The sequence below is a fragment of the Neurospora tetrasperma genome (assembly GCF_000213175.1).
Source record: "Neurospora tetrasperma FGSC 2508 unplaced genomic scaffold NEUTE1scaffold_2, whole genome shotgun sequence".
Taxonomy (NCBI): Eukaryota; Fungi; Ascomycota; class Sordariomycetes; order Sordariales; family Sordariaceae; genus Neurospora; species Neurospora tetrasperma.
This window is the reverse complement of record NW_009799100.1, coordinates 856,805-928,279: the sequence shown is the minus strand read 5'-3', so window position 1 is coordinate 928,279 and position 71,475 is coordinate 856,805. Positions and strand designations below refer to the sequence as shown.

The 71,475-nt window shown below is 38.2% G+C and overlaps 14 protein-coding genes across 14 annotated transcripts in view; 7 read left to right on the top strand and 7 right to left on the bottom strand.

Annotated features, from left to right (window-relative positions):
• Positions 1-2,179: 2,179 nt before the first annotated feature.
• On the bottom strand, positions 2,180-4,129 carry NEUTE1DRAFT_108345 (uncharacterized protein; the record flags this gene model as incomplete). The annotated part of the gene is made up of 10 exons (XM_009850778.1): positions 2,180-2,235; positions 2,355-2,368; positions 2,803-2,912; positions 3,086-3,095; positions 3,149-3,171; positions 3,277-3,299; positions 3,797-3,841; positions 3,929-3,973; positions 4,031-4,041; positions 4,092-4,129. 10 exons carry the CDS (start codon positions 4,127-4,129, stop codon positions 2,180-2,182), a joined length of 375 nt encoding a protein of 124 aa, XP_009849080.1.
• Positions 4,130-10,169: 6,040 nt separating this feature from the next.
• Positions 10,170-13,185, bottom strand: NEUTE1DRAFT_108344 (uncharacterized protein; the record flags this gene model as incomplete). Its single annotated transcript, XM_009850777.1, has 19 exons — positions 10,170-10,262; positions 10,367-10,406; positions 10,471-10,519; positions 10,591-10,646; positions 10,720-10,771; positions 10,864-10,886; positions 11,292-11,320; positions 11,361-11,422; positions 11,484-11,518; positions 11,568-11,581; positions 11,634-11,639; positions 11,977-11,993; positions 12,262-12,300; positions 12,564-12,584; positions 12,622-12,627; positions 12,747-12,764; positions 12,959-12,973; positions 13,062-13,075; positions 13,169-13,185. 19 exons carry the CDS (start codon positions 13,183-13,185, stop codon positions 10,170-10,172), a joined length of 606 nt encoding a protein of 201 aa, XP_009849079.1.
• Positions 13,186-30,956: 17,771 nt separating this feature from the next.
• On the bottom strand, positions 30,957-31,555 carry NEUTE1DRAFT_40440 (uncharacterized protein; the record flags this gene model as incomplete). Its single annotated transcript, XM_009850552.1, has 2 exons — positions 30,957-31,160; positions 31,436-31,555. Coding segments are annotated over 2 exons (324 nt in total), but the record flags the coding sequence as incomplete, so codon positions are not given.
• Positions 31,556-44,739: 13,184 nt separating this feature from the next.
• On the bottom strand, positions 44,740-46,870 carry NEUTE1DRAFT_59468 (uncharacterized protein; the record flags this gene model as incomplete). Its single annotated transcript, XM_009850776.1, has 4 exons — positions 44,740-45,347; positions 45,410-46,193; positions 46,307-46,632; positions 46,700-46,870. 4 exons carry the CDS (start codon positions 46,795-46,797, stop codon positions 44,972-44,974), a joined length of 1,584 nt encoding a protein of 527 aa, XP_009849078.1.
• Positions 46,871-48,240: 1,370 nt separating this feature from the next.
• On the bottom strand, positions 48,241-49,059 carry NEUTE1DRAFT_128312 (uncharacterized protein; the record flags this gene model as incomplete). Its single annotated transcript, XM_009850775.1, has 2 exons — positions 48,241-48,598; positions 48,640-49,059. The coding sequence occupies 2 exons, from the start codon at positions 48,900-48,902 to the stop codon at positions 48,241-48,243; spliced, it is 621 nt and encodes a 206-aa protein (XP_009849077.1).
• A 1,119-nt stretch (positions 49,060-50,178) lies between these two features.
• NEUTE1DRAFT_98967 (uncharacterized protein) lies at positions 50,179-51,296 on the top strand (the record flags this gene model as incomplete). The annotated part of the gene is made up of 5 exons (XM_009850774.1): positions 50,179-50,211; positions 50,241-50,302; positions 50,824-50,828; positions 50,984-51,216; positions 51,261-51,296. 5 exons carry the CDS (start codon positions 50,179-50,181, stop codon positions 51,294-51,296), a joined length of 369 nt encoding a protein of 122 aa, XP_009849076.1.
• Positions 51,297-52,998: 1,702 nt separating this feature from the next.
• NEUTE1DRAFT_38222 (uncharacterized protein) lies at positions 52,999-53,193 on the top strand (the record flags this gene model as incomplete). Its single annotated transcript, XM_009850437.1, has 1 exon — positions 52,999-53,193. One exon carries the CDS (start codon positions 52,999-53,001, stop codon positions 53,191-53,193), a length of 195 nt encoding a protein of 64 aa, XP_009848739.1.
• Positions 53,194-53,775: 582 nt separating this feature from the next.
• NEUTE1DRAFT_38882 (uncharacterized protein) lies at positions 53,776-55,293 on the top strand (the record flags this gene model as incomplete). Its single annotated transcript, XM_009850471.1, has 3 exons — positions 53,776-53,922; positions 53,985-54,129; positions 54,641-55,293. 3 exons carry the CDS (start codon positions 53,776-53,778, stop codon positions 55,291-55,293), a joined length of 945 nt encoding a protein of 314 aa, XP_009848773.1.
• Positions 55,294-55,867: 574 nt separating this feature from the next.
• Positions 55,868-56,915, bottom strand: NEUTE1DRAFT_128311 (uncharacterized protein; the record flags this gene model as incomplete). Its single annotated transcript, XM_009850773.1, has 1 exon — positions 55,868-56,915. The coding sequence occupies one exon, from the start codon at positions 56,913-56,915 to the stop codon at positions 55,947-55,949; it is 969 nt and encodes a 322-aa protein (XP_009849075.1).
• A 160-nt stretch (positions 56,916-57,075) lies between these two features.
• NEUTE1DRAFT_116250 (uncharacterized protein) lies at positions 57,076-57,359 on the top strand (the record flags this gene model as incomplete). Its single annotated transcript, XM_009850772.1, has 1 exon — positions 57,076-57,359. A coding segment is annotated over one exon (177 nt), but the record flags the coding sequence as incomplete, so codon positions are not given.
• A 2,101-nt stretch (positions 57,360-59,460) lies between these two features.
• Positions 59,461-61,128, top strand: NEUTE1DRAFT_38405 (uncharacterized protein; the record flags this gene model as incomplete). The annotated part of the gene is made up of 3 exons (XM_009850444.1): positions 59,461-59,615; positions 60,541-60,553; positions 60,907-61,128. The coding sequence occupies 3 exons, from the start codon at positions 59,461-59,463 to the stop codon at positions 61,126-61,128; spliced, it is 390 nt and encodes a 129-aa protein (XP_009848746.1).
• Positions 61,129-64,425: 3,297 nt separating this feature from the next.
• Positions 64,426-66,399, bottom strand: NEUTE1DRAFT_128310 (uncharacterized protein; the record flags this gene model as incomplete). The annotated part of the gene is made up of 2 exons (XM_009850771.1): positions 64,426-65,376; positions 65,471-66,399. 2 exons carry the CDS (start codon positions 65,843-65,845, stop codon positions 64,459-64,461), a joined length of 1,293 nt encoding a protein of 430 aa, XP_009849073.1.
• Positions 66,400-67,833: 1,434 nt separating this feature from the next.
• Positions 67,834-69,224, top strand: NEUTE1DRAFT_59461 (penicillopepsin; the record flags this gene model as incomplete). The annotated part of the gene is made up of 2 exons (XM_009850770.1): positions 67,834-69,019; positions 69,087-69,224. The coding sequence occupies 2 exons, from the start codon at positions 67,846-67,848 to the stop codon at positions 69,209-69,211; spliced, it is 1,299 nt and encodes a 432-aa protein (XP_009849072.1).
• Positions 69,225-70,289: 1,065 nt separating this feature from the next.
• The window catches only part of NEUTE1DRAFT_120700 (uncharacterized protein), a gene marked incomplete at both ends in the record, with an annotated part of 2,663 nt that continues 1,477 nt past the window's right edge, over positions 70,290-71,475 (top strand). The window contains 2 exons of the mRNA XM_009850769.1: positions 70,290-70,982; positions 71,046-71,475. The exon at positions 71,046-71,475 is cut by the window's right edge and continues 675 nt beyond it. Coding sequence (XP_009849071.1) covers positions 70,290-70,982; positions 71,046-71,475 — 1,123 coding nt within the window. The remainder of the gene's footprint in view (positions 70,983-71,045) is intronic.

The following is a 71,475-nucleotide window of genomic DNA, read 5'->3' as shown; positions in this document are numbered from 1 at the left end:
GTTAGGCTAGAGGCGGCCTTGCAACTACCTTTGAGTAGGTAGCTGCAAGGCTTCTAGAAGCCTCTGTCCTGTCTATAAATAGCTGCCTTAGCAAAGGCGGTTAACAAAGGTTCTTAGAACCTTTATTGCCCGGTAGTGCCGGCCCGGTACCTGCCAGAGACATCTCTGGTGGGCAGGAGGGCAGTCTATCTATCTATTATACTTATCCTGTATCACGTCCCTTCCTAACTCCTTCCTACCTTCTTTCCTCCCTATAATAATATTATCTAAGATAATTTCCTCTAATCGCAACCGTCCCAATCCGATCAACTTTACCTCCGACCCTAAGGTCTCCTCCCTAGAAGCGTCTCCGGGCTCTACGGCTTCTCCTAATTTCGTAGTTCCGGCTTACTTAGAGCCCGCAATATTTTCTCATATCCTTCGCAGCAATCCGGATTTTTAAATCCCCTAAAACCAATATACTTATCCCTTCTATCGTTCCTAATCCTTATACTAATTCGTATAATACCGTCCGTAAAATCCCCTACCTCTATTATACTTTAAATTTCGCTACGGTCCTAAAATCCAATAAGAGACCTACCGGTCCTAATACTTTTCGTAAAATCGTTACCGGTAAAACCTACCTTATTTCGGCTTCCTATAAGCCCTATATTCTTCTCTTTTTCGCCCTTCTTTTATAATTAACATTTCATTCCTAATTACTAACTTCCAAACTGCGACTTATATTTATACTACTAGTAAATATATATTAAATATTTCTATTAATCTTTATAACGCCTACAATATTATTTAGTCTATGATTATCATTATAATATTAGGTAGCTGGACTAAATATAATTAAAAATTAAATACTTTTATTTGCGCTATTTAATAATTTATTAAACGTATATACGGTCGTTTAGCGTAAAACGGTCTTCTAAATAATATTATTAACCTTTTCCGCATTCTATACTATAATATTACTATCTTCCAGCGGAAGGGATACTATACGCTATATATAAAGGATATCTTCTACGGTCGTACTCCCTCCGGCCCTAGTATTAATAATACGATAAACCCGGTTTATATTACTTTTAATTCTAATAGTAGCGCGATTACTCCCGTACGTATTATATCCAATCCTAATAGTAGTAGTACTGCCCCTAGTAGCCCTATGGCCGTCGATACCCCCGGCCGCCCCGTTATAAACGATAATTGGGTTTAGTGGCGTCGCAATGTTACTGCGAACTAGACTCGTATAATAGAGCTTCTCGAGGAGCTTTTTAGGCGTAACTAGGCGTTAGATAGACGGTACTTCGGTTTTAGCACCCGTAGTTAGCACAATCGTCTCCTCCCCGTCCCTTTGTTCTTTTATTCTAGTGTCGTCGATGATTTGTTCCCTTCTTACGAGTGCCTCGCGAGTTCCTCGCGCTGCTCCTCCTCTAATTCGTCTGCCAGATGTTTATAACCTATAGTTTACCTAATTAATAGTTTATATTTATAGCCCGCTCGGATTTAATAACCCGAAACTAAATAGGACCTATATCCCAAAGTTCCATTTCTAAATAAAACTAAGCAAGCAATTACTTATTATTAAATGTTTCCTCGTAATTAATATACTTAGCGATATATGTAGATATTTAATCGAAGGTACGCTTATTGATCCAATTCGAAATTAAGTTTTTGAATTCTCATTTATATTAGGGATTCGGAGTATTTAAATCGTAATTAAGAATATAAGGGTTATCCGAAATAATATTTAGGAAGAATTATCGTATAGTAATAATTAATTAATACGACTTTAATATTCGATGGGTATCTAGTATATACTTTCAAAGGATTTTGAACCTAGTCTTCCGGGTATCGATTTGGTAATTATATACCCGCTTGATAATAATTCTAGAAAATTAGTTATAATAAAATAGAAATAATACCTATCGAACTTCTTTATTAATTTCGTTAATTACAGTTGGATTATCCTTCGGTACAATAATACCTCTTAGGATATTTCTAGGTAATAGAATTTTAAGAATTCTGGGATTCACAACATATTAATAATTATCGGCGATCGGATTATATTTTAAACGAAGTGGTATATTATCAATCTCTCGAATAACCTATAGATTAGTACAAATAGGTTCTTAAAAATATTCGGGGTAGGCATTTTCCAATCGGTCAATACCATTCTATCATCATCGAATTAAAGCGCTTTTACTACCGCTACGGCTATTATCGGGGGTCTTAGGAGGATTAGGTCTATTATATTCATTAAAGTTTTCCTCGTTTAAATTACTAAAGTGAGTAACATCGTCTTCGGGATCCTCGAAATTAGGACGACCAGCTTCCTCTTAAGCAACTTCCTAGAATCTACTCACTGCATTGGAAGCGCCTAAATAATTGGAAGCGCTAGAACGATTATTAAACGGAATACCGGATTAACGAATAAAAGCTCCGGATTAACAGCTAGGAGCACCGGAACGACTAGGGGCGCTAGATTAATAATTAAGATTACCGGAACTACTAAGAGTATTAGAACGATTAGGAGCAATAAGATAATTAGGGGCTCCAATATCGCTAAGGTCTTTATCCTTATTAAATTAGGCGGTCTAAAAGATGCCTTCAATACCTATTACCGAATATATCCCGGTATCTTAGCTTATAGCGACTAAAGGAGGTATACAACTAAAAATAAATTTACTAAGGACAAACGGAGGCGTACGGCTGAATATATTAGAGATAGGAGGTAGTACTATACTACCCGGCTTAATATCGTCGAATTTCTCGAAGAAGGAAAGTAAAATTGCCATCCTCTTCAATTCTTACAATGCTGTAACCCTCTTTACTATATTTTCCACTACTTTCTTAGACCGCCTCGGGGTTAAAAGCTCGTCATCGGACTCGGAATCTCTAGGCTTAACCGTAGCCTTAGCCTTCTATTGCTCAAATTCATATACTATTCATAAAACTAAATCCTTTCGGTATTCTAGTTTATTACCAAATCGATCGGCTTTATTATATAACCGATTACATTCATCGAAACTTAGATCTAGATCTCGAACTTATTCCTTAATATCTTATAATTAAACTTTCAATTTATTTAACTTACATTGTTCTTACTATTACTAGGTTTCCTCATCGGACCCCTCGATAAAGGGAATTTGTTACGCACTAATATCGCTTATAGCCGCCGCACTTTAATCGTTATATAATTAACCTTTATCTTATAATTAACTACTAACACGGCCAGGTAAAGGGGGTAGTTAATAGCCAGGAGAGAGAGGGGGGGGGGTTACTAACCGCGACCACAGCTACAACTACGACTACAGCCACGATTATAATTACTACTAAGAGGGGGGAGTAGTTAGTAACTAAGAGGAGGGGGCGGTTACTAATTACAACCAAAGGGGGATAGCTAGTACTAGCTATATCCAATAGAAGAAGGTTGCTAGCTATAACTAACAAAGGAGGATTATTAGCCATATCCAAGAAAGGAGGGTTAGTATTAGCCGTAACCAAAGGAGGTAGGCGATTATTAACTACAACTAAGAGGGGACAGTTAATATTAACCGTAACCAAAGGGGGTAGGCGGCTACTAACCACGACCAAAGGGGGACGGTTCATATTAGTATTAGCCGTAACCAAAAAGGGACGGTTACTAACTACAATTATCGCCAACAAACGGTTGTTAGTATTATAGGAATTAGATTATCTTCTAATATAGTAACTATATATTATATTTCAACTAAGTATAATACTATTATTAATATTACTAATATTAATATTATTAATATTAACCATAATAATCTTATAATATTACCTTGGGTACAATAGTTGGGGGTTGGGGAGCTCGCCGGGTTACCGCCTAGGAACCCTTAGTTAAAGGATCGGTTAAATTAGTCGCAGCAAACTCGGTATAAGCTACTATTTTCTTAAAATTCTTCTTAACTACAATCCGAGGGCTTAGTCCAGCCAGCGAAGTAATATTGCGTCAGCCCTATCAAGAATATTAGTAATATATTAAAATCAAATATTATACGGGATCTCAACTTACTTGGGCCTATACTTTGAGAATCTATCAATAAGTACTAGTCGTATATATAGGCAGCGCTTACACTAGCTTTATAGGGCTAATAGTAGGCGAAATAGGCATACTACTAATAATCTACTATTATTAATTATAGTCTTTATAATCGTCATTATAATACTGTCCGTCGTTACTATCGTCGCAATTTTAGTAACCCTCAAAACTAACGGTCCTCTTAATCTATTAATTAACTATAAAAGTAAGCGGTTTTCTCTTCCTCTTTATAGAGCCCTCTATCTAAATAATAATATTAGTCGGTCCTGGCGTATAATTAAATTAAAATAATACTTACAATAATAATAGTCTAGAATCATATACAAAGTAGGACGGGGACTCAATAATAATAATCGCAAACTCTAGGATATTAGAGGAAGCGGAGTTTAAATTAAAGGATAAACCAATTAAAGGAAGGAAATTTGGAAAAAGAAGAAGTTTAGAAAGAGAGGAAGCTCGAGAGGGGAGATGGCCGGTTCGGATTTACATATTTACCTAATCGTCGACCAATACTTTCAAATATTAGGATAAAATATAGCGTATAAGAAGTAATTAGTTCTTATCCGCAATAGCACCAGTAAATATAATTACAATAATTCTACTATCTTCGAATAACGACAACAGGGTAGTTATTTACTCTATTCTAGTCTATACTATCTGATGTAAATAGTATCGAAAGTTCAAATAACGGAGTATTATACATTCAATCGTCTTTAATACTCTACCGGCCCTATTTTTTAATTGGTAAATTATATTATAGGATTGGATAGCGGGGCATTATTAACGCACAAGGTATAGGGAATAACTTCCAATACTTTCTATGCAAGTAAGTAGCTTTCAAAGACTAAATAAAATAGTAGGGTATCTAATAATAATATATAAATATAGTAATAGTTTGTAGTATTAATTTACGTTTGCTAGTATTCATATAAATGTAGTGCAATAGAGTGGGTAGGTCTAGAAGGCGGCTAACTGTAGTACGGGTTCATCCGCATTCTAAACCCCAATCTTAACAGGGGAAAGTGGAGTCTGGCTGTTTAAGACTATATATATATCTATATACCGGATAGCCTTATTTAGTGTGGTTTATGGTATATACTATAACATCCGTGAATATCTTAGATAAATTGAATATCTGTATATATCAAACTTCTAAATTAAATACCAGGACTTCTATATATAATTTACTCTCTATATAATATAGATACTAATCTCTCCCCTTTACAATAGACTCTCCCTTTATAAATAGACTCCGAATCTCTACTTTGAACAAACTCTCTCCTTTACAATATACTCTCTACTTTGCAATAGACTTTACCATCTTACATTCAAATCCACATCTAACTACCCTATTTAATTTAAGTACTTCCAACTATGCCCAAACGCAGGACTAGAGCAATTAAAAACGACAACCCATTATAGGTAGAACGTCTCATCAATAGACTAATACCGCTCAAAGCCGGTTTCGGTAAACGTATACCCCTCCCTAAGATCTATCTATATTAAAATTACTAATAGTAATAACCCAATCTACCTCGATGTTCAAAATTAAAATCACTAGATTCTATCCCTCTATTTAATTACAGCAATAACGATACGGTTATATCTAATATAAGTATAGTATATAACGACGATACTGATAATTGGGAGGATATTAACGATTAGGGTAATAACGAGGGTGCTAATAAGGGTAATAACAAAGCTAAATTAAATTTAATATACCCCCAACGTACCTAACCATATTACTAATAATTTTACAATAGGTATTATTAATTAAAACAATATTTACAAAGGCATAGACCTCACAGACATTCGAAACCGGTTTAAAGAATTAATAAATAGCAACGATATACTACCTACTAAATTCGATAAAGAACAACTGCGTCTTAATATTAAGTACAATAAACGCGATTTCAATAAAGAATTAGAGACGTACGTATTTGAGGAAGATTTTATAAGTAATTAAATAGCCGAACAAACCGACTAAGGATAAGAACTAGGAACAAGCATTCCTCAAAGCACTACAACACGCAACCTTATATCTAATATATTAGAATTAATCTATCATTATTACATTTAATACGAATATTTAATAGACTTCTAAATAGCATTTAGTTTATATATTATTATTAATAAACATTCGTAAAAGTAATATAAAATATAAATCGAAATTTTAAATATATTACATAATTAAAACGGCGGACCTATTATTAATATCTAACGTCTACCAAAGTAGGTAAAAACTTTAAAGAATCGCACAGCTAGACGACTACTATTACTCGATATACGTATAGCTAAGGTTCTATTACAAACTTTAAGGATGAAGACTGAATTAGCTAGTTGGAAAAAATAATAAGATAGTTAAAACGATACCGACTAATCGACGGTTCTTAAACCCCTATATTTCATAAATCTATATTCCCTTTTCCAAGCCTTTTTTAATTCGGATACTGCTACAATAATATATAAAGGTATAGTATATTTTGTCGATAATCCAATAGAATTTTTTTCTTCACTATATTAATTATTGTTAATTCGTATAATATTTAGTCAATTTGTATATTTTATTAATAATTCTAATAATAATAGCAAAACTATCATTCTATTAGACTTTATTTACTTTTATTATTATAATAAGTTTAATAACTCTAAATACTATTATTGTTTACTAGAAGACGACCCTTAATACTATATCCATATTAGCCGTATTAAAGTTACAGGTAAGAATTCTACTTTTGACGTCTACGAATATACTGGCGAAATTACCTTAGTTGTTAACGAATATATATATATATTAACTATATAGATAAAGATTTTCCAGGTATTGGAGCTTATTACCAAATCGGTTAGTAAATAATATTCGGGAGGTACGAATTAATTATTCGATTCGATAAGGAACTCTAAATTCTTTAATACTAGGCTGACCAATTTACGCCTATTATTGTTGATTATTTTGACGGAAATATTCTGGATGACCTAAGTCTACTAGTATAAATTGGAAAGAAGGAAAAAAGACGGTTTAAAAAGTATACGACTGAGCCAGAAATCGACTAGAAAAGTGGCCATTTTCTTGTACGTCGGGTTATAGACTAGGTTCTCAAGGATGACCCTAATAGATTCCAAGTCGATTCCGAAATTGAAGGAGCACCTATATACAAAAAGTTCAAAATCTATCCTCTCACCTTCACACTACCTATTCGAACCTACCTAGAAATTAAAGAATTCAGTCGTACTACCTTCGAGGAATATTACGACAAAGTCAATAACCCGGGCTTTAACATAATTAATTATCCCGTTCTAACTTTTATTAACAGATTTAATATATATCGCAATATATATAGATCTATTATAGGGGTTTACTAGTTACTAGTTAGCCTACTATATAATACCCAAGCCCGAAATCCTAATATCTTTCCCATTATCCTAGGCCTATATATATTAAATTTCAATAATATAATCAAAGCATTAGGGTGTTTAATAGTATTAAACAAAGGTATAATTATAATATAGGTAGAAGGAAGGCTAATATTAGTATTAGTATTCACTTTGTATTATATTGGTAATATACCGCAATAGAACTAAAATATTAGTATAGTAGGTATAAGTAGTCAAAAGTTCTGCCGCTTTTACTTTATTAGCCCAGATCATATTATTAACCAATAGAATATTTTAACTAGTTTTGTATTTAACCCCGAAATTAAACAGTATTATTACTAGTATTTACAAATAAGGTAAGAAATTGATATTAATCTTATTACAATTAAAGGCAACCAAATAGTATATAAAACCCAATAGGGTATTAGTTTAATTCGGCCGGCTTTATTCCACTTAATACTAGTATTAAATATTATTTTAACTAGGGTGCCCGATCCAGTACATTCTAAATATAAGGGTATTATGGCCGAAATATACAAAATGCTATTAAAAGTCTTCCTAACAATAAGAGTAAAGACGGAATATAGTCTTACTATTCGATATTAGCCATTTCCATCTAGGTAGACTACCCTCCCTTCCCCAATTTTATACTTTGGGAGCTATATATTAACCGACTATACAAAATAGTCCATTATAATACCTCTACTATTTACAGCCTAGCTTCGTAAAGACTATATATTGAAAAGTATATATAGGAAGCCTAGAAATCCATTATCTAACCAAACCGTAGAAATGGGAATAGAAACGGTGATAGCAACGGAAACAAAGATAGCGAAGACGAATAGACGGTATATAAAGTAAACCTTATACTAATTAATACTTTTGCCAGAACACTAGCGGCTATAGCTTGAAGTGATAATATATTAATAAATATTTAAATATATAGTCTATATATAACAATATGGAAAAATATATTCTAAGTGCTAGAAATTAATATACTAAACTATATATATAATAGTAGAGGCGATTACTAATAATCCGATGGTAAGAAATAACCTATATAGATTTCGTACTCGGCCAGATTAAATTTTACCTTTACAAGTATTATCTCAATGATCTTCAATATTAATTACAAGTACAATAATAAGTAGCCTCAACGAAGAGGTTAATAACAATACAAATAGGGATAATATTATAATCGAAGACGAGGAAGGAGGAGTAGTAGCCGAAGCCGCTACAGAGGCGACTACAATCCCGAAGCGGGTAAAGAACCGATCGACCTCACCTATATCGAAGATAGCGATAGCGATACTACTAGTCCAACCAAAGACGAAGAGGAGTGGGAAGGCTTCTTCAACGATAATAATGGCGATATTCTTATTAATTCGCTTAGTTTACTTCCCTCAATATAATTACAGGCACTTCGCAATTGTAATGATAGTTAGTTAATCGATTCCCCCAGCGACAGCGAACCCGAAGATAAGCTTTTCGATTACCGGGATATAATTATCAATCTACCTTCTAGTGCTATACCTCCCACGGCTACGATTGAAGCTCTCTATGAAGCTACTAATAGATGGGTAAAGTTTTATAGATTTGCAATTAACCGTATATAAGGCCGTAGTAAGCCTAGAGCCGCTGTTAAAGACTACACACGATATTATATTGTCTGTAACCGCTATAGTAAACTTCGGGAGTCTATAGTAACTATTTAAAAGATTGCTTTATATAAATATAGGTATAAATAGAAAGCGCTTACTAATAAAGATACTAAGGGGGATAGTCTTTAGCACTTTCGCTTATATTTTAACCTAAACTTCCAAATCTACAACTACGGCTAGTCCTAGCATCTATTTGCGTACCCTTAGTACCGTAAGATGAAGCTAGAGATATTTAAAAAGATTGATAATACTTTTAAATTTAATATTATATAAATTCGAGAAATTACCGCTATGGTACCAATAGATTTTCCTAGATCAGTACATATACAAACCGATATATATAACGTACGAACGAAAATTCGCCGCTGCAACCTCAATAGTTATACCCCTACCAGCACTTTAATTAAATCTCTTGATGATAACGGTATTAAATATATTAAAAAGATGGATCTAGAGAATAATAAGTAAATTATTAGGCCTTATCTTTACCTTCCTAGCTTGTAAAGATATAGCTAGAATGTTCCTTAAAGTTATGATAATTAATAATATATATAATACTAACCGGTTTTATTATCTATTCTATTAAATCTCCAACGTCTTATTTATTAGTTCTATATTTAACTACGTCTTTAGTATTATTAACAATAAGAAAGAGGAAGCTTTTAACTTCTTAATTAAAGCTACTAAAGAACTAGAATTACGCTATAATCTACCCTCGCCAACTATTATTATTATAAATAAATATAAAGAAATAAAATAAGTATTAGGTAGAGTGTTCCCTAATACCTAACAACAACTCTATCTATTTTATATTACTAAAAACGTTCTTTTTAATACTAAAAAGAAGTAGAAGAAGTAGAAGAATAACGACAACGACGATGAGTCTGAGGAAGAGGAGGGCTCCGAGGATAAAGAGGGCAGAAATAAATAGGAGAGTCCAATTTCCTTCGATATAATTAATTAAAGGATTTATTCATCTATTCGATCTACTAGCTCTAGCTCTCAACCTATCACTAAAATTACCAATAACCCTTATAGTATTGTAGCTATATTTAAGCTTATAATGTATGCCAATACTAAGCCAGAACTCTAAATAGTTTAGGAGAGGTTGAAAAAGCAATTTGAGAGTCAAATACTGGTTCTTCGATATATCTAGAAGAACTAGCTACCTATTAGGGATCAATAGGCACACTATTATATCAAGCAGTACAGGAACTTCGGTATTAGAATTACATCACTAATTAAATTAAACAACTTTAATATTAAGAGCTACCTTCTTAATAGCAATAGTTATATCTACAAACTCATTACAACTATTATAAAAATAGCTGCTAATTAACACTAGACTTTCAAAAAGAAGATTGCAAGATAGCAAACCCGCTAGCAACAATAGTATATCGACCGTACGTATCTAGGAATATTACTACTATAGATTAATTATATTACCCTCGAATTAATTAATTATAAATACTACTAAACAGAAAAATATATACTAACCGATCAACGCAAAAACCCGCCTACTCTTAAACTTTACAATAAGGATTGTAGTATTACTACCCAATATAGACTACTATACCGCTATATTATTTTTAATAGGGTAGCTGCAAAGAAGGTACTGAAACTTACCTATATATACCCTCGCTAGTATTATAAGGAGTTACTTGTACGTTGAATCTATCTATTTATTTATATATAATTACTAATTAGTCTAATTTAATAGGATACTCAAAATTTCTACCTTCGACTTCGAAACCCCCGCATTGTACCTACGAAGAGAGGCCGCCCTAAAAATTCTATTAAATTTATCCTTAACGAATATACTCTTCCTATAGTAGTAGAGTAAGAAATTCTAAAGAGTAAGAGAGGGAGTAAGAAGGTTAAGTATATCAAGCGGAGTAATTTTAATAACCTCCTTCGTCTATAACCGAATGTATACCGCTATAAATCTTATTAAAAGAATAATAATATTAACAAACTAATTCCCAACTCTACTAAGGCTACTAAACGCAAGTATATATAAGAGCTGGTTAGTTTTAATACTTCTAGTTATAATATTAAATCGGATATAGCATTTGAAAGTAGCTTAGAGCCAAAGCTAGTACTAGATTATATTTAAGTAGCTATACTAAAAAGAAGTCTATAATTGAAATTAGAATTAAAATTGGAATCGATAGTGCTACCGCTTCTAGAGCTCCCACCTCTTAGACTCCCACCCTTTAAACTCTCTCTAATAATCGATTTTAGTCCCTCTTTAAAGCTGGACTTACAACTAGAGTTCTTACCCTCTCCAAAGCCAACCCCCTTACTAAAGCGTACGCTAGAACGTACGCTAGAGTTAGAGTTAGAGCTATAGTTATTTCTAGATCGATGGTAGTCGTCTCTAGAGATACCCTCTCGAGTACTAGAGCTAAAGCTAGTACTAGAGCTAGAGATAGTACTAGAGCTAGTACTAAATTCTATTAAAGTAGCCGTACTAGTAATGAATTTCCTAATTAAGTAAGTAGTTAAATATAAGAGGGAGAGAGTTTAATTAAGCTTACTAGTACCTAAAAAGACGAAGTAGGTAGAGGTAGTTAGAAAGTATATAGATGAATATTATAAACTTTAGTACCTTATGTTCAAGATATTATATACTATAGAAATCTCTATGCAAAACTATATTACTGGACATTATTGTCATTTTTTTGGGGTAGATGTAATACTATGGAATTTACTATGTAAGCGCTAATTTACATAAAATAAATAGTTAATTCGGGTGCCCGTATAAGGTTGGGTGCCCGTGTAAGACGACCCGGGTGCCCGCGGAGTAAATGCCTTATAGATTAGGGTAGATATAGAAGGAGATAACCTCTCTGCACGCACTAAAAACCTCTATGTACGCACCTCAGACCAGGTAGCAGCTGTTATGTAAATTATATCGTTTTAGTTGTAAAAAACGTGATTTGTTATATCTTGAGCTGAATTAACCCAGTTTATACCCTATAAATCTTAAGCTTATTAATAAATCTAATAGTACTAATCTAGTAATACTCTCGTAGTATTAAAGGGGGTCGTATTATACTCTATTCTACTCTAAATACTTATATTTAATAGTTTAGAGCTTACATTTAGTAGGTTAGAGAGTTTAGAGCTATTAAATAATAATTCCCTCGCTACTTATTTTCTTACCGCCTACTCCCTCGCTAATTGCTCCCTTACCCTTATTTTCTAGTATTTATTTAGTTCGTTATCCTCCTCCTCTTTATTATCGCTATCAACTACTTCAATACAATTACGTACCTTATTTTAGGGATTAAACTCCTTAATATTAAACCCCTTCTCGTACCGGGAGTAATTACGGTGTATTAAAGTTCGAATAGTAGTTAGGTTATGTAATTTACCCTTTAGCCTAGCTAATTAGGTAGATTTACTTAATCCAAGTAATAGTACTATAAATACAGGCTCGTTACTAAATAGCCCCCCTTACTTACGTAGGCGGCCTTTAAGCACTACTTTAGCGGTTAATTTATATTTAAAGTATTTATTTACTATATCCTAATATACGAATTAATATAGGGAGTAACCGGACTATAGATAATAACTATAATTTATATAACGTTAGTATAAATATTAAAAGGGGTAATAAGCCGCTTTAATTACTAATACTATTTTACCCTCGTTAAATTGTAACTCTATGTTATAAATATAAGGGAGCTTATATTAAGATTTAAAACTATTTAAATAAGGTTTTAGAGGGGTATTAGGGTAACCTAACTATATAGAGGGTAATATAAATTTAAGTTTATAGTACTAATAATATATAAAATTAAGTATTTATACTAATAACTTATATAGATACTCCCCTATCTACTTATAATTAACCTACTTAATACGTATACGGCTATTAGATTTTATTAACTTATTTATATAAACTTTATAATAATAATTTATATACTAAAGGCAAGCGTTATATAGTTTAACTAAATTACTACGAACTAAAAATCTATAGCTCTTTAAGGAACTATTATTAGCCTCGTTTAATAATATAGTTTTTTATCCCTAATTAAAGTAGTATTTAATATAATAATTTACTTACTCTTTCTTATAGGGCATTAACGTTTCTCTAATTTACAAAATAATATTATCCTACTAGTAACTAAATTAGTATTGTAGAATAGTCCAAGTACACTCGAAACCTATTATATCCGAGGAGTAAATTATATATTATTATATAAAGAATAGTACTAATTGTATATTAGCAACCTTATTTAGTAAGCGGTCTAATTTAGCTTTAGTTCTAGTAATTATTAAAACCCGGGTATTACAACGCTTTAAGTCTTCGAAATCTTCTTTATTATACTACTCTTCTTCCTCCTAGCTCTACTTCTAATTAAAGGAGGGGGGGGGCGTACCTAATCCTTCTTAAGATAATTAATAATATTATAATTAATATATTATGTATATTACTATCTTTGAATATTAGGGAAGGTTTGGTTGATAGTACGGGTAAATTAGGGGTTGCTATTAATTATAGTAATTATAAGGTAGGGGATTTTAAATTCGTCGGTAGTATTTCTAATTAATTGGGTTAAAAAGGTAAATCCCTCCTCCCTCTTATTACTGAATACTATTTAAAATATAGGTATAGAAGTTCTTTTTAGTATAAGGACAACGCCTTATACGAAGGGGAGGTAATAATAGTTAGTCTTATATATTATATCGAATAAAATAGTATATAGGAATTTTATTTATATTCGACGTTGGCGGTTAGTAAGCCAAAACGTATAGTACAATATATTATCCTCCTTAAACTTTTCGTACTTGAATATTAAATTACTATTCTAGTAATTATTATAGATTCCTTTAATAAACGTCTGGGTATTATTATACCCCTTTTGTAAATTGTAGTATCAATACTAGCGTATATTATTAAGGTCTTTATAAATCTAGGGAATTTCAGAATATTTCCTTCTAATTATACTAAGGATAGTCTATATTGTAAGGTCTCATTATAAGAGGAGGTTCTCTAAGAAGGTATTAACTTCCGGGTTAACCTTATTATTATATACCTTCTAGCGAAATATAATATAACCTTTGAATTTGTAGGACGGGGTATAGTTTTAATATATTAAATCTATTGCCCGGGTAGTATACTTCTACTTAATAGCCTTCTTAATTTGGAGTACGATTCTAAATAGGTAATAACGGGCAGTCTTTCGTAATATAGACCGCTGCTTTATATTAGGATTTTATATTAATAGTAGGCGGGGGTTAGCGTAGTTGCAACAGTATACGATTTTGATAATGGAGTTGTCTTCGTTGTAGTTAGGCCTTTTGAGCTTTTAGGTGCGTTGAGTTACAATGTTAAAGCGATAGCGATAGTAAAAGGCAATAAAGTGGGTAAAAAGTTCGTTGTAATCTTTAATAGTTATTAAGAAGAGGGGGTTATCCGTTGGTATAGTCTATATTGTATTGCAATTGATAGAGGAGGCGTTGGAAGCGAGGCTTGAGATTAAGGAGGTCGATGTATAATGAGGGCGCTTAGTAGAGGACATTTGTAGCGATTAATTAGTATAGAAATTAATTGAATTCAATAACTTTACGTATATTAAGGGTATTATTGATAGATATAGTGTAGAGTGTTGGTGTAAATGTGTGTGGATTGTAGTGCTGGCGCTAGTTGGTGCAACTGTGTGCAAAGTGTTGGTGTAACTGGCTGTGTGAAAAAAAGGGAAAAGAAATGACTAAGTTAGAGCGATGTTGTGCAATATTGAAAAGACGAAATTTTGCGGGTAAAAACGGGGATTTTAATGTTAGGTGTCATTAGCTGAACCGCCCCATTTTTCTTTGTAGGGGTGCGTATATGGAGGTTTTTGGTGCGTGTGGAGAGGTTATCTCTATAGAAGAGGTCTTTTATCTCTTCTATAATACTATTACTAAGTACAACGTTAAGCTAAATAATATATAGAATGGGGACGAGTCTAGTTTTGGGGTCGGCGTATTAGATAAGGCCTATTATATATGGACTTATAGTGAAATAACCGAAGTGCAGTCCGTCAACCCTGACCAAAGGATTCTTGTTACTGTCCTTGAGGCTATTTTTGTATTTGGTCGGACTATCCTTCCCTTCGTTTTACTTCCCAGCGTTAATATTATGTACAAGTACATTAATAATTCCCTTAATAATAGGATAATTATCGTTACCTCCCTACGAAGTTATATAAATAATTAGTATACGCTTAATTAATTCAAATATTAGGAAGAGTACTCTCGTCCCCTCAATAAAGAGGAAAGGCGAGTCTTAGTACTAAATAACTATAGTAGTTACTATACTATTAAGTTTTATAAGTACTATAGGAGGAATGATACTATACTCTTTCTCCTATCCCCCTATTTAATATACTTCCTTCAACCTCTCGACGTTAGGATTTTTCAAATCCATAAATACTTTTATTAAATTAATATACGTAAGAAGCTAACCTTTAATAATATTGACTATAATAAGCTGGATTTTCTTAATAGTTTGAAAATAGTACGTAAGAAGGTAATAAAGATTAAGAACGTCTACTCTACTTGGAAGTATATTAGCTTGAGTCCTTTTAACCCGGATTTTATACTTTTAAACCTTCGTAATCCGTTAACCTCGTTAATAAATAATAAATATATTAAATAAAAACGAGGGTATATTATTCGTTTTACTAAGTAGGGGATTATTGATCTTAGGATAAAAATAAAAAGAATATAATTTCGTATACTAGGAAAGCTATTAAATAAGGTTATTATACTAAGTAGTCCCCCTATTGTAGATAGTACTATTATAGTAAGTAAACTTCCTACTATATTAGAGCCTTCTATACCGAAGTAAAAGGATTGCCCTTAAATAGATTGGAGAAGTGCAATTATACTAACGTTCAACCTCCCTTCTATTAAAGAGTATAATAATTATATCGATTAACGGATTTCGTCTACAATTAAGGGTAATTGTACTATATTACTAATAGTCTTATATGTACTTACTAAGCGAGATAAGGCTAGTAATACCCTTAATTTAGTAGTTGTAAGGGAGTTTCAACTTAAATATAAATATAAAGAGGAAGCGATTAAGGAAGTACTATATAATTCTCGTAATATTAATCGCTTATTGAGGTGTAGCGGTATTGTTGTTGTTGGAAACGGCTATTTATACGCTGTAATAGATGAATACTAGCGTATTATACTTACTAAGAAAGAAGATGAATGTATTTATAATTGCGAGTTTTAATAAGAGCAAAATATATTAAGGGTATAGATTAATAGCTTTATTATAATATAAAAGGTATAATTAATTAATAGAAGGTTACAGTTAAGGGTTCTTAAGACTTTTAGAAAGATAATTTAAAAGTATATTAAATTATATAATGCCCGTCTTTCTAATAAAGATTGGTTAATCAATAAATACTATAAGGAGAGAGTTAACCGCTAGTACTACTTTTAAACCGAAAAATAAAGAGCTATAAATAAAGAAATTAAGTAGTTAGGGGGTAAATATACTATAAATAATATAACTTTGCCTCTCTACTAGCAACTTCCTAGTAATCCCTCTAAACTATATATTTTATAGGTATTTAATGAGGTAAGAAAAAAGGTTATAAATAATACTATTGTATTATAGTTAATTAGTAAGGGTATTATATTATTGAAGGATGAATTAGTTGATCTTAAAGCGGTTGAGGTTGAAGATAATAAGCCGGTAAATATATAGAAGGATCCAAATTAGTAGTATCCTAATAATAGACAATAAGTATAGATAAATTAAGAAGACGAGGAGTATAAGGAGTATAAGGATAAAGCTATTTAAAATGATAACGACGATAATAAGGAGGAGTAGTATAGGGATTCTGATTGCGAGGAGGTTGAATGTGATTTTTAGTATAAATAATCCATATTATTAGATTTATGTGCATGCAAAATAGCGATAATTTTACGTATTAGTACATATACTAGTTAAATTAGCAATATTCAATACGGCTAAAAAATGTAGATATTTTGCTAAAAAATATTATTGGCTCCGGATGGGTAACTTCCGTGTGCTAGTTAAAATGCGTGTGGAGTAAGTACCCCGCTCGGTACGAGTCGCTGTTTATATACGAGTCGCTATCCCTAACTAGTGGCCCGTCCGCTAGTCAGATGGTCGATTTTATAGACCTAACGAGTAGGCTAGGTCTTGCGCTAGTGCAGGGTGCTAGGTGCAGGGTGCCGGGCGGCAGCTAGGCTGGACCGTACGCGGGGTAGACGGCAGGCAGGCAGGCGGGCGGCAGTAAGTAAATCCGTAGACGAATACACGTTAATCGCAACTTCCGTTCTATAACATACAGCTATCTATATGTGAATGCATCTTCCCAGACCTAGACCAACCAGAATCCAGGATTCCTACTTCCAAAAACAATTTACTATGTTCAAGCAATTTACTATAGCTATTTATTTACTGTATAGAGCTACAGACGATTAATAGACTATAAATTCATTTAGTATCGTCGCAATTGAAACTTACAATCTAGAGACGGTAAGTAGATAGTAAATTGCAGGGGGGGACCCGCAGGTATGTAGTCCGGTAAATATTTTATTAGAATATTTACTTTTAGGAACAAGCGATCGGTAGGGATTCTAGCCTTACTATTATAATTTTCGATTTTTATTGCCCCTTACTAATTTGGAGGGTTAATAGTTTGGGCGGATCTATTAGGTAATAATTTTAGGTCCGGGCTTATCTCTCTAGAAGCTAGAATCGATTTAGGTTCTTTAAAGCTTTAGTAACGCTTTTATACTATATAGCCCGCTATACTTTTAGAATAATCCTCTTCTTTTTTATTATTATTTTATTAAATTTCTTTTAGTTCGATAGTATTTAGTATTTAAATTATATTTAATATTTCCGCTGCGCTTCCTTTATAACCGTTTTATATTCTAATATTTACTAATTTACTTTTCTCCCCCGATTTTTCTTCTAATATAGGACGAATTCTTCCGTAATACTAGTAAATTCTCCATCGAGCCTATAAAAACCTTACTCGAATTCTTCTACTATATTAATCCTTTCTAGGACCGAGATCCGTTTCTCCGCCGCCTCCTTTACTTTTACTATATTTATAAAATTCCAATTATAACCTCTTTCCTCTTTTACCCTCCAATTTTTTCTCCCTACTTAGATTTAGACTTCTTAAGAGCAATAGTTTAAACCGGTTTATTCGTACTATTACGCTCCCTAGTATTCGGCCTCAACTCCGGGTAATAATTATATATAATTAATTATTCTATTTCTCTCTCCTTATATTATATTATTAAATTTGAATAATTTACTATAGGGGGTAAATAGATTGAGCTTCTAACGTTATACCTATATAAGGGACCGTATAGTTCCTAGGCTAATCCTATTCCTTAAATTCTAATTAGAATAGTAGAGGTTAAAGTCCTTAATAGTAATAATTTAGTTTTTTACTAAGGGCCCGGCTTCGAAGAATTTAAGGAGTAGGGATCCCTACTAATATTCTTTATATTAAGATAAATAAGTAAATAAAATAGACGGTTGTAGGATCCCTTAGGTTTTTAAATATTATTACGGTCTAATCCCTTTCAATTTAAAAATTGAAGTCCCTTAGGTTCTATTTCTTATTTATATATATTACCGCCCTTCTATTCTTTAAATATTTAATTCCAAAATACCTCCCGCTCCTAGGATAGTAAATATCCCTATTTAAATTTCCATCTAGCTCCTAAATTACTATAATATTATAAATCTCTTTTTATTCGAATAGAAATTTCCTTCTCTTATACAATTTCCTTATATTTCAATAGAATATTTTTAATTGGATTATTAATTACTTTAAAATAGGGTTTCTATAAGTCCTTTAACGGAAAATAAGAATATTACTTCCTTTAGGGGAATTGTAATTATATAAATACTATTACTATTATATATTTAATTCCCTACGTTTCAAAAATATAAGTAATATATATTTATTAGGCCTTATTAGGCTAGGGGCTTTAGTCGGAAGGTTAGGCCGACGATTTTTTTCGGCCGCCCTCTCTTTATACTTCCTTCAATTTATTTCTCTAGGGTAGTAATAGTATAGGAATCAAGAGGGGCGTCCGGCAAATTACCTTCGTCTATAATTTCTATTACCGGTTCTAATACCTTTCTAGCCGGGTTCTTATAAGGGGGGGCGAATACCCGTAGCCTCTTAGTATATATAATAGACGCTTTTATAATAGCTATCCGGAGAAGGGGGTTTTCTTTATAATTATAAGTAAAATATCCTTTCTTTTTATATAGTTTATAATAAATAAATAATTTATTTTTATTCGATAGGTAATTTATTTTACTAAAGCGATTTCATTTGTATTTAGCCTTATTATATTGGGCGTAAATATCTTTCTAGCGATAGAACCTTACTATATATTTAATTCCCTAATATTTAAAGTACTATTAGATGTTGTTTGAAGTTTGGAACGGTTTGTAAAGGTATACGCCGCCGTTCTAAAGGAAGAGGTTGTCCTAAAGGAAATTCGCCGCCTTCGAAGTAGCAACTTCTATTAAGAATAAGCTTCTATTTTCTCCGTCCCTTTTTTTTAAGCCGAACTCTTATAATAGTTACCTTCTTATTCTTATTCCTTACTATATTTATTAATATTTCTAATATAATATAATTATCGATATTATTCTAGGGTACTCCCCGGATTAATATACCTACGGTATTTATAGTAATAAAGGCCTCCTTATAGAAAACCTTTATAACCTATATTTAATTTTACTAATATTAATTGTACGTAGATTTATTAAAGATAATTATATAGTTTCTAAATATTAGTATTCTAATAATTATTTTACTTATTAAATTTAGTTTCTTCCCGCCTAAAATTATTGCTACAGCCGTCTTCGTATTTTTATTCGAACGGTTTATAAATTCGGTAGTAATAATTACTCCTTTAATAATAAATTGCTATTCGAAATTAGAAGGGAGAAACTTTTTAATAATAATAGTAGGTAGTTATTAGAAGGTAGTACTAATTTTATTTGGAATAGCTTTCGCTATAATATTAATTTATTATTTTAGTACTTCTTAAATACTTTTCTTAATTTCCTTTAAAATATCCTTCTTTAAATTATTAAAATCCTTTTTAGTAATAAACTAATCGGTTTTAATTTTATTAGCCTCGGTTTATATAGACCTACTTTTTCGAATACAAATATATACGAATTCGAAAAATAATTTTCAAATTTAACGTCGGTCCTTAATTAAAATAATATTATAATTTACAAATTTATTCGCTCTAATAATAAACTTTTTTAATATTTTATTATCCTCCTCTATTTTATCCAAAATCTTCGTAATAAATACGGCTTCGGGATTATTATATATAAAAATTTCTACGAGCGGGTTATAGACGCTGTTTTCGAGCCTACGAGTACTACTATCTATAACCATCGGTAACAATAATATAACGCCGTCGCTACGTTCGTCGTAGGATATCGTAAGGGATGTAAACGACCCTCCTAAATCGATTGCCGTTATTAATTTTTATTTTAGAGTACTCCTTGACCAGAAATCGGCATTTCCGGTTTCGGCGTCGTTTTTTGACCGAAAGTAGTAGAGTTACTATTAGAATAATTAACTATGATAGTTCTTATTAATAAAATTCGCTACTAATAATTATATTTCCAAAATTACCGGCTTTAACCCCTTCTTTATAAATTATAAATAGTATCCAAAGATAGGAATAGAATTACTATTACCTTATAACGCCCTTATATCGGATATATAATACTAAAAAATTTTAAATACCTAGTATATTAAAAAAAGGGTAGATAGAATTGTTACCTGAGCCTAATTATTTGTAGAAGAAGCCTAAGAGAAATACCGCTATTACGCTAACGAAAAGAAATTCGATGCCCTATATTATATTATAGAGGATAAAATTTAAATTAGTACCCGCTATTAGGACTAGGGCCGCTTATCTACTAAATCATCGGATTAATAGGCCGGCCCCTTTGTAATAAAGAAGGTTTATAAGAGGGCCGTAGCCTTTATAATAAACGCATTTTATAAAATTTTCCCTATTTTCTATATTTCCTTTGTCTAATTATTTTAAAGTAGACTCCCGGGGTAGGCTATATTTAATGAAGATTTCAATAGGTAGGCCTAGGACGTTATAGTGTTCTTAATTAACCCTAGAAAAGAGGAATAATATTTCGAACGAATTTTAAATTCGAATTAGAATAAGAACGGCGCCTTAGAATATAGAATAAAGTAGCCGAAATTATATAAACCCGACTAGAGGCTGGTAAAGGACTTTTAGGAGAATATTAATAATATTCAGAACTTTTATATTAAAAATCCAATAAAATTAAACCCGGCCCTACGAAGAATACCGAAATAATAATATAGGAATATTATAATAATAAAGGAATTATACTAGAGTGTAAGATGAACGGTCCGTGGTTATGTAGATGATCTTGTGGTATTGATTGTCTAATAAACTATTCTGCCTATGGTTCAAGTGCTGCTTGGGTTTTATACCCTAGCGACTCAGGTTAGTCTAATTTACCTACCTACTGGTAGCGCCTAGTTACCCAAGTCGTCCCAACTAGGTTAGTACTACCCGATAGGGTTATTGTTTTATAATACCCCCTATTAAAAAGACGATCGTTACAATTATTAAGTTAATTATATCGATATATATAATTAATAAGGAAAAGCTTGTATGTTGGATTAAACTTATGTGAGTATGGGAAAGAATGAATAGTAAAAGACGGTAGAATGATTTGTAGTAAGCGATGATTATCCTTTAGGGAAAAACTATTATTATTACGATCGATTGGTTTTAATAGTACTGTAATAAAGAATTCGAATGAAAAAGGGAAATAGTTTATAGTAGGCGATGGTTATCCTTTAAAGAAAAATTATTATTATTACAATAGATAAATTAATTTTAATAGGATTGTAATAAAAGAAATTAAATAAAAAAGTAAATAGAATAAAGATAGTTACATTTAATATAATATCCCGTAATAATATTTTGATAATAGACTTAAGCTTCTAGGATATTTTTAATCATTGTCCAAAGTATTTTAATCGTCGGTAGATTGGATTTCGATATAAATTAGGACGGCGGCCGGTTTGGGGATGAGTATTTAGGATGGGTACTCTGCGGTTTAGGCCGCGGGTCGGATTACAGGCGCTTCAATTAATTTTTCGAAGCCGGTTTAAGGTCCGGCTTTTACGAATATATAGTTAAATTCTTCTTATATTTCTATTATATACGGGTATTTGTATTTATTTAGTAAACTTATAGTTTTAGTCATATTGTCGAATATTAGATTATTTTATACAGTTTGAGCGATTTACTTTATTTTAAATAATAAATCGGTCGCTAAGCCGGGTCTATATCCCTGATTAATAGCCGTATTAATATTGTTTTGGTAATTAGTTGTATTCATACCCTTAGCCTCAGGTAGATTTCTAATGATTTTGAGCGCTTGCCTGGAGTAATAGATTCTTTTTTTTATTTTATCAATAGAATTTAGAATTTCTTTATATTCTTTAACTATGATTTTATATTTATATAGTAGACTATTATATTTATTACGTAGATTAATATAGTTATTATTGAATTTACGGTAATTATTGTACTAACTTTCTTAGTCCTTGCGTTAATTTTCCTAGTTTTTGCGAAGTTTATAGTAGGTTTCTTTAAATTCGTTTAATTCGGTTTGGAATACCTCCCGGGATTTGTATTTCTTAATTAAATTATTATTAGTAATAGTATCGGGTGCGTACTTAGGTACTACCGGATTAGTAATATTATTAATTAATTTAGCAGTGCTAATAGTTATTTAATTAATAGAGTTAAGGGTGTTAGGGACTATTAACTCTTTAATATTTAATGCAAGGGCAACCGGTTTAATATTACGGACAATCGGGAACAAGTTAGTAATTAATTCGGTCGGGCCGTTATTAGAATATATTAGAAGTTAGTTTTAATACGCTTTTACAATAGTCGTGTACTACCTATCGATTAGGTTTATATTCCTTAGGTAAATTGCTATAACGCTGTAGGCTTTTAGTTTGAGTTTTTTTACGGGAGATTATCCGTATATTAGCTAATTTATTTATATTAAATATATAAACCGCCTTATTAATAATAAAGTCTATTATTTCTCTTATCTTTTATTTTACTAGGGGTACTATTTTATTATTCTAATACGTAAGGATTATAGATTAGTTGCCGGTATAGGTATAGTAGTAATTAGCCTTAATTATAAATATAAGGCCAGCGGTTTTGAGGTTGCTTATCTATTCGCTTATATTATAATTTAATACTACTATTATAAAGTAGGCTACTTTAATAATAGTATAGTTAAGCAATTTGATAGTGCTTTCGGCGATGGCGTTATCAATTCCCTTGTATAAATTAATTCCTTTAATAATTGCGATAGTTTTAAATATATTATAATTATAATTGTAATAGTTATTATTAAATATTCGTTTGGAAACGTTATAATTTATAAGTAAGTTTATAATTGCAGCTTTTTCTTCTATAGGCAAGTAATTACTAATAGTCTGTTCGACGATTAGTAGTAGTATATTGTTAGTATATTCAAATTAGGGTTTACCGGTTCGTTTTTTCGATAGTAATTAGATTTATAACGGGCCTATTTATTTTTGTATATCGTTGAGCTGCATAATTATCGATCTATATTTATCGTCGGCGTTTATTATATATAATAGTATTTAATAGACGGAGTATTGAGTTTGTTATAGTTTAATATTTTGGTTTTAGGTAGGTGGTAAAGTGAGGGGACGTTGAACTTTTTGTAAGTCGATCCTCTAGATTTGTATAAACGGTAATATAAGAGGATGTTAAGCTTTTTGTAAGTTGATTTTTTGGAGTCCGGTTGGTAGTAGTATTTTTTATTTGGGAAGCGATAGTATAATAGGTAGTAACTATAACAATAGTAGTTTAGGAAGCAATAGTATAAAAGGTAGTAATTGTAACGATAGTTATTTAGGAAATAATAGTGTAAAAGGTGGTAGTTATAATAATAGTTGTTTGGGAAGCGATAGTAGGAAGGGTAATAGTTATAACGATAATTGAATTAAGGATAAGAGCGCTTTTCTATTAGAAATGTACTTTTTTATAGCTTTCGTTATTAAAGGTATTCCGGTTGGCGTAATGAATAGTATTGCGTTTAAAGTTACTAATATTTTTTTTTGTTTGCTTTTTATTAGGATAGTAATAATAATATTGGACTTAGGGATGCAGTCGATTTTAGTAACTATAATTTTATTTAGGGATAAATTATTTATACGTACAAATAATTTAAGATTAATAGGATAGAGTTATTTATAGTTATATACGAGATTTTAGGCGTTTTCCATTAATCTATTAATATATAGGCTACTTTGTAGGTACTATTCGTTATACTCTATACCGTAGCTTCTATACTTTACCTAATATTTAATTAACGGCTTACTTCTATACTATAAAATCTTTCAATCTATAATTTTTTTAACCTTATATAATTATTAATCGTTGGTATTACCTTCGATAATAATGCGCTCGCCCAGTTGCTCCTTACGATAAAATAAGTCTTTACCAGGATGTTCTCTTGAATAGCTTACTAAAATAATAGGATAAATCTTCTACGCGCAGGGTATTTCGAATTCGTATATAAGATTATCGATTTGCTATTTAACTATAAACGGGCTAGTTTATTAATCGGTATATTTATACAATTTAGTCCCGGGTCGAGTATAGTCTTTATATAATTATAATATAATTTTATCCCTTTTAGTAAATTATAGTAGGTGGCGACCTTTATCGAATAATAAATTATATTTTATTACGGCCTAATTAATAATTTTAATTGCTTTGCAGTTAATTTAGTTTCCTAATAGCCTCTAGATTATCGGCTTCATTATCGGGCTTAAGTAGATCCAATATTATATAAGGTTTGAATCCTATTACAATTTCGTTAGAGGTATAATTTAATAGTATTGATAGGCTATTATTAAGGTTATATTATAGTATAAGGAGGATATTTGGCTATAGAATTTCGGGGTTTTTTACTATATAGTATTAAATTGTTAGTTCAACTTTCTAATTTCGTTATTTAATTTAATTATTCGATTTCGAATTTTGCATTATAGTATATACTAATATTACATTTAATTTTCGGAAGATTGCCTTCTATACTATAGATAAAAATTTTATATTTCGATTAAAAATGGAGATTCGGAATAGGCTCTAATCATAAAATCGTAGTATAGTAATTAATTGTTCGGCCTATTGCTCCGTAGTATAATTTATCCAGCCGGGGATTAATAGGGTTTTCTTAATAAATTGTAAATAATAATTATTAATATATTGTAATAGTCTCCGCCCTATACTATTAATTAATTTATTTCCTTTAGAAGTACTATAATAAAGCTTATATAAATAGTATAGAATAGTATAGGATAGGGTTAAATAGGCTTCATCAATCTAAGGGTAGTTTTACAATTAATTTTAGACTTAAGGCATTATAAATAATACTCTACATATCGCCTCAATACTTTTATTATATAAAGAAAATAGAATCCTTCCAATTTTTATATTATCCTTGCTAGGCCGAAATAGTAGCGTTTATTATATACGAGGGTAAGTACGTCTTATAGGGTATTACTAGGTACGTATATTCCTAATTTACCTATACGGGGAAAATAGTATAGAAGTCCATTTTTTATTCGGAAGAGAAATTGTTCATTAGCGTTGAAACCGAATTTTGCGATGCGTTCGTTATACTCCTTCAATTTCCGTACAATTATAGCGTAATATTTATAGTTTATATAACTATTAATGAATTTAATCTTTATATTATTATTTATATAGATATAGATCGTATATACTACGCCTTTCTAAATATTATCGAATTTACTAATTTCCAAGTATAGTTCGGCTTCCGCCCCGGGAAATCTAAAGAGGGCGTTTAGTATAATATTAATTTTCTTTAGTATATAGCGGACGTTGATGTTAAATTAAAATAAATATATTGAGGCGATAATGAACTTCGAATTTAGTTTTATAAAATTAGTAGTATTTAGGTTGGTTTATTTAATTATATTAATAAGTGTACAATAGTTTATTAATACAATAATAGGTTTGGTACATAATTATACTAATTAATAGAGGGATCAATAAACCTATATATAGCAGGCAATTTCGAACTTAATTAACTAATAATTCTTTTCCGCGGCGGATAAACGTTTATTGTAAAAAAGGATAAGTTGAATTTTATAAATAGGAATAAATTTGCCGTTCTAATAATTACCATTAATATAAAAAATTATAATACTAAAACCCTACCTCTTTAAAGCATCGATTTTTAAGAAGGTGGTACGGTTGGAATAATAGTGGAAAATTATTATCTCTTTTATTAATTAATCCTATAGGATAGTAAATACTTCTTTTTCGAAATCTATTAACGTAAAGCTTAATATGCTAATAAACGTTTTTTTTACTATAGGTAATTTCTTTTCTAGTATTTTACTGTTCTTTTTATTGGATTGGATAAGTTTAACTTTTCATTCTTCTAACGGGCTAATCTTTTAAGTAAACTAAGAGATAAACTATTTTAGGAAATTAGTTAGGCCAATATAATACTCAAGTGATGCTAGATCGGTCGGTTATTGAATATTTTATATAGTAGTAATACAATCGGTCGTAATAATTATATTTAATTTATTTATATAATAACTTAGTAAGCGTATTAATAAGTAAGTAATAAACGATTTTTTTACTATAATATTAAGATTAATATCCTTAAAAAGTTTGAGAACGATCTCTACGTATTTTAAATAATTTTCGGCTATATTACTAAATATAATAATATTATTAATATATCCCGCTATAATTACGTAGTATAGATAGAGCTTCCGGTTGATAAATTATTGCGCGTAGACCGGTAAATTTTTATAGCCTATTAATACAATATTAGATTACTCTAATTCTTTCGGATTGATAAGGATTATCCTATTTCGATCTAGTAGATAGACGCTGATTTGGTAGAAGAATATAGAACCATCGAAGTAGTTAGCGAAATTCTTGCTTTTTATTCTAGCGATAATTGAGTTTTGGATTAGTAGTAGATATAAATTGCTAATAGTTATACGGTTTAATAGTCGTAGATCGATTACTATACGGCTTTATATATATTGTCGATAGTACGCTAAATAATAAAGTAAGGATAGTTAAATAGCGTTACTCTATATATTTATTCGAATTTACTATTTTCGTACATCTTATTTAATATTTTATTGAGGAGCTAGCGATTTTAGACCCCGAATTGGTATAGCCTGAATGAGACCTTTTGCCTATACTAATTCTCAACGAGGTTAATTCGAAGTATATTGCCCTTATCTATCTTCATTATATTACGGCTATTATAAATATTATATTTATTTAATAATATTTTAATACGTTATATATAAAGAGGGTTGCAGTTGTAGATTTTTACGCTGTAAATAGACTCGATTTCTGGAATATTTTTATTTTTACTAATATTAAGGGATAGGCTTTATTTTAATAATTTGCGAAGAAGCTTTAATACGTTTCCCTTAGTTAATTTATAGTTAGGGATATCGCCGGTTATTTTGTTAGGTTCGTTATATATAATTTTTATATTAGGGGTGAGTGTAATATTTTCGAATTTTATTATAAATACGAATTCTTCGCCCGGTTGTACCTTTATAGCGGCTAATAATACTTAAATTTAAATAAAAGAAATAATTCGGTAACCGTCGCTATTAAGGTCTTTGATAGTACTTATCTGCTAGGAATATTAAATACGTATTAGTTTATTAGTAGCGTTAATAATATTTATAAACTTTAGAATTTTAGTATTGAGGAGATGATTCTAAATATAGGGGTGCCTGGCCTTAAAGATATATTCCTTTGGAATATTTATTAGTAATTTATCGGCGATATATATAAAATTAATAGGGATAAAACGTTTAGAATACGGTAGGATAATTATATTGTACATTATTAATATCCTTTAACGCATTAACTTTATAGTATAATTTATTAGTATAATTAAATTACTATATATTAGAATTTGTATAGTATTTAATAAGGAATTAATAACAAAATGGTTAGGTTGAGTTTATTGCGTTCTGAGTAGTAATTTCGCAGTTAGTCCTTTAGTTACCTATATAATTAATATAAAAGCTTATTATATAGGGCGGTTATTAATAATTCCTTCAATAAAGAGGTTAAAGGTTATTCTTCTAGTAAGGACGATACAACTACCAATAATATTAAATAATTTTATTTCGGAGTTATTGAATTATATATTATTTGGACTTTTAAAAATCTATTATTCGTTAATTAGAATGTTTAAATAACTAATATTTATATAAACGGGATATTTATTACTTTTTAATTTTAGGCGAATGTTTATCCAGAGATAATTTTACTATATAGGGTTATTTACGGGATTCGAAGGACTTTAGTTAATTTATTTTATTACTTTAAATACTTCAGTTACTTTATTATATTTAATATTATTTATTACAAAGCCTACCGAATTATAGCTTTTGTTATTTTACGGAAGCGGTTAATTTAATTAGCGAGGCTTAGGCTGATTGGGTTCGGGTCCTAAGCCTAGTAGCTTTGGTTTGGTATATAAATTAGTATAAACGTAGGTGAATATTTTACTATATATAGGAAAGATTTTATTATACTTTCTATACGTTCGACGATTTATATTATTGTACAATGATAAATAAGTAAAACCGGGATTGATATTAGATTTAATAGTACTAGTAGGGATATTTATTAATATATTGCCCACTAACGAATTAACGGCGAGCAATACTTCCTCTTCTCCTAAATTATAATTTTAATTAATTTCTTTAAAACTTTATTCCTTAAAACGCTCTCCCTTAGAATCTAATTTATTTATTTATTTCTTTATACGTTTTGCGTTTATTTTCGATAATATAAATACTATTGCGCGCTAGCTTAAATTTAACGTACCGGTGATAAATATATTAGTATAGGCGATTTTAGTAATATTAGTCTTAGTTAAATAAATTACTACGCTAATTAGAGTATAGGCTGTTATACCTATATGATAAACCCCAATATCCGTTTCCTAACAATAAATTACAATATTTATTTTCTAATAATAATTTACAATATCCATATAAAAATAAACTTCCTTAGTATGATTATAAACTACCCCGGTATCTATTAAACGATAATCTACAATATCCTTTATAATATCTGATATTATTACGGTTCAAGGGGGCTAAGGATAATAATATTCTTTTGCCCTAGCTATATAACTATAGCGCCTTATTGGTATAGGGTCCTTCTCCAGTTCTCTAGAGGGAAAACCGTACGGTATTAAATACCGCCGTATAAAAACCCCTAGCTTTATTTCGGTCGTAGTTTACTTATACCGCTCCTACTTTATTTATAATTATAATAATTCTTACCTACCGCTATAGCAAATTGATTTAGTTTCTTCCTTCGCTATATTATCCTAATACTATAACAATAAGAATAATAAGGATATAATTAAGAACGCTGCCTTCTTTTGCCGCCTTTCCTTCTCCGCTTTTACCGTTCCTTCCTCCGCCTTCCTTCTATTTCTCTATCCTATCTTCCTACTTACGTCCCTACCCCTCTGCTTCATTACTCCTATTTATATTTATTTCTACTCCGTCCCTTTACTTCTGAACCCTTAATTTTACCCCTATTTATAATAGTATAAGGGCCTTCTCTTCGAATTATATAATCCTCCCTACGGCGCCCCTTCCTAACTTCCTCCTACCTTCCTTCTTCCTTATTGTAATATCTTCCAAAATAATTTCCTCTAATTATAACCGTCCCAACCCAATCGACCTTACTTCTAACCCTAAGGTTTCCTCCCCGGAGGTATTTCTAGGCTCTACGGCTTTTCCTAATTTTGTAGCCCCGGTTTACCTAAAGCCTATAATACTTTCTTATATCCTTTATAGTAATTTAAATCTCTAAATCCCCTAAAATTAATATACTTATCCTTTCTATTATTTTTAATCCTTATATTAATTTATATAGTATTAATTGTAAAATCCCCTACCTTTACTATACTTTAAATTTCACTATAGTCCCGAAATTTAATAAAAGATTTATTAATCCCGACGCCTTTCGTAAAGTTATTATTAATAAGACTTACTTCGTTTTAATTACCTATGAATTTTGTATCCTTGTCTTTTTCGCCCTTCCTTTCTAATTAACGTTTTTGTTCCTAACTACCGATTTCCAAACTATAACCTATATTTATATTACTAATAAATATATACTAAATATTCCCGTCGGTTTTTACAACGCTTATAATACTATTTAGTTCGTAGCCGTTACTATAATATTAAGTAATTTAGCTAAATATCTTTAAAGATTAGATACCTTCGTTTGTACTATTTAATAATTTATTGAGTATATATATGCTTGTTTGGCGTAAGATAGTCTCCCGAATAATATTACCAGCCTTCCCCGCACTCCGTACTACAACGCTACTATCTTCTAGCGGAAGGGATACTGTACGCTATATATAAAGGATATCCTCTACGGTCGTACTCCCTCCAGCCCCGGTATTAGCGGCGCAATAAACTCGGTTCGCATTACTTCTGGTTCCAGCGGTGGCACGATCACTCCCGCGCGCGTTATATCCGGTCCTAGTGGTAGTAGCGCGGCCACTCCTGCTCGTGCGGTAAGGATAATTATTAATAATTATTATTATAATTAAAAAATAAGCCGGGGTAATTACAATTATCTCTACCCTAGAACGCTATACCTAATTCCTCTTTAGCGTCTTCTTCCTACTTTATAAAATTAATAGTTTCGATAGCTTTAATATTTGGAAGCTTACTATTAAATTCAACCCTCAATATATACTTATTAAAATTACTATTATAACCTCCTAAATCGTCGATAATTTTAAACCAACAGGTTTCCGTACAACGGTCTACGTACGTTAAATATTTATTTAAAATTATATTATCGGCTGGTTTAACAACTAAATCCTTTAAGTTAGGGTATTGGCAATTGTAAATACGCGCTATATATTTACCCTTATTTTTCTCTCTTAATTCTTTAGAGTAGCGAATGACTTTTATCGCGATATTGCGGGGTAGTTTGCTAGTACGGCAATTATTATATAAATATTCCAACGTATTAAGCTTGGCTAATACTTAGGCGCGGGGCCCTTCCAATGTAAAAGAATTGTAATGTACTAACTATCTAGATTCTACTTTATAGTTATACAGGTTTTTGTATTAAATTGGTTTATATATTATACCTTTATTCCGCTTATAAATAATTGGTATAAATTCTTTTGAAGAGTATTTACTTTTAGATTATTATTGACGGTATTATCTCGGACGGTCTTAATGAAAAGATACGGCGAAGTAATATAGACCTTATTTTTCTTTTGAAAGTAATTACCTCTTATATTACCGTCTTTTTCTTTAGCGTCGGACTAAAAGTAGCCGATTACTAAAATCCTCTAACTATTAAATATAGCAGATTAAAGGGAAGTAGCGAAGCAATTAGTTATAGTTTCGAGTTTATTATTATTTATTTTACCTATAGCTTTAATAATACGCGTAATATAATAAAGCTCTTTATTAGTATTTAACGTTTCTAATTCTTTAGCTGTGGTAGTATTGTTATTATTACTAGTATTCTTACTATAGTTGTTATCTTCAATAGTAGCGTTACTACTAGTATCTACCTATACGGAACTTATATTGCTAATTTTTTGTTTGGTTAATTAGCGCTAGCGTTAAATAGCTGCTTGGAGCCTACGAAGTATACGAAGCAGACTTTATAGTATTTTTTGTAATTATTTTCTAAATAATTGGGAATTGGAAGGTAGTTTAACTATACGTTAATTTCTAGGGGGTAGACCGGTAATATCGGGGGAAAATGAGGGTTATATTAATAAGTAGGGTTTTGGGGGTTTCGGTGAGGGTACGAATATAATATTAGGAGGATTTTATAATTTATATTAGAAGGTATAAGGACAGGGGAGATTCATATTTGGGAGTAGGGTTTTAATAAATTTAAAGGCGTTGAACAATAATTTGATTTTAATTATCACTTTCCTTTTTTATTATTTTAATAGCTTTAAAAGCGTTATTGATTGGATATATCATTTATTTTGTAATAATAGAAAAGGAGCTTAGGGGTTTGGTCGTTTAGGTACCTTCTTAGGAGGTTCTAGGGTTATTATTCGGCTTTCTAGCGATTGCTTATTATTAGTTGGAAATGGTTTACGAAGAATTATTAATAAATTTAGGTTAATTACAATAATAGTTGGTAATTAGATAAGTTTATTCTTTCCGGCGTTTCTTATTTCTATAGGGAGTAGCGGCGGTAGTATTTATTGTAAATTTGGATCGGCGGTCTCTAATATACGTATTATATCACTCGATTTATTAAAGGAAATTAAATTTAAATTAGAGGAAATTATAATTGTAATTCTATTTTATATTCGCTATAATAGATCCTATATTAATAGAGAAGTCTGTTGGAATTCAACATTTACTAAATGTTGGGCGGTTCGATTGATAAAATTAGTTATTACGTTAAGTAGTATATTAAGTATAGAAATATCCGATTCGGCCGATATAGATCGCCTATTTATATAGGAGGGTAGTGCTAAATTTAATTTATATAGATTGAATTTTATTAGTAGGTCGGTTATTTTTATATTGTATTATAAATTTACTTCGCTTATATTGATATTATACGCTATATTCTATAGTAAATATTTATTAATAATACCGTCTATTATATTTTTTCTAATATTTTCTATTTTATATTTAGGGAATAGTAGAAGATTACTGTCTATAGTTGTATATTGAAAGGGTTCGATATTTGGTAGGGAGAACGGTTCGTTTGTAGAATCGAAGAAACTACAGCCTTCGAATTTAAATAATATAATCGGTTATCAGTCTCCCTCGGTCCGGTATTCGTTTTCTTTAATATTAGTTATAAGTAATTGGTTGAGCGGTTAATTATTAGATTGTAGATTTGGAGGAGCTGATTCTACTAGTATAATTGATTTTAGAGGTTCGGCCTTGCTACGGGGAATTTACTAATAATCGGATAGTAAATTATTGGCGGTATTGGGTAATTAGTCGCTTTAGTTATTATTTTATACGATGGTTAGTTTATTATTGGGGTATTCTTAGTAGACGGTTAATTTATTAGTAGTATTATTTTTTATAGTAGTAGCCGCTCTTATATTAGTATTTATAGTAGTAAATATATTATTATCGGCGTTTTAACCGGTAGGGTTGTAATTCTCGTATAATTTTAATATTATAGGGAGAGTATATAGAGAGGGGGACAGTAATTATTATAATATTAGTTGGGGTTTGCTATTTTGTAGTTAGACTGGTGTAAGTTCAATTACTACTTTAAAGACTTATTTTGGAATATAGTAGTCGAAAATTCAATTATTTGGGTAAGAAAATAAGGACGTGCGTTGAAATTAGCGTAAAATTCGCATTATAGACGATAATATAACTAATGCATTTTCGTCGGGAGGGGGTAGAGTCGCAATAATTTAGTTAAAAGCCTCGCGTTTTAATTAATTGAGCCGTCCGACCTATTAGAAGCGTAGGTTGAGATAGATAAAGTCCGATACGTAGCGCAAATCTCTAATGGTCGTCGGGTCGGTTAAGTCTATTTTAGGTATAGTATTAATGAATAATAATAATTAATTAGTTGGATAATAGCGGTTAGGGAACCGGTATATAGCTTAGTATACAAAGTGCAGCGGCTGGGTGACGCGCGATTAAAATAGAATAAAAGAGATTCCAAAAAGAAATCTAATAGTATAGTATAGGATAGCGATAATTCAAGTTACTTATTATTAGGCACTATTGTAAAATGAACGGTCCGTGGTTATATAGATGATTTTATAGTATTAATTGTCTAATGAACTATTCTGCCTATAGTTTAAGTACTACCTGGGTTTTATACCCTAGCGACCTAGGTTAGTCCGATTTGCCTGCCTGCTGGTGGCGCCTAGTTACCCAGGTCGTCCCGACTGGGTTGGTGCCACCCGACAGGGTCATCGTCTCACATAGAGTAATAGCGAATTACTTATAAAAACCTATATTTATAATAGATTATAATTAAAAATACTCCGGAATATTAGCCTTCTAGCTACTTTTAATAAGCTACTTAATTAACCCTAATAAGCTCTAGGGAAATAGAAAAATAATTTAAGACTTAGAAAAAGAATATTAAACCGACCCTAAGGATAGAAAAATAATTTAAGACCTAAAAAAGTAATATTAAGCTAACCCTAAGGATAAAGAAAGAATTTAAAACCCGGAAGAAGGACGCTAAATAGTAAGATAGAGTAGTAATTTATATTTATATACGAAATATAGGGGATATACTTCTCTAAATAGTATAATAAGGTGGTAATATTGTAATTTCTTTCTAGTATTAACCTAGCTTAGCCTTAAATACCCTAAACCAAACGCTACCCTAAAAAAGAACCCGGCCAACCTATAGTCTATAGGAATATTACTATTTCATTACAATTCCAAACCAATTTTCCTAAGATCGACCCTATACTATACTACTACGAAACTCTAATTATAAACTCTAACCGCTAGTATAAAAACCCTATTACCTAATAATTACTGGATAATTACTATTCTACTATAATTATTACCTAACTAGTATTATTATTATAGGGCTAGCTTGTGATGTGGTCACACTGCACGCCTTCATTCTAGAGCTATTAACGGCTCTGGTCACGTGCAGTCCCACGTGTGTGCACGCGTACGGACTAGCCCAGTCTAGGCTCTCGCCTATATAGCTAGTCCTCTACGCACACTTTCCCATCTCCTCCTTCGTATAATAACGCATATCCTACCTTACCCCCAACGGTACCCTCTCGCCCCGTAATAGTTTATTATATTAAATTATTATACTACGTACGTTCACTATTTAATAAAGAGGAAGATTAATTTGCAATTGTATTAATTAATTAATTAAAATTTATAGCCGTACAATTAAAACCTTTGTTATAATCCTAAACCTTAAGCTAAATAATTATTAAACCGAATATTATAATTAAGTAATTCGCCCTCTCTTTCTCTCTTTTATACTTACCGGCGTATTAATTTAGCGATTTATGTCTAACCCCCTAGTAACTGACAATTTTTTGGTAATTATAGCAATTAGCGCTTTGGCGGTAGCCGATTCTACTAATTGTAATTATTATTCAAATATTTTATAAGCGCTCGAAGCATTTAATAATTAAATAATTATTATTAGCAATATCCTAATTGACGATACTTTTAGTTTTACTATCCTCCTTATTTTCTATATTATATTTATAGTTTTTAATTAATTAATTTATAAAATTATTATTGGAATTCAAATAAAAGTATATAAGGCGGAGGAATTATTCGAAATTTTTAAGTCCTAATTAGTATTAGCTTAGTAAAAGATTGAATAATTTAATAGTAATATTATTATAATCCAAATAAAAGCCCTCTTTTAAATATAGGAGGCTATTAAGAATTACAAAACTATAGTTAGAGTTATTTGTAACGTTTATCCTACTGAAGTCGGTTTACTACAAATAAATATTATTACCCTAAAATTAAAATTTTCTATTTTAAAAACCAATTTTAAAATTATTTACTAGAAGTAGAAGGAAAAGTATTAAAAAACGATTAATAATCTATATTAGCGTCTTATTGCCGCCTAAGCTTGTAATATTATACTTCCAGAAGACGATTCTAGTAATAAAAAACCCGAACCTAATATTATAGCTTTTATAGACGATAGTAGTAGTTATAGGTTAGTATTATATATTATTATAATACTAGCGTTTAATAGTAAAGGTACTACTATTAAACGCTCCGTTAAATTTTGTACTTAGCGTTTCTATATCTAATTCACTTAGTTAGACGACCCTTAACTCTTTAATACTGAGTGTAAGAAGTTTTTCCTTATCGTTTGCTCTATTAAGGGCGCCCCTTTCGAAGCTATTGAATTTGAATTTATTAAAATCCTTATTAAATTCCCCGCTAAATAGCTTATAGCGGAGGCCCTCTTAGTAGAACTTACTACGAAGTATAATAATATAAATATTATTATTTATTTTCGTTACGAATTCAAAGAGTTAAAAATAATTAAAGGTATAAAATAGTAAGAGTTTAAGGATAATTTTACCCGTTTAATCAATTACTATAATTTTGATAATAGTATAAAAATCTATCATTTGTACTAAAAGATCTCGGACTATATCCGCATTATTATTATTTATTAAAATCCCTAACCTATTAATAATAAGTATAATAAGTAATTGATTCTCGCTTATAATTTTATAAAGAATTTAAAAAATAAGGATTAGTATAATAGAATTCTAACCCCTATTGTAAGACTGGCTCTAATACTACTACTACTAGTACTTCTAATACCTCTATATTTACTAGAGAGGCTACTGTTAATTAAGGAAGTTCTACTATAGACCTTAATATAGTATTAAATTCCGACGTCCAAATCTTTTACTTAATCGATAATAATATTTTCGAATATTATATAAAGAATAGTATATATACTTACTATAGTAGGAAGGGATATTTCTTGGTGGAATATTATTTTTATATTAATTTTAAAAAGAAAGTCAAACCCTATAGGGATAGAAATAGAAACTGAAATAAGAATAAGAATAATAATAATAATAGTAATAATAATACTAATAGTAATAGTAGCTAATAGTAGCAACCGGCTTAGGGTTAATATAATTATAGTTAGTAGTGCTCTAATTATAGCGGCGGTTATTAAATTAATGCTATAGGTACCGGCCTTCCTATAAGTTTCCCAACAATTATTCTAAATACTTTTAGCTCCGGCGGTTATTATTACCCGGTTTTTATCTACTAGCCCGGTTTCATAATCGTATTATAGGCGATAAAACGAATTTAATTTAAAGATAAGGAAATATATAGTCTTTAATTCAAATTGCATTTAGAAGTATTAATTTATAGAATAAGGAGGAGGATTATAGGGGTTTATCTTTATATAGTTAAATATTATTAAAATAAATAGATTTTTAATAGATAGCTGCTATAAATATTCTAATTTACTAAATCTTTCTATCTACTTCTCCTTATATTATTCCGCTCTAATTAATAGTGGTTATACTGTACTTAATTTTATTGACCGGCGGTTTACTTTCTGGCATTGTTTGCCTCTCTTTAAATTACTAGTCCTTAAATTATTATATTTTTCTAATAGTTAAATTAAGGGTAATATTACCTATTTTATTAAAATAATAATATAAGTAGAAATTTATTACGAAGTTATTAACCTTCTTATTTATAGCTTCGCCGAAAATAATCCTATTATTTTTAGCTATTTATAGTTAATATATTATATTTTGGGTATTAATTAGCCTAGTAATTCCCTCCGTTTTGGGCCCGCTTATAAGTAATACGGCTACCTCCTTTATAGAACTATTAACTATTATACCCCCTTAGTAGTTCGCTACCTTTCCCCCCCTCGCCCTAATATACCCGGTATTCGTTCCGCGTATAAAATACCTTCTTACGAAGAAGTACCCGAGGAAGGGGAACTAGAATTACTATAAAGAAAATCTACTTATTATTTATTTATTTTTATAATTATAAAATAAATTACTAATTAGAAGTTTAATTAGTTTAAGAACCGAATAATTAACCGATTAAATATTACTCCGCTTAGTAAAACTCTAATTAGTTCTAACTAAATACTAATATTAATAGACCTCCCGGTTAATACTTTAATTTACTGGTTAATACTATATTAAATTATTAGAGGAACCTATATTAGAATTGCGGACTACTAATCTCCAATCCGTCTCTATAGTATTCCCAACAATCCTATTAACTCTAACGATATTAAGGAATTCTTTATTGTAAATTTTAATTAATTAATTAAAATAAAAAGATTTTAAATTATTTATATTACTAGGGTTGGAATAGAGGAAGATATTAAAAGATTAAAAGAAGAGTATTAAATAAAGAAGGAAGGAAGCGTCCTAAATCTTGGGGGTATAAATAATAATTTTATTAAAGAAATAATTAAGGATGTTTTAATAAGCTATAATTAAAAGTATAAAAAGTTATTTAGTAGTAATTATTATAAATAGATTAATACTTTCGTTGGGAAGGGAAATGTGATTACCTTACGTATAGTAAAAGTTGCTAACTCTATTCAAATTAATAATACTAATAATAATTTCCTATACTACGAAGAAATAATTAATAAGTACTTCGCTATTAACAGTATTAATATTAGTAAAATTATATTCGAAGACGGTACTAAATTCTATAAAAAAGTAAATAAATTTTTAAAGACCGATGACGAAATTTAAGTTAAATTCCTTAAGCAATACTAGTATTATATTAATACTTTTAGGTAAGAGGGTGTAGAAATTCTCCCTCCTAATCGTTCGTACAATCTTAAATTCGAATTCCGTTTAGGAACTTCGCCGCCCGCTACCTATAATTATATTTTTAACCCGGACGAATTTAGCGTTATTAAAAAATAAATGAATAATAACCTTAAGAAGAAGTTTATTCAATTATTATAATTAGAAGCCTTAGCCCCGGTCCTACTTATTCAAAAATTAAAAAGCGGAGTCTGCATTTATATTAATTATAAGGGAATTAATAATATTACCCTAAATCCTACTATTTACTTCTACTTATTAAAAAGATTCTAAACGTAATTTACTATACTAAAATTTTTATAAAATTTGATATAATAATTGCTTTTAACCGTATTCGAATAAAATAGGGCTATAAGTAGCTAATTATATTTATAATACGCTTCGGCCTTTTCGAATCCCTTATTATCCCCTTCGGTTTATAAGGAGCCCCCGGTACTTTCTAGAATTATATTAATAATATCCTATACAATATTTTTAATATCTATATAATTGTATACTTTAATAACCTTCTAATCTATTCGGATAATATAAGGGACTACGAATAGTATATTAACAATATCCTTAACCGGTTGGCTAGAGTAGGACTTAGCGTTAATATTAATAAATATAAATTCTATACTATACGTACTAAGTATTTAGGGCTAATTATTACCCTGGGAAGTATTGGAATAAATTTAGAGAAAATTAAAGTAGTAACTAAATAGCTAGCCCCAAAATTTAAAAAGTCCCTTCAATCTTTCCTTAGCTTCGCAAATTTCTACCGACGGTTTATTAAAAACTTCTCGACTATAATTACCCTACTTTAAGAATTTATAAAGAAGGATATAGCCTAAATTTAAAATACTAATTACTAACGAATATTCGAGTTTTTAAAGAAGTCTTTTATAGAAAGCCTAGTATTAAAAACTTATAATTGGACTAAAAAAACAATTATTAAAATAAACACTTCTAATTAGGCTATTAACAGAACCCTCTCTTAGTATAGTAATAATAAGATCCTTTACCCTATAACCTACTTCTCCGCTAAATATACTTCGTAGGAATATAATTACAATATTTATAATAAAGAATTACTAATTATTATTAAAGTATTCGAGGAGTAGTAGCCGGAGTTTAAGGGTATTTAATAACTTTTTAATATTCTAATAAATTATAAAAACCTCTAAACCTTTACAACGAATAAGTAATTTACCCAATAGTATATACACTAGTCTTAATTCCTATTTCGATTTAATTTTTTAATAAAGTATACCCTAACCTCTAAGAATCTACGCCCCGATACTTTAAACCGCAAAATTAACAACCGCCCCAACGGCGAAGAAAACGGTCGCTTTATTACCTATAAAAGACTATTATTCAACCCCTTATAATTTAAAAATAATTATTTTAAAGACCCCGCCGCTAGCTTTGTGCTATACCTACTCGGCCCCAAGGACTTTAATACTAAATTAATTAATAACCTTATTTATACGAACTCTAAAACTTTAATTTTCCTCTCAAAGTTAGTATTTTATTTAATAAACGTATTATAACGGTAGTAGCCTTTAATTATTAGGAAGGTATTCTATAGAATTTTTTCGGAATACTATATTATTAACGGTATTATAAAGTAAAAAGATAGAATTATTATTAACCCCTACAATAAGGGCCTTTAATTCTAATTAATTAATTACTAATATAATACTCCTAGCGCGGATTACCCTAGTTATAATACTATATACAAATTTTCACAATATAATTTCTATTAGGAAGGGATATATAATAATATAAGGCTTTTTTATAGAAGCTACTTCCCTTATACTAAAACTAAATTACTTAAGCGCAATTCCGCCGGCTATTTTAAACCTATAGTTATTTCCCTAGTATTTTAGATAGCAATTTTAGTTAATTATATTACCGTACTACCGGATAGTACCTACTTCGGCCAAACCTTTAAGTATATTACTATTATTATTGACTAATATACAAAAATATAATACTATATCCCAATATTAATCCTAGAGGCCAAAGAATTAATTAATTGTTTTATTAATTGTATCTATTATATTTATAGTTTACTAAATAATATTCTATCTAATAGAAGTACCTAATTTATATTCCGCTTCTAATTTATTCTTTATAAAAAACTATTTATTATTAGGAAGTTAACCTCCGCCTTCTACCCTTAAACTAATATATAAATCGAATGTATTAATATAAAAATAGAGTAATTTTTAAGGATATATATCATTTAGGCTTAAATAAATTGGGCTAAATAGTTGCCTCTTGTAGAATTTGCTAGTAATAATACTATTTCTTTATTAATAGGGATTTTACCGTTCTTCGCTAATTATAGTTATTACCCTTATATAGGTATAAAACCCCGAATTCCGCTGCCTCTAAATCTTTTACTAGTTTAATTTAAAGAGTATTATAAAGTTAATAAATTAATAGATTGCTTTTAAAAAATATAGAACTTCGCTGTTTAATAGATTTATTGTATATAAGAATATTATAAAGATACTACTAATAAAAAATGTATTGACTCCTTTAAATATTATATTAATAATATAATTCTTTCAAATACTATAAATTTCGCTAATAGTCGGCTATATACGAAGCTTTCCCCTTATTAGGAAGGCCCTTTTAGAATTGTCTGCGCTAATTTGTATATAGTCCACCTCTCCCTATCCGTTAATATAAAGTACTTACTAATCTTTTATATTTTTATAGTATAGTTTTAGTCGGGTACGGAATTGCCCGGTTAGAATATTATAATGAATATAAAGGTAAATAAAGGCCGGGTAATAATATATACGGATAATTAGGAGGAGTACGAGGAATAGGCTTTTAAAAAGTTTATTAATTATATTTAATTAGGTAGTAATATATATTAGTACTACTATATTAAATAGAAGATTGGGGACCCTATTTAGGAATTTGTTACTAATATTATTAATTACGAATATTATCCTTAATAGTTTTATTACGAAAATCCGGATAAATTAATACCGCCGGGGGTTTAAAGATTTCTCTAATACTTTACCTTTAGCTCCCTAGCCGTCTCTAATTCCTTAGAACCCCCGGCCGCTCCTATATTGGAACTTCCGCATTACTGCTCCGCACACTTCTAGTAAAAAATAACCTCCGTAACCGATACAAAGCTATTTTTAAGTACGGTAATAACGGAGCCAATCGATATAATAGTTAGTAAGGACGTAAAGGATAAATTGTATTTGGTATTTAGGAAAATTATACGACGGTTAATAGATATATAATTTAAAAAGTTACTTCCAATATAGTTGGTGGATTATAATTGTTTTTGAATAGGGATTTATTATTATATATATATATAGATTTTTTAGCTCTGCGAGCTTCTTTTAAAGGGGGATAGTATTATAGGGCTAGCCTGTAATATAGTTATACTATACGCCTTCATTTTAGAGCTATTAATAGCTCTAGTTACGTACAGTCCCACGTGTGTGTACGCGCACGGACTGGCCCAGTCTAGGCTCTCGCTTATATAGCCAGTCCTCTACGCACACTTTCCCTTCTCCTCCTTCGTATAATAATGTATATCCTACCTTACCTCCAACGGTGCCCTCTTGCCCCGTGATAATTATATTGCTAAATAAGAGCCCTAACTAAAAATATTGTTAAAATAGGGAAGTTGGATATAATTTTATTAATCTAAAGATTAATATTCTTTTTATTAGTAATACCCAATTCGCTAAGTATATAAGCAACCTCCGATTTAACGGCGGTATAGAACTAAAATTTAATTAAAGACTAATTAATATAATTAATATTACTATCGATTAGGCGAAAATACTATATATTATACTAGAAATAGTACGCCTCCACTGGTATATTATAATTAGAATAATAAAGAGTTAGCTATTAAACTATAATTCGATAGACGTTAATAATCTTATTAATGGCAGTACACTACGGGAATATTAATAGAATATTAAAGGAATAATATAAGGCCTATATTATAATTATAGATTTAAATATTTTTAGTACCCTTCTTAGGCCTAACTAAGGACTTATCTGCCTTTTAGCCCTTAGATATAATATTAAAACAAATTATTAAATCCCTCAACTCGATAGTAATATAATAGTAAACCTCCTCGGACTATATAAATTTATTACCGTCCTTCTTTTAAAAGGACGTAGCCTAACGAATTATAGTTACTATATTAGTACTATTACTATTTATAAGAATAATAACTTAGGAACGTTAGAATAACGTTATATAAAATTTTTTTTATTTAATTATAATTATTCTTACTGTTATAATAAATAAAGCACTTCCGGCGCCGACTAAGGGGGAGATAGTAATATAATATAATAAGCTTACTACTATTTAAAATAGTATCTTCATAGTTATATAAAAGCAAATTATATATCTAAGATTATTAATAAAGGTATTATCAATAAAATTAACCCTACTAATATATTAATTTACTACGAGGGCTTTAATATTAATATTAAGGCAAAGTAGTATAATAATAGTACTAAAAATTTAGGAGAAAGAATAGGGAATAGAAACTAATATTATAAAAGTATTTTTTAAACGAAGAAGGAGTTTTATACTTATATTATATAATAGTAACGCTATAATAAAAGAAGAGTAAAATATACGCTAAAGGAAGGGGAGAAGGAGAAGGAGGGAAAGGAGGAGAAGAAGAAGAAGAATAAATCCTAATTATAGAGGCGAAAATGCGCCGGGATATACGTATTTATTTAGGGAGGCCTGGGCGCTACAACCTAAATTACTTTAGACTTAGCGCGTAAAGCGACTATTACTCGGGGCAACTACGGCTTAGCGCTATACGTATAGACTACGTTCCTTAGCGCTATAGCGATAGCTGCGTACTAGTATAGTAGGCTTACCTATAATTAAAGTTAATTGCATTTTGGAACCCGGGGTACTATTATAGTATTAGAAACTATAATACTGAAGCCTCGGTATTCCCCTACCGTAGTACTACAAATCCGAGTCATATCCTTAACCCCTATCTCCACCCTATAATATATATAGTTTGAAAGCAGAGTTTTCGCTACTCTCTTCTAATCTTTCCCCCTTCGTGCAATAATACGTCTTTTCTAAAGTCCTTGTTAGTCGGCATCGTAATAGTAGGGGTTTAGACGGTTACAATAATAACAATCTAAAAGAGGAGGAAAACTCGGACTAAGTAAAGTCTTATTAGAAACGACCCTAATAAAACTATAGTAAAGGGAACACTAACCGAGAATTCCAAAAAAGGAATCTCTAATAATTAAAAGAAGCGAAGCTACAATACTAGGAATACTAATTCATTCTTTTTTATATTAGTAATATAATAAATCCTTAGATTATACCCCTCTACGTATAGCCAATTGAACTAGTATTTACTACAATGTACAACTATTAAAGGGTAATAAATTTAACATTTCGTATATATAAGGATTATTAAACTATCTTTATAGTAGTAAGGATAAAGTTCCTACTAGTAGGAGAAATAGAACGCTACAAAGTACTAGGTAATAACCTTAATTTTAATTATCTCTATTACGGATTGCTAAAGTATTACAACAATTAATCCCCGGATAGACAAAATCTAGAAATATCTCCTAATTCAATCTTAATACTTCGGTCGGGGTACAGCTCTATAAGGGTAATAATACTAACTCGGGTAGGGAGTAGGTAATTGTACAACGTTTATTTAGGGACTCTAATAGGGAAATCTTTCTTTTCTAATATTATTATTCGTACCTATTTAGCTAAGTATTTGACAAGGAATAGTTATAGGAGATTTTAGTTATTTTTCGTATATTTAACAGAGTACTTTTTAGTACAATAGGCCCGGCTCCTCAAGGGGGGAGCCGGGGGGAGCAGGGGGGGTAATATCATAGGGCTAGCGCCTAGGATTAAAGACTCGGCTTTACTAAGTCTACTAAAACGGGATGGGGCGTATCGATAAGGATGCGAGCTTCCTAATTGGTCGGATCCACATGTTTGCCTGGCTCGTGCGCCCGACCATAAAACCTTCTTTCAACTGCACCCTTCTGGTGCAGTCTTCTCTTGTTCTCTTTATCAAATATAGCATTTCAACCATTACACGACTGCTCGCTTTGCAATACTCTGGCAGACCCGTTACAATATATACTTAAGAGCAGCCGCCACGTATATGTTCTATAGTCTTCTTCTCTATAAATTGTACCCGTCCTAGTCTACTATACACGTTCGGTAGCGTCTTGGCCCGGGGCAGGCCCAAGGTTCCCGCTACTAGTCCTATAGCTATTTCTTCATGACGAGATACATTGTACAGTATCACTATATCCTTTTCCGCCAGCAGCTCTCTGAAACCCTATACACAGATCCAAATTATCTCAAGCTGCCTCTTCAGTGATATCAACAACTGGATCCCTTACCTTCTTTTCCTCCCGGATCTCCCGGAAAGTGATAGTCGGCACCCAACCAATACTCTTCCTGGCATCCGACACCTCTTCATATAGCTCGTCAACCTGCTCCAGTGTGAGACCTTTTGTCTCATAGATCATGAAGTAAACGAATGCGATGCAGATGAAGCAGCATCCGCCCCAGACGAAGAAGATCTTGGACTGAAGGTTCGCATTGCCAGGGCCGTAGTTGACAAGGTAAGGTGTGCTGTAAGCAATGGCCCAGTTGAGCAGCCAATTCGACGCTGTAGTTATGGAGAGCGACTTGGCGCGGACTTTAAGGGGGAAGATCTCGCCTGTAACGACCCTGGAACCTAACAGTTAGCTGCTGGTAGAACTTGGCGTGATGAGGAGAGTGGGATCACTTACCAGGCAACTGGACCCCAAGAAGCAGCGAAGAAAAAGATGTAGAAGCAAATAAATGCAATAGCTGCTTTCTGTGCGGCGAGATTATGCACAATGATCATTCCGCTTGCATCTTGACTTGTCGTTGTTGTCCCAAGAATAGCAACGATGAACTGGCAGACACACATCCCAACAGCTCCCCAGAGCAAAACAGGCCTCCGACCCCATTTGTCGATGGCGTAGAGTCCGGGAAGGGTCGACACGACATTGACAAGATTAGTGATCAAGGATATCAGAAACGAGTCTGAGAATCCGGAGTTCTTGAAAAATTGTGTGCCGTAGTAGAAGATAAAGTTGATGCCAGTCAACTGCTGCAGACTCTGGAGAAAACAGCCAGTAAGCAGCCGCTTGAGTAGATTTCCCTTGAGGCAGTCTAAGTAGGTCGCCTTCCCGAGGCTCTTCTCAAATTCATGATTTGCTTGGATCTCGGAAAGCTCTTCGATGATCGCTGGATGGTTCTGCTCCAGACGGCGGAGGATAGCTAGAGACTTAGTGGCGGCTGGGAGATTGTCTCTCTTGATATGAAAGCGTGGAGTTTCGGGAAGAATGATCATGCCAACGATCAGGATAATCGCCCATGCAAATTGAACAGCTATGGGGATGCGATAGCAGCCGGTGTTCTGCAGGTTATGCGTGGCATTGTTGACAATGGAGGCAAGAAGAAGACCGATGGTAATGGCTAGCTGATAGGACCCGACGATGACACCACGAATCCATTTTGGGGCAGTCTCGGATTGATAGAGGGGGACTTTAAATATGTGTTAGTCAATGCCACATGGATGAACCACTCTTCCAAGATCGCAGTTGGGGGCGAGATAGCCTCTAGCAATACCGTTGAACAATGTTATCGAGTTGACTTACTGGTTGCCGATATGAGACCAACTCCCAATCCAGCAAAGAATCGGCCAGCCAGAAAAAGAGGAATGCTGACGGCCGCGGTCTGTAGGATAACACCGAAAATAAACACAAACGACGACAGAATAAGGCCCAAGCGCCGTCCAGCCCAGTCGGCAAGGGGAGCGGCACCAAGAGCGCCAAAGAAGGTTCCAGCGGACAGAATGGAGACGATAGTGGCAGATTGCGACGCGGTAACGTCCAAGTGATGCTCTGGGTTTCTGTAACCTGTCGAAAACAAATCTTGCCAATAGGGCATAGCAAGGATACCGCCAATAGTGCCAGTGTCATACCTACATGGATGTTAGTTACGGCAACACGAGTAATCGTTGTTTGAGGGTCTTGAGTGTGGGAACACACCCAAAGAGTACACCACCAAAGGCGACAAACAAGCCAATGACAATGGCGGGCCATGACTTGCCCGGCACACCTTCAGGCTTCTTGAGTGACAAGCCCATCTTGTCCGGAGGTATATCGGTCCTGAGTAGTGAAAGACAGGTGGTTGAGGAAGGCAAGACTCAAAGAGGCAGCGACTTGAACATGAGAGAGCTCATACCGCGTAGTACAGAAGGCTCTGCCCTCGCCTTATATAAAGATGAAGCTCGAGGTGACATTTAGATACTTAGATGGCCAGGCCATGATGGTCTGATCTGTCTTCACGGGTAACTCCATGAAGATACTTGGAAAACAGTAGAATGAAGCATCAACATACCCGATAAGGGAAGCGACAAGGTCTCATTGATGCAACGCACATGCAAGCCACTATGGGGAGGAATGGCCGAGACTCTGCTGCAGTCAGCTGTCAGGGGTATCATTGGCTGATGACATATCTGCAACTGGCTGATTTACAGGGGTCAATTCCCCCCATCTGGGGTTGTTTTATGGGGGAGCGGGGAGATTCCTGGGGTCGGGCAGGGCTACCTAGGTTGTGTGCGGGGAGAAGTTGGAGAAGGCTTTAGGGGACCACCCCTACTCTTCTGTTCCTACAGTAATGTGCCCTGTTAATGCAAGGCCCCCCTTTTGCAAACACATACAAACTGGCCCATTAGATGCAAACGATTTCTGGGCCCGGATTCCCAGTTTTGTATGTGAGTGAGGTACCCCTTAATGCAAAAGCCCCCTTAATGCAAAAGCCCTCTTAATGCAAAAGATTTGAGCTGTCCCCCATACTGCCGGAATTAGTTGCATTAACAGGGCACATTACTGTACCTGGTGGGTGGTATCCACCCTCGAGCCACCCTCTGAAGGGCCTCGCTTACAGACAACCCAAACTAACCTAGAACCGACCATTCCCATCGTCAGCTGAGAACGTAAGCCGGCCCCAAAAGGAGGCCCTATGCCCTGATGCGATGCACTACTTACGAGTAACGCCGAGTCTGTGGCCGAGATGCACCAAAGTGGACACACTTCCTTCCATGACTGTACAATACCTTCGGGCTTCGTTAGCGCTTGTTGCGTTCTAGACCAATGGACCACCATCTCAACACCCTCCGTAGCCTCCAACATGGCAGCAGTTACCGAACCACTGGTATTGGGTACCAGTGCTAGATCCAATAGCCCCCGGATTTGCTGTCTCCTCCACAAAAACCCTTCTTGTCCTCCTCCCAGGGTGTGACGAATGAGGAATATTGGCCGAGATGCAGGTAGGTTTTGGTCCGTATGCTGGTACGTGAACAACTAGCCTCCTCACTGACTCCACAATGTACAGAGGCAAACAAACCGAAGCTATACCAACATGCCAGGTCCAGGTCACGAGGTGCTGGAAGTAGACGTCTCGAGGTAGGTAGCTTTACGAGAGAAGCGGGATGCTCGCGGTCTTCGGACGAACGGAGAGGTAGGCAGCGGCAACCACAAAGCAATCCGGCTGCCCATATTATCGAGGCGAAGACACGTCCACGACCTCACCGTACACCTTCCCAGCCCCACTCAAGCTGTCTGTACGATCTGCTGGCTATTGGCGATAATGAACCTCGGCAGAGTCTGGGAGATTCACGTCCCTCCAAGCCCACCGTGATTGTGGCCGTGATTGTCGTCGTGGGCGTGGTGTGGATGGCGTAGAAGCCGCCTATTTTGGTATGGAAAACTGGGATAGAAGAATTAGGACGAAGACCCCAGGTGTTGTCTAGGGCTTCTATGGTCCATGAGCTTGCACTCTTCGTCTTCTTTCTCATCCCCGTCTCTGCGGACTGCAAGTTCGTGTAATGACGAACTGTCAGGGCGCACAACACCGGCCGATTCCACATCGTTTCACCGAGTAGCCTTATCAGAGCCCAAGTTATCGTCATTAGTAGATACCTTACCGTGGGTCCTGTAGCGGATATTGAGAACTCGGCCACGTGGATAATAATTCCTTTAGCAACCACTTCAGCCCCAAACGGCGGCTCGTAGTCCTCATTTTTATCTTTCGGAGTTGCTTCGTCACCTGCTTGAGCTCCAGTCTAGCCTTTAGCGGGACTCTTGACTTGACGGTCTTGAGAGTGGCTGTTGGAGAAGACAAGGTGACTGGCAGGAACTGAAACTTCCCACGGTAGAAGTTGAAGTTCGAAAAGTTGCGGCTGGACATGGCGACGAGAGTTCAGTACCCCCGCCCTTGTCAAACCTCATATGAAAGGCGCTGCTAATGTCAACCTCGGCGTCAAGTTCGATGATCATATCAGTGACAACCGCAAGGCCCGCTGTGATATCATCTCCGTTGCAGAAACCAGGACTCGGATCCTTGGAAGAAACGAGGTTCAACACATGTCAACGCTGTGTTCGTCTTTATGTTGAGCTTCAGATACAGCTCGAAGTCGTCCTCGAACGCAATCCCGATTTTGACCTCTGGTAGAGGAATCAGATCGACATCAAGGTCCAGGTCCAGGGCTGGCCAATCTGTATCAGTACAGTCAGTATCTCTCTCGTATATCAGCTCTTTGACTTCGTTGTTGATGATCCGCTACTTTCGTCACCTCTTCGATTTCTCTCCCGCTCTCGGTCGAGGGTGTGATTCCGGAAGACGTCGGTGACGTTGTGGTTGAGAGCGAATCAGCATGTGGCAGCCCCCTGGTGTAGCACTCCTCACAGGTTTCCTCGATATCGAGGCTGGCACTCAGGCTCTGGTCCATGGAATCGAGGAAAGAGCAGATGCTTAGCAATATGACAACTGAAGTTTCATAGTACCTTAGTGTGGCTCCCTCCAGCGCCTGTTAAATTCCATTCTCCTGGTCGCTCGGTACTTGGCTCTTCCCTCGTACTTGACAGCATCTTCTTACAAGACGCTTTAATGTGTCTTGGATGTCAATCCCGGCACATTTCGAATTTGGTAAGCTAATTGGACTGGCGGAAACGGTACTTAAGCCCACAAGTGCCCAGACAAGGACCGTTGCGAAGCCTCCGAGTACCATGGCCATGGAAAGACAAGTGTGCTGCTCGTTGAGTGGTGATAGGAGATAGGAACAATGGATGCGTACAAGGGATGAGCAGGTTGGATAGGTTTGCACTAGGCGGGGAATGGGCTTCATATGTAGGTAGGTACATAGAGGTATGCCTGGACCATGGAAATTTATCGTTACGTACTAGCGCTAGCAAGCCTCTTGGTCTCCTCCTTGAAAAGGCGCCAAGGCAAAGTTTCCATTTTGTCGCTGGTGCCGAAACGATAGTAATCCAGTTAGAACCCGGATGTGGTCAAGCTCCTTAGCTCTGTCAGACGCTACGGCAAGGTACATTAGTTTCATGCAATTAGTACCTCTACATACAGACCGGAATCGAGAAGGAACAGCACCTAGCATTTTGTGGCTTGGAAAGAGCTACATGCAGCTTGCCTTGGCAATGGCGATCCGTCAAATCTCCTATCTCGAATAATGCATGCGGAGATAACCAGCTTTGGCACTCCTGTCTCATGACACGGCAAGCTGTATCATAGCCCTGCAGGTCTGTTTGTCTGTCGTTGAAGCAGGAAGGCGGAAGACAGTGCAAGGACGACGGGTGACATAACGCTGGAGACCGGGCAGGTCGAAGTCAATCTCTCTCATGCATCTCGGGTACCCTTCCCTTCCTACCTCTACCTATCTCTCTTTCCGTTCACATGTTTTCTTTTCATCAGACCTCTTACCTAATTCCGTGTACTGTCTGCGTACAGTACCTTTCTTTTCGACCATCGAATGTCTTCACCAACCTTTCCCGACAGATCATCCATCTGCCAATACTGTCTTTCGCATGGGAATTTTTACCTATCTTGAGAGCGACAACACTCTGAGCTCTTGGTGTTAACCTGATAGGAAGCCTCGCAATGGTTCAATGCGAGTAAGAGTTAGTTTTACTTCGACGTGAAATGGTGATTCTAGGAGCCAGTGTCTAACAAGCATCTTTGGCAGCTTCCCCGGCTCATACCCACTTCTATCAATGGTCCAGTGCCTATTTTGAGGCTACGGGTTGTCTCAAGCGACAGCACAACATCAACACCACAAGATCGAGATCACAGCAGCTTGAGCACTGTGATTGTGAAGGACAGGTACCCTACCATTGGGTAATTACCTAATCTTCAGATCTGGTGTAACACAGAATATCACCATGCTGTCTAACGTTGCAAACCAGAACAGTAGCATCTGGCCACGTCAACAGCAAGGCCGCACTCCAGTAACCGGGTAGCTAATGTTGTATCTTCAGCCACTGACGTCTTTGAAGAGCAGTCTGGATGTTCCTTCGCTCGACAGACGCCATGCCCGAGGATCTGGCCTTATCCAGAACTCACGCTCCTCTCGCGACCAGTTGCCGATTCCCGTGATTGGGCTATGAGACAGTTGTGGTACCATCTACCCAGTGACAGCAGCACCGCATGGCAATACTGCACTGTACACCTCCCACAGGAAAGCCCCTCTAATGTTGCCGCCTTTTGGGGGGTACGTAGCTCGGACGCTGTCTGCCCTGCACTGCTAGATCATAGGATGGCTTGTGCATTACGGGCTCTTCGAGTCGTTAGTGACAGCAAGGCATATCCAGAATAAAAGATTGGGGCGGTCATTCCGGTTTCCTGATATGAAGCCGACCGTTCGAGCTCGGAGAGGTACCAGGACGTGGTATGTAGAGAGAGAAACTGTCGTCATAATACCACCTTGGACACGCTCAATCTCGACAAGATCCCGCCGGTAAAGGAGAGGATTACTGCAAATGGTTTTACACGCCGATAAATTGGAATCTTGGCTACCCGCTAGTGGCACGCCGACGCCGAGGTAGATAAACCCTTCGATATCTCATTGCCCAAGGGATTCCTTGCCTTGATGGGCGGCCAGTGAAGCATAAAGTTAAAAAAAAAAAACGCCCCTTTTTTTATCTTGTTTTTTTTTCCACATAAGCCTTTTCCGCGCATGAGGATGTGGTAGCGTACACTCGTGCCATTAGATGGCAAACCTATGTTTACCGAAAAAGAAAGAGAAAAAAAAAGATCTTTTGGTCAGCTTCGAGCGATAGGCGTTGCACAAGGGGGCAATTGTCAACACGCCGGTTACATTAGGTACATTTGGGGGTTGACGGGAAGATGGACCCCTTCCTGCCTCGTGGCCCACTGAGGCCTTATTCAAGTATGACTATTTCTGGGCGCGCCTTCTCGCAGCTTCATTAAGGACTTATTGCGAGCCATCAAGGATGTGGATATCTCTTTGCATCAATTTCCAGTCGTTAAGTTCATCGAGGATATCTCAAGCCCAAATCAAGCCCAGTTCCAAGACGTATGGCCAGAGCGCACTATGCCTGGCTTACAACACAGGATGTGGTACTGGAGTTATAGTCGGGCATCGACGCAGAGTATATTAGAAAGGCGGGAGGACACGTCTAGTCCTCACTTGTTCATCACTCTTCTAGGGTGGTGGTGAACCTTTACTGCAACTCACGAGACCAGGATGATCGGCAGATGTGAAGAACAACGGAGCTACTTGGTATCCAATGGCACTTCCGACTTTCCCATTCACAAGCAATGACCGTCGCACCCATCATGCCACAGGAGGGAACATTGATGGTGCTGCTGTGGTACCCGTACATACAAGTCATCAACCACTGACCTATCGGGGCTATCGGCTTGACATCTCGTTGATGTTCATGAATTTCTGGGACCAATGATGCTGCCGATAGTCCGGGGACAGGAATATTGGACGTACTCACTACTACCGGATCAGTCTTCCCTACGTGCCGGCCTGCCACCATCGCAAATTCAGGCTTTACATATCGGGTTTCCAGTGTACCATCTACTTCTTTCGCGGATAACCGCAATATCTGGGCAAGGCGAAACTGGATCTTTGTCGGTTATCTGTATGCCTTGATCACTATGAGCCCAATTGTCACGAAACCGATATAAAATGCCTCCCTCTGGCACGAAGTTACTAACAACAAGAGATATTCTTTTTTTCTTGACTTCAATGCATTTTCCAATCGCTGCAGAGAAAAGATCTCGCCACCTTTGAATTCTATTACTCCGGTCCAGAACAGGAGCCGAAGGCCAGACCTTACCTAGCTGAGCAGGTCCATACCCGTCAACATTTTCACCCGTCTTTGAAACAAACCCCCGAGCTTTCTCACGGAGAGAGTTATTTACTTTTTTCCTCTCACCAAAACTCATGTCGGTGAGTGAGAGTGCACAAGGGTATTCCACAGGACAGCACAAAGTGTGGGAAAGTGATCAACTGATGACCATGTTTTTCCAGTATCAGATTGGCGATGTTGTCTGCATCCGGGGCGCAAGTCTCCGCTACAAGGTCATTGCCGTTACTGGCTCAACGATTACGATCATTGTCGTGAATCCACAGCCAGACGGCCAATATTTGCCATTCAATCCCATGTCCCTCCAAAGTGTCGACGAATCAAGGCTAGAAAAGGTTGAGACCTAGCTAAGCCATGCTCGAGGCTGATTGTGATCAGGGAGTTACGGGGTCGTTTAGACATAAGGGATGGATAGGTTTATGTTGGGAGTCGGATTTCACCATATGTAGCGTTCCAGGTCCAGCGGGGAAAAGTGCTGAGTCTAGTAGAGGTATGAGCGACAGACAGAGGAGGCAAACAATGCGTATACCGTCTGACTTTTGTCGGTTGATCACCGGTCGCCAGGCCAACCATACTCTGCAGTGACTTCAGAGTGAAGGGGACTGAGACGGGAAGCCCCTTCACCCCCATCGTAAGGCTGCCAGGCAACAATACCTTCCGCCCTGTCGCGAACCGACAAAACCACCCCCTCTCCTCCTGTTGCCGTCTTCATCTCTTGGTATACCTTTTCCACGGGTTGCCATCCCATTCTCTATCAACCTCAACAAATTCGCATATAAACAGCATCTTGCCGACATAGCCCTCTCTCTTCTCCCACTCTTCAGGTGGCTTGTGCTACATCCACCTCGATTTGATATTTGGCCATCTTCCGTCGCGCTCCTACGATTGGGATACCAGTCGCAGCAACACTTGAGAACAATTTCGGCATTATGGAGCAGCCTCAGGTCAAAATCATTGGTGGCCGCGAGTACGCTGCCACGGGCTCCAAGTTTGGACCCTCTTACCTGCCCGTCGACGTTATGGCCCGCATGAATAATTCGGCGCATCAGGGTCTCGCCATGTCCGCCGTCGTCCACGTACTGATCTCTTCGCCGCGCGTCTTTGACAACATGGGAATAACTAACATGGCGCTCAAAAGGACAAACGATCTTTGAATTCCGAGGCACCAGCCAGAGAGCCCCTCTCCGGCGTTGATACTCGCAAGCACTTGACCATGCCTAGCCCGGAGCGTGGCCCCGTCGCATCAACATTCCGCCCGCTGCCCAAGATTCCCAAGGCCAACGGTAAGCTACCTGTTCGCGCGCTTTTTGTCCCACGTCCGTACCCAATGGCGCGCGCCGAGACTCCCCCCATTATCCTTCCTTCTCCACGTCTGTCGAAAGCATACGTGGCCTCGGATACCCTGAAGTTTGACAGACCCGAGTCCACCGGAAACCTGAGCGCAAGCTACTACAGCTCGGCATCGTGGAAAGAAGAACTCGCAAAGGTTACCAGCAAGTAATGCCGGCGTGGGTCAGTCTCCAGACGGGAGATAATGCATGCGGAAGACCAAAGAAAAGGAAAAAAAGACACAGCACAAGAAAAACAAAAAGCCTAGTACAGTAATAGGCAGATTCTCATTTTTTTCTCCCGATTATACCTCTCTTTGCTTTCTCCCCATCCCTTGGTAGTTCCGCTCTTTCTTGGAGTTGTCGCACGAAACGATCTGTCAGCGCAGTGATATTTGCCGCGTCTTTGTGGATGATCAGGATAGGAAGCTAACTATCTGACCGCATCATGTATGAATTATCACAGATCAAGGATCTGTCAACTCTTTTGTTTTGCCCATCCGTATGGCCAACAACCCCATGGAGGCGGCCCTGGTCTGCTTCTTCAACTCCATTGCCGATAGCGGCAGAACCAGATTTGAGGATCTGCTTGCCAACATGGTCGGCCAAATTTCTTTCACGGTCAACGCGGGCTCCGACTCTGGTACTGTTGACAACGACAACGGCGACGGCAGCGGTGACGGCGCAGCCTCTTCATCCGCCACCACCACCACCACCACCACCACCACCACCGTAGCCGACACCACCTCCACCATTAGTTCTAACATCGGAACTCCTCGCCGTCGTCGCGCTGCCGGTGGCGGCTCGGGTGGTTCAGGCCGTAAGCCCGGCGGTACTCCCCGCAAGAAGCCCGCCTCCCGTGCCGACGTCATTGAGAAGCGCGGCTCTTGCGAGCGCTGCAAGAAGTCCAAGGCCAAGTGCGAGCCCATCCCCGAGTGCATCCGTTGCGCCAAAGACGGAGTCGAATGCTCACTCAAGGAGACAATTTTGCAGGAGACTGGTCGTCGTCTGGGTGCCTGCCAGCGCTGCAAGAAGAACAAGGTCGGCTGCAAGAAGATTGAGAGCTGCGGTCGTTGCCACAAGGCCGAGCAGCCTTGCTCTTGGGCCGTCAAGGCTTAGGTTGACACCGGTAGGACCGTTGAAGATACATGGGGAGTTCTGGAAAAACGAGTCTGCGGGTCGAAGGAGTATCCGACGGTTGACCTGGAGATAACCGACTTTATGAGCTTGGATCTTGGTGCAGCTTACCTGGCTGAAAGGTTCTTTGCATTGTTCCGGAATGGCGGCTGTTATATGGCTCGGGATTGAGGAGTGTCGTTTGCGTGCACGGGCTGATCAGCAAAGAGGTATTGGAGAAGGGGTATCTTGGACTGCTCATTGTCCGTTGCTTGAGCAAAAGATACCATGTCTCACAAAGTACTGCAAAGAGAGCCGAATTCCAGAGTCCAATGCTTTCAGTGGCTAATTGTCAACTGTCCCAACGTGGAAATAATGGGAGTGAATGATGTGTGCTCTCTACATGCAATCGGGATGATGTGTGCAGAGAAGGGAAATCCACTTGTTGATGATGCATTGTGCATGCATGCATATCTCATTATTTATGCGGGACGTACCTGCATGTCACTCCTTTAAGTTCCCTGTTCACACTTTCTCCACGCCCCCGACTTCTGCTCAACTTCACGAAAGCGTAATCGCCAAATAATCAAGTGTGTTAAGCATCTGTAACTGGCTTCGTCTACTCGATCCCCGTCATTCAGATACTACCTCCTATTTCATGTACTGAAGACAGCCACATATCTCACTTCCATCGCCGACCCCTCCCCTCCAACCGTCGCATTATTTGGCGTCCTCTCCAAGCTCGGATTCGCCAAGACATCTGGAAACGAGCCTCCCACAGCAACGTTGAGCAAAATGTACTTGGGAGTTCGCGTAAGCGCCGTCCAAGCCTTCTCATCATCCACCCGGCTCCCCTTTACAGTGAACACGACCTTCCCATCAATCCTCCACACGATCTGCTCCTCCCTCCAACTCCCGCCGGGGTTCGTTCGATCAATGTCCACCGAGAACCTATGAAACCCACTCCAGCGGTGCGCCGCCTTATTGGTGATCCCCGTATACTCATTGCACGGGCCCGGCGCAGTTTTCCCGCAGTGTATTGTCTGCCACGCTGCCGACGCGCCGTTGACGTTCTCTAGAATGTCAATTTCGCCAACCATCGGCCAGTTCCAGTAGTTGCCTCGGTACGCTGAACTCATCATCCAGAATGCAGGCCAGATACCAAGCTGCTTGCTGACAGGGAGGTCGCCGAGCTTGATCCAGGCCTCGATTCGGATCGCCTGGCCAGGAGGACAGACAATATCTCTAGCTGCGACAGTCTCGATCCGGGAGGATGTCCAATTACCCGTTACTGGGTCCTTGACCGGTGTGATTTGGAGTGTTCCGGAAGTAGTGATGACGATGTTGTCGGTGGAGGCGGTGTAGGTCTGGACTTCGCCGGTGCCCCAGCCCTCCGGACCACCGGGATAGGATGTGCCCAAGTCAAAGGCCCATTTGGAGGTAGAAGGAAGGGAACCGGGCAGGTACAGGGCAAAGTTCTCAACAAAGAGTGCCTTCTTGAATCCCTTGGGAAGGTGGACGTGATACCCGGGTCCGTAACCCCATTCTTGGACCGGTGTTTCTGCAGCATGCGCTCCGCTGAGGAGAGCAAGACCAGTGGCCAAGACCAGAGAGAAAGCACCCATTTTGAAAGAATGGACGCTCGGCAGGGAGGACGAGCTAGCTCACGGAGAATGTAACGAGAGAATGTTCGGTCGAAGCCGGAAAGCGTAACAGCACTCACTACAGCGAGCCGCCTGGTATTAGCCGAATCGAGAAAGGGAGAAAGCTAACATCCTGGAGCTAGCTTCCTTCTGGTCCATCTTATATGCCAGTCATCCAGGTACTTCTCATATCCTCGGCGGAGGCTGGTCTATTACAGCCACTATCGTCGCCGCGCCGGCATGCTTCACGTTCGGGAACGCTAGCATTCCTGTTTATCCCTGGCTTTACCAACAAGGCTGGTCGAAACATGGAGGCTGAGAAGGAGTAATTCTCCGCACACCCACCTGAAGTCAAAAACTCAGGTACGTACACTCAAGATAGTGGGTCCGTGCACCTACTAATGTCTGACTGCAAATTTAGTTTTTACCTGCTATATTCTGTCTTTTTCAATACATGCTAACATTACCGCTACTGTTTACCCTTTTTCTCTCACGATTCAATGCATATTACTGCTTAGCTCGGTGATCAATTAATCAGAAAGATGACCAGGGTGCTCAACAATTGAATCGTGTAAAATAAAATTAAAACACAGTTATTTACATCATGTCTGGCTTGGTTGCCGCGCACAGGCCATCCCGAATTTGATGATCCAGAACTCTACCCCCATTACACTGAGAAAATTTGTTCTATTTTGGAGGCTCTGCAAAGTGTTGGAATTGATGGTCTTAATATTGCATCTTCATCAACAAAGGGAACCAAAAGTGGTGGATGTTTTGCCAAGGACGTATCAACAGGGGTAAGACCTGACTTGACGGTAACCATGATTTTGTCATGAACGAGCGTGGGCATACGGAGGATTACTCCTGAGAAGCACGTGTAATGTGTCTTAGATCCCGCTAGCCACGCTGCCGCCCCTTTTCTTGGAGATAGGCAGCCCCGAGAACGATCCACTCCGGGACATTCCACGGTGGTTCTAGATCCAAGACAGGACATACCTGTCCATGGTCTAGATCGACTGGAGGCAAAGATTGCAATCCCACGGCCTCATCCAGCTGAATACCATGGGAGAAAGATAGCGAGCATATCGGAAAGCGAAGACTCATACATCATGTTTGTTGAACCATACAGAGGAGGTGACGACCAATGCGAAAGAGGGACTACGGGGAAGAAGGAGGACACAGTCCTTATATACACTTCAAAATAGCCAAGCATGTGTACTATGTACATCGTATCCACTTGTGCCAAGAATGCCAAGACATGGTGATGGCTTCAAGACCGTTCACCGGAAGATATAGCTGGGCTACGTCGTGCAGTTGTTCACCAGACCTGTTTCTCTGGACACGATATAAGAAGTGAATGGCCCCAGAGTGCCGCTGGCCAGATATTTTTGCGCAAATTGCCAAGGCGTTGTGAAGCATCGCGAGTTTGTTTGGGCTGTGGGTGCAACCTGAGTTTCATGCCTCTCGGATCACAAAAGGCATAAATATCGGGACGCAATAGCTTTCAGCGTATTTGGAAAGTAGCCAAAACGTCACCCTTGCGCAGAACATCACAGTCAGAAGTACTACATAGCTCCATCAGCAAGCAGGTCTTAAGCAGTCAATAACCAGCTCCGCATACAGCCGTCCAGCCAGTTCAGGACTCACGGCCATGTGTATCCGCCGATTTGCCGAAAAGAAATGCTGGGAATGCAAGAACGTCATTTGGAGCGACGTCAAGGAGGAAAAGTGCTGGCCGATGGTTCTGGAAACAGAGGAGGAGGCTAAGAAAAAGGGTCGAACCCGAGGACAGTTCGGAGGATGCACACAAGGGGTGACCAAAAAGACTGATACGGACTGGAGCACTTGCTCCGACTGTGCCAGAAAGTCATACCTATAGGAGCGTTGATGGCAATCTGAAGTTTCGAATCAGGCCGATATTCCGTGGTTACCTACAATGGAAGTTTGATGAACGAATGGGGCTTACAGCTCACGCTCTGAGTAATGGCAACTTCAAATTACCGCAACCATGATACTCGCGTCCACTCACAAGAAGAATGCGGCCTCGATAACCCCGAGGATGGCAGTTTCCAATACGTTAGTAAACTCAGAGATGGTATTGATCTATGGAGCACAGGGTGAATCATCTGTGCATGCCGCTCGAGAAGTAACAGCAGCATCCAATTAGGTAGCATAATAACCCTTTTTGTCCCTCGCCTTGATTCTAGACAACAAGTATCGGAGGAGAGTGCACCACCAACCTCGATAGCGGCCATTCAGGCTTGTTTCCAGCTATATAATGACACATTCATAGTGTTACAGTCTAAGAATAGCATGGGAAGGATCTCGTCAGTGTGTAAGACCATCCCAACTCTGCTCTCTGGGCGCTAAATCCTATAAACGGCTGGCGGTGGGGAGGCAGATTTCTCCCATCTCGGACCCCATAACCAGGTCCAACGAAGTTCCAAACAAAACTGCTTCAACCTTTATGCCCCCCTTTGACAGTCAAAGGCAACCAAGAAAAACCCATCAAGTATCATCGATCAAGATGTGCAGAACCACCGTGTACAGAATCTACTGCGCCGACTGCAACAAATTCATGCGCGAGCACAGGGGCAGAGAGTACTGTGAAGAGGTTGAAAAATACTATAGAAAAGGCTACCAACCAGGATTGGACGCTTCTTGGCCTGACGAGTATGGCAGGTGCGAGGTTGGAGAGATAACTAGTATATTCACAGACATGAACACGCAGCGATGCTTTGCTTGCAAGAGAAAGAAAGATGAGAGAGGGGAGTCACTTAAGAGGAAGAGAGACGAAAGAGGGGAGTTACTGGGTAGTAGGAACAAAATGAAGCGCCAGAGGTTATGAGGTATCATGAATCATATCAGCGGCCGAGAGGGAGATGCGTCCAATCCTGAAGAACACTAGGCAAAGGGGAGAAGAACATGGGTCAGAAAGAACTCTCGGTCGCTATTCGAGGCCTCTCCGCCTTGGCAGGCAGGTGCCATCAGTTGGAAGGGAAGGAAGAACAGAGAAGGCACGAGAATAGATGGCCGCGCATGCGTGCATGTGTTTGCAGATAAAGGAAGGTACAGTCGTGAGCGTTTATCTACCGGTATTCTGTTTTCGACATCCAGTTTCTTTCTTCCTTCACATCATCTTCATTGAAGTCCCGGAGTCGATCGTTTCTTGCACGTGAATTAACCTCCAATTTGGACAACCAACATATCCGCTCTGCGCCGTTCCCCATCTTCGCCAACGCCCTAGCCGGCCTTTGTAAAGAGATCCACAAATATCTCGCACATCACTACATACCCAACCACCCTGTAGATATCCTCTCTGACGAACCCCATGTATCATCCCCAACAGGTCTAATCTAACAGCTCACTTTCCCATTTCTGCAACAATTTGAAGCTTCTGACGCATTAAAATTGTAGAATCGGAGTAATGACTGTGGCGTTGGATACCTACTCGCTCGAGATGATCGACGATGGGTGTGTTCAAGGCCTGAAGACTGCTTTCTGATTCGATTTGATCTGACTCTGGAACCGTCATGGCACTGGTGAATTGGCACAATGAAGCAGTGCAGTGCCCATCCCATGTGTGCCGTTTGCTTGTGAAGTAGAGCCCAGATATAGAGGTATGTCTTCGCAAAATGCGGCTTTCACACAACCTTCTAGGTTACAAGCTAACGAACGAGGTCGTCCCAAGTAAACAGAGACCACCGCGTTCGTACTTCTCATATGGCTCTGACGCAGATCGCTCTCGAACGTATACCTCTAGTAACGTACAAACGAGTCGTAATATACGACAATTAGCAATCCACAAGATAAATACCTCCTCTATCCCCCCCGTCTATCGTTCTGTCCTCCCTTCTACCTTACCATCCTCAAAAACAAAGCAGGTCAAGCCTACCTCTACAGTGCAAACCAACCACCGTCGTTAACCAATACTACCACCACCAACAATTGCTCGCTGCCTCACTATCTACAGCCCAAAAAGATGTGTCTCCACGCCATTACCCGCACCAAGTGTCCCGGTTGCGCTAGAGAACTGAAAACCGAGACCAAGGAGACCAAATGCAGCGATGCCATAACCAACAACAAGAGCTGGGGCAAGTGCAGGAGCGGAGGTAGAACCACGGAATCGAGCATATGGGGGCGGTATTGCTATAGTTGCAAGGGTAAGAGCAACTACAAGGAATACGACTGCTAGACTATAGTGGTACGTTGGCTGCTGGAGTTGCTTGTGATGGAACAGTTGGGACAGTTGGGACAGTTGGCAGACAGTTGGGTGATGGAAGATGGTGAAAAGTAGGCCTGGGTACCTTACAGATCACCTCGAGGTCAGGAATAGGGAAATAACAATAACTCTTCGTTCGTCTTCAATTTGCCTCTTGTCGATGATACTTCCGCGTTCCATTCACAACCCTCGCTACCTCCAATGTATAGACGTCCCCTTTCTCACTAATGTAAAATAGAAGGTAGCATTTGAAACGCACGACTTGGAAAATTTCCAGCAAACAACACCAAAAAGTCGCCCTCGTCACTCCTCGATTCAACCGCAACATCAACCAGAAAGAACAATGCATTTTGCATTCTAGAGGAAATCAAACTCGTATTGTGAAACCTACCTATCCATCTTACTCTGAATCTATCAAGGTTTTAGAGTGTTGGTGAAGTCGTTGTTTCCCGACCTCAAAAGTACGTGTTTTGAGTAAGAATGACCAGCTGTGCGTTTTGAAATGTTACCCACAGTAGCTCTTCATGGTGTCCACTTGTCAGGCTTGTCAAGTGGCGGTAGAAGTAAGCCAAACAGGTCACGATCAAATATATCACGCTTTCGATATACTCTTGCCAGCATCCACTCGTCCCTATCAACATCCCTTTTGATCGAGATTCAGAACGTCTTCCTGACTGAAACGGCACGATAGAGTTTTGGCCCACGTGCTAGCTGAGAAGTGCTCGCACAGTCAAGTGGAAGAGCGGTTCGAGGCACAAGTAGGATAAGGAAGGAAAATGAATAGAGAGCGTGAACAAGAGTTTCCTTGAATCATAATTTGATCAATGCCAAATGAAAGAGTGAATATTGTCAACAAAAGCAGTGAGTCGAAGCGGCAGTGAGGGATGAAGAAGGCAGTGTATCGTCATTGACTGAATGTATGTAGTAGGAGTAAGAATATCTGGTCGGCCTTCAACCATCCGTTCACCTGAATCAGATCCAGCCCTGCGGATGACAAAGTAGTACGTGATGTAGATGGATCCAGCGATGTGCAGACGACGAGAAAATAACCGAAGCATTCAAAATATCGCCTCGGGCGTGAACTGCCACGGACGGAGGGATTGGGAATAGATATCGGGTATAGATATCGAAGGTACCTCGGCCTCCAAAAGGTCAACGAGGTCAGTACCAACATCGACCACCCTCAAACACACAAGACACCCAAGATAGCCGTTACTATCCCGAATAGCCCACCCAATTCCAATGTGCACAAGACACGTTTGCATAACATATTGCCAGCATTGCGCCGTCGTGATGCGCAGAAGATCCTACCAGGTCAAATGCAACTACGTCATAAGTCGCCAGCGGGTATGGGGCGGTTGCGGGCACAGGTTTCATCAGGAGCATGTCAGCTTCAGAGAGTGCTCGAGGTGCGCACGCGAATGAAGGCGGTGAAGAGGAGGAGGAGGAGTGAGGGAAACAAAGGATTGAAGAGTGGACAGCAAGGAGAATGAAGGTTATCGGACCTGTTTGGATTGAGCTAATGATGGGCTGTCACGCAGCTGACTAGTGACGGGTAAGGGAAGGAAAAGAAGAAGCCGAAAGAAGTAAAGAGGGAAGTCTGGAAAAGAAGCAAGGAAAAGGGTATGTTGTTCTGGTATATCCACTGAACTCCCACCCAGTCCCAGGTATACTTTTCAACCAAACCATTGTACAAAACAATGGCTAGGTGATTTACCAAAACCCCCCCAAAAAAACCTAACAAACGCCCAAGCCCCAGACCTGAAGCCACCCTTTGACCGTGATCAATTCCGTCTTGGCGAGAAGCACAGGTCCCTTACTGTCCACCTCATCCCCATAATCCTTTTCTGCCATTACCCATATGATTCCGACATCCCCTGTCCCCATCTATACCTCATCGATCCCTGTATCGTTCACAGTCTTTACCATCTTCGTGGTCTTGGTGTTCCTTGCCCACCACCCCTGGAATATATATTGGGTTTCCCGCCTGTAGTGGCCTTCAAACAGTCCTCAGCCTCCTTCAGCAAAGCTTCGAGTTCCTCTTCCGTGGCATTTCTTGTCAGGAGAGGCTGCATGGAGGCAGTTAGGCGGTCCAGTCGTGCTTGGTCGAAGCCGTGGATGAGTCCTTCGGTTACTGTGGGTTTGGTAATCTTTTTGAGGGGCATCGAGTAGTACTTCTGGGGGGTTCGACAAATCTGCTCGTGGGTATGTCAGTTTATTTGTGGATATGATGATGCGACTGGTGATTCTTGTGGGTAATTGATAACGATTACAAAAGTAAGACAAAGGATATTACATGTGAATTCTTGTGACTGAAGTGCGTTATGGTTGCGAAATTCAACTCGACATTCGTGGTCGGAGGAACGGCATATTAAGGGGTCCGAGACGTCTTCTGGAAGTAGACTCTTCCTGTTGTCTCCGACACACAGTTGGCCTTGCCAACAAGGGGACTATTGTCGAGTCTTTGTCCAGTGGGAAACAACTCGGCAAGAGAACCATACAGGAAGCCAGGCATGCGCCAGGCTGGTTGAAAGGTTTTAAAGATGAGCGGGCTGGAACAAAGACCGACCGTGGGGAAAAACCACGTCCGCGCCTTCGGGAACTGTGGGTGACCAACCTCAAGGCCCTCTGAGGTAGCGATTTCCACGTTAGGATGTCCACCCCTCGGTGGCTTGATGCTGACCTAAAAGTCGGGTGGAAGGAGATGCGGAAAACTGTGAGGCGCCGGCAGTTGATGGATCTATTTGCCGGAACACAGAGCAACGGGACGGGACAAGAAAACAAGTAGCGAACCATCAAATGGTTTGTCATAGAAATGAACGATATGGTAAGAAAGCACTGGTTGCTAGATGTCCAATGGGACCGAGTTGACATCAATTTTGCACCACATGAATTGACAGAGCGAAACAGCAATACAGGAAAACGAATCATGAGCTCGGCCATGACTGTAAAACCAAGAACGCAAAGCACAATGTAAGCCCCTAGGCAATACTCGCCATCAATGGGGACATTCAGAAAGGAAGGTTCTCTGGTATCACTCGCTCAAACCAACCCGCTGGCCGACGTAAACAAAACAGAAACTGCTTGACCGGACCATATCCATCCAGGAGGCATGTTTTCCCATACCAAAAAAAAACAAAAAGCCGGAACGCCTTTATATCCCTCAGGCCCAAGAACGCCAACATGCAGAACCAACAGGATAGATAGAAGAAGGACTGAAACAGGCTAGAAGAGAACAGCCTATTCCTCAGACCACTGCTTGGGTGCTTGTGTCTGTGAGTGAGAAGCAACCACCGTGTTCACCTAGATACTCCTGTTGTGTGCTTCCCTCAGACGCTTAATCCAATGTTTGCGCACGTGGTTGGGCATCTTGCAAAACACCATGGCCTTGTTCTCGTCCGTGAGGGCCTTTTCGGCCACCTTGAGCTGAAAGTCCATATCCTCCTGGGCGAAGTCTCGGAAGAAGATCTCGACGGCTTGCTCTGCCCAACTCAACTTGGGCTTGGGAAAACGAAGAACCTCTGCCAAAGCTGTCACCGCATCGGGAGTAGATAGACTGCTGACTGCGGAAGAGCTGGCAATACCCGGGGGCTGAGAAGCGTGGTCAACAGAGTTTGAGGCAGTACGGCGGCGTTTTTCAGCGTTAGTAGAGCCGCTGGAGCCACTGCTGTCAGGCATGTGAGGCCTTCTTCGGTTCTGGACAGGATTCTCCTCGGGTGGCGTGAGGGCGGACGTGCTCGGGTTATTTCGGGGCTGATGTGCGCTCAGGTTGGGCCGGGAATGTGATGGTGGTTGCGACGACGGCAAGGTTGGTGGAGTGGGAATGGGGGCCAACACAGGGGCGGGGATGGGAGAGGGAAGAGGGGCGGAAGCCGAATGGACTGGCGGCGGCGGAGGAGGCATGTGAGCCTGTGGATGAGGGTTCGCGTAGGATTGATCGGCAAGGAGGTTCATGATGGTCGTATTAGGGGCATCCTGGTCGGCGTGGCCGGGGCCGTGACCGGGACCGTGACCGGGACCGTGACCGGGACCAGAGCCGGAGCTGGAGCCGGGACCGAGGCCGGGGCCGGAAGGGTTGAGGTTGTCGTTCGTCTTGCGGGGGCGTTGTTTGGTCAGTCGTTTGGGGGCACCGCCAGAGCCGATGACATCGGGGAACAAGATCTCGTAAAGTTCTTCATGTTCGAAAGGTCTTCCACGAAGGGAGCGAGAGAGTGGTTCCATCTGATACAACAGCAAACATGAGGTTAGCGGGAGTCGCTGAATCAAGATGCGACGAGGCAACGCGATGCCGACGTGACATGACATGACGACGCACCTGCAAATGTCTGGCCCATGCTTCCTCGGAGGCATTCACAGTCCTGGTCATGACATCGTAGTGGAAGTCGGGATCCTCGCGCAGACCACGCCACAGACGGAACTTTTTCCGAGCATTGTCGCTCTTGTTGATGAGGTGGCCCTTGTTGGCATAGGCGTTGTGGTGGGTGATGAGGGCCTGCAATGCGCGGTCCCAGGCCTCGGGCTTGAACGTGTTGCCCTCGCGTAGACCGAGATGGACCGACTCGCAGAGGGAGGTGAAGAAGGTGGTCTCATAGGCACTGTTCCAGCTGAAGCGGGGGCCGCGGTGCTTACCGGGAGCCAAGGCGGGAGGGCCGGCACCGGGAGCGGAGGCCGGGAAGGGGTCGTCGGACATTGGGGGCCGTCCGTGTGGTCCGTGGTCCGTGGTCCGTCCGCGGTTCCGTCCGGGATCCGTACGGGTCCGTTGACCACTGCAAGGTATAGCTAAGTACAGACCGCAGTAAGTACGGTACCGTTAAGGTGCCGCGTTGTCGGGATGAGTGGAGCCCCCTTTCTGGTCGGCTGTTGACGCCGTTTGTTGACGCCGTTCGAGTAGGTGTCCGACGGAGGCTACTCCTTGGACAGTGGCCCCGTCCGCCAGTTGAGTTGTTTGTTGTCCGTCTAGCAACGGGACTGACGGATGGTCAAAAAGAGGGAAAAGGGAATCGAAGACGGAAACCAAGCCGCCCGAGGGTTGGTCGGGAGGGTGCGAAAATACCCCAGAAACGGAGGCAGAGATGGGTCGATTGCACTGTAGTCAGTGGTGGGTCAAGGCGGCGGGGCAGGGACTGTAAAGTCAAGCAACTTGAAGCGTCAACACACGACGGCGCAGCACGCGCAGCTGCCAGGGCAGAGCGCGAGACGGTCAAGCCGACAAGGTGAAGAATTGTAATTGCGACGGCGACGGCGGGAACTGAGCGCACCTCGGCGTTTCAACGGGAGAAAGAAGAAGAAAGGTTTCGTTTCAATCGCGCTTCCGTTTCATGGCAATCATGGGAATCCCGTCATCAAGCGCGTGCGTAGATGAATGGATGTTCTCGATGCTCGGTCTAGACTGTGACTGGAGTGAGTGAGTGGCAATCGGGGGTTGGTGCAGGTCTTGCTTGCGAGGAGGAAACTGTTAAAGCCGTGCACTGCAGTCCAGACAGATCCCGTCACCGTTTCGCCGAATGATCGATTGAACTTCAAGTTGGAAAGAAGGCTGCAGTGACAGTGCACTACAGTATGTAGGAGACGAAGACGGAAGAGCGGGGCCTGTTGGACCGCAGATAAGAGAAGTGGACCAACGCTGCCAGCTGGCGTACTCGTCTCCACTGTCAGAGAGGTACAAGGCTACAACTGAAGCAGACTTTGCTTGCGGTCAAAGCGCAAAATTCAAAGTCGCGAAAAGTGAAACGGACCATGACTGCCACTGCACTGCACTGCAGAGTCGAGTCCAGACCTGTTTTTTGCTTCCTCTTCTGCCAAGCCAGATCACGGGATCTTGTGGACCCTGCTGCTCGCTCAAACCATTTGCATTCGACATGTCCCCTTCCAGCTCCAGTACTCGCTCATCCCAATCACCAATTCAATTGAATACCTCACTCCGTCTCAGCAGCCTTGTGATCAGCCACAACGGATGGCGTATAGTGTACGCGTTGTTGGATCATCGGCCCATGTGTGTCAGGACAGAGTTAGCTCCAGGTGCAAGTGCCAGTCCCCGGAATCTGGGAGTCGTCCTCTTCCGTGATCCGGGGATAGCTTCGCCCACAACTCCACGACCGGACAGCAACATCTGACGAATCGTTCAAGGCTGATCACAGTCCACAGGGTTTCATCGGCCGCGCTCAGCCAATCATACATGACCGAGAATTGGTGTGCTCCCAGACCACTTACACGCCCAGTTTCAGAATGCCAAGCCCTTTGTTTCAACTGTTTCGAAAATTACCGAGTTCATGAGTCGTCAACACCAACACCACAAGTGTCACAGCCATCCATAGCTACCCATGCCCACAATGCTGGCCCAAGAGAAGCATGTCGGCCCCTTGGAGTTTCGATGCTCGTCTCTTCCGAGTCTCCTGACGAGGCCTCCTCGTCGGCGTCAACAGTCTAGATGGCAAACCAGTCTAGTGATTCTGGTAGAATCACACCTCCTGAGGTCCAAGCGGTCCTGGGTTTGAATAGATATTGCCTCTTTCCTGTCTTTATAACAACATAAAAGATTGATGCAGCACTGAGCTTACTTTGTTTTCTTCTTGGCCACCTTTATCTGTATCTTCTATTCTTCCCACTCGCTTCTGCTAAACTCTACCACCTGGCGTGGTAGTTGTTGCCTTGTTGTTCTTCTGTCTTTTGAGTTCTCATCACTCCCTCACAATGCCTGTCTTATTCAAGCTCTTCATTTTTAGCGTCTTGCTTTCCCTGGTGGTGGCTGTGCCACTCACCAAACGCTCATTCAAAGTCGAACGGGTCAGGAATCCGAACTTCAAGGGACGCAATGGCCCCAGGGAGCTGTTGAAGGCGTATCGGAAATACCGAATGCCAGTTCCACAACCCCTACTTGATGCCATGAACAACCAGAACAATGGCACCACACCGACAATCACATCAATAACCCAGGCAGACACCTCCGAGAGCGAAAGCCTGCGGCTAGACGCTACTGGTGGCAGCAGTACAGCAGCGGCGACAGGAACGGCTACTGGTGCTGTCACGGCCACCCCTGAACAGGACGACGTCGAATATCTTGCTCCAGTCACCATTGGCGGTCAAACCATCAACCTCGACTTCGACTCGGGCTCATCCGATCTGTGGGTCTTCAACACGCAACTTAGCCCCCAGTTAACAGCTGGCCATCAAGTCTACAACCCTGCTGCATCCAAGACCTTCAAATTGCTACCGGGACATACCTTTGAAATCAGCTATGGAGATGGCTCTGCTGCTGCCGGTAATGTCGGTACCGACGTGGTGGAGATTGGCGGTGTTTCTGTCCAGAACCAGGCTGTCGAGCTTGCCACCAAAGTTACCCAGACATTCATCCAAGATACCCAGAACAATGGCTTGCTCGGCCTTGCCTTCTCCAAGCTCAACACTGTCCAGCCTCAGCAGCAAAAGACCTTCTTCGACAACGTTCTCCCCTCTCTCGCCGAGCCCGTCTTCACTGCCGATCTCCGCCATAATGCCGTCGGTGCTTATGAATTTGGCCGCATTGATAACACAAAGTTCACGGGACAGTTGGCATGGATTCCCGTCAACACAGCTATGGGCTTCTGGCAGTTCACGACATCTGCCTTCTCCGTTGGGAGCGGCCAGGCTGTGAAAGTGAAACCGACACAGGCTATTGCCGATACGGGCACCACGCTGATGCTCGTTTCCCAATCAGTGGCCAACGCCTATTATAGCCAGGTCCAAGGAGCTAAGAACGATCCAAACGCGGGAGGAATTACATTCCCCTGTAGCACCAACCTTCCCGACCTCCTTGTGGACGTGGGTGGGCGGTATATGGCCCGCATCAAGGGCGATGACATCAGATTCTCCCAAATCGATGCCACTAGTAAGTTTACACCATCTCCTTTTCATAACAAGTCAAACACTAGATGCTAACATCGATGCTCTTTTAGCTTGCTTTGGCGGTGTTCAGCCCACGACATCTGCGTTGGAAATCTGGGGAGACATCTTCTTCAAGTCTCAATTTGTCGTTTTCAACGGCGGTAACAACACGCTCGGCATGGCCCAACATGTGTAGTAGCACATGCTTTATGTCGACTAGTGACGACCGCCATGACTGTTCTGCGCCGGAATGATTGATATAGTATACCTAATAATATCATTTTGAACAACAGACCCTCAGGATCTATTGGCTTGCTTTAGCTTGGCCGGTCTAAGTTATGTGATCACTCAGTTTGACTTGTGACCTCCGATGTCAAGTGGACAACTGATTTTTCAGGGCCTGTCTCTCAGCTACATGAACCTCGGTGTTTTCTTTCACGGAAGCACAGTATATGGATGATTGGTGGGAAGATTTATATGCAGTGCACCAAGATCTCTGGTTGATCGTTTCCGCGAACCATTTCCCATCTCGTCACAAAGTTGCATTTGCCTTGCGGCTCTAACCCGGTCCCGCATTCAATCCGACACCACAACCAAAAAAAAACATCCCGGTCCTCAGAACATCACGCGAGCTTCAAAGGCACCATCCCCCGCATTCCAACTTCAGCACTGACGACTGTGGCTTCGGCATGAGCTTCTCTTGGTATCGTTTCTAGTCCCGAAAACACGATGGGAGCTCGGCCGTTCTCAGAGGGGGCGGGGTGTTGCACAGCGCGAGAAGAGGCTACATGTAGCCTAATTAATATATGGGAATGCGGCCCGGCTGTTGTCGGTGGTCACAACCGCTCGGGATGTTTCCTTGGCCAGTTGAAGAACATAGTATTCGCTCGCCTCGTGTCCTCCCGAACGCCACAACATCTCGTCCACTGCCGGAGCTGCACCCCGCCATTTATTTCGCACATGAAGCATGACCCCACTGCATCACGATGATCCTTCGGGGCCTCAGCGCCCGATGTTTTCCAGTCTAAATCCAGGTCTTACATGCCCGGAAGATGATACTGAAGATGGAATTAGGTAAAGTGGCGGTAGCTATCCGTTCAGGAAGCTCGCCGTGGTTCCGACTGGGCATTTCTTGGACTTCAGTATAAGAGAAGGACGTTTCTTGGTCTGGTGGGAAGGGAGGGAGAGGTTGACCTTATGAGAGGAATTCAACCCTGGCTGAAGGACCACCAAGAAGAACCGGGACCGTCACAACACTCAAGGAAGCGCCCGACATGCACCTTCGAATATTTGCGGTGTTGGCCGCGACTTCCCTCGCCTGGGCCGAGACTAGCGAGAAACAAGCTCGTCAAGCTGGCTCAGGTTTTGCGGCGTGGGACGCAGCCTATTCTCAGGCAAGCACTGCTCTCTCCAAGCTTTCACAACAAGACAAGGTCAACATCGTCACCGGAGTCGGTTGGAATAAGGGCCCATGTGTTGGCAACACCCCAGCTATTGCATCAATCGCTTATCCCCAGCTCTGTTTACAAGACGGCCCTCTCGGCATTCGGTTTGGAGGAAGTGTCACCGCGTTCACGCCTGGTATCCAGGCGGCTTCAACATGGGACGTCGAATTGATTCGACAGCGCGGCGTCTACCTCGGTGCGGAAGCCAGAGGGGTTGGCGTACATGTCCTTCTTGGACCCGTGGCCGGAGCGCTTGGCAAGATCCCCAATGGTGGACGTAACTGGGAGGGCTTTGGTCCGGATCCCTACCTCACAGGTATTGCCATGAGCGAAACAATTGAAGGGATCCAGAGCAATGGTGTACAAGCTTGCGCCAAGCACTTCATTCTCAACGAGCAGGAGACGAACCGCGAGACTATCAGCAGTGTCGTCGACGACCGCACCATGCATGAACTATACCTCTTCCCTTTTGCCGATGCTGTACACTCAAACGTTGCAAGTGTGATGTGCAGCTACAACAAGGTATGCTCATCCTTGCCTTCTTGTATGTAACCTGAAGGATCTGAGTGGCTGACAGGCGTCTAGGTCAATGGTACATGGGCATGTGAGAATGACAAAATCCAGAATGGCCTTCTCAAGAAAGAGCTAGGTTTCAAAGGATATGTCATGAGTGACTGGAACGCCCAGCACACCACGAACGGCGCTGCAAACAGTGGTATGGATATGACGATGCCCGGCAGCGACTTTGATGGCAAGACGATCCTGTGGGGACCACAGCTCAACACCGCCGTCAACAATGGTCAGGTCTCCAAAGCAAGACTGGACGACATGGCCAAGCGCATTCTCGCATCGTGGTATTTACTCGAGCAGAACTCAGGCTACCCTGCGACTAACCTCAAGACCAATGTTCAAGGAAACCACAAGGAGAACGTTCGCGCAGTGGCAAGAGACGGCATTGTTCTGCTCAAGAACGACGATGACATCCTCCCGCTCAAGAAGCCTAGCAAGCTGGCAG